Source organism: Coregonus clupeaformis, unplaced genomic scaffold (genome assembly GCF_020615455.1).
Source record: "Coregonus clupeaformis isolate EN_2021a unplaced genomic scaffold, ASM2061545v1 scaf1703, whole genome shotgun sequence".
Taxonomy (NCBI): Eukaryota; Metazoa; Chordata; class Actinopteri; order Salmoniformes; family Salmonidae; genus Coregonus; species Coregonus clupeaformis.
The window spans coordinates 1-70480 of record NW_025535157.1 but is presented as its reverse complement, the minus strand read 5'-3'; the positions used below and the strand labels follow the sequence as shown (position 1 = coordinate 70480).

Here is a 70480-nt window from a genome sequence, read left to right as displayed (position 1 = left end):
CACATCACCAACGAACTATCATGGTCCAAACACACCAAGACAGTCGTGAAGAGGGCACGACAAAGCCTATTCCCCCTCAGGAGATTGAAAAGATTTGGCATGGGTCCTCAGATCCTCAAAAAATTATACAGCTGCACCACCGAGAGCATCCTGACTGGTTGCATCACCGCCTGGTATGGCAACTGCTTGGCCTCCGACCGCAAGGCACTACAGAGGGTAGTGCGTACGGCCCAGTACATCACTGGGGCCAAGTTTCCTGCCATCCAGGACCTCTATACCAGGCGGTGTCAGAGGAAGGCCCTCAAAATTGTCAAAGACTCCAGCCACCCTAGTCATAGACTGTTCTCTCTGCTACCGCACGGCAAGCGGTACCGGAGTGCCAAGTCTAGGTCCAAAAGACTTCTCAACAGCTTCTACCCCCAAGCCTTAAGACTCCTGAACAGCTAATCATGGCTACCCGGACTATTTGCACTGCCCCCCCACCCCATCCTTTTACGCTGCTGCTACTCTGTTAATTATTCATGCATAGTCACTTTAACTCTACCCACATGTACATATTACTTCAACTACCTCAACTAGCCGGTGCCCCCGCACATTGACTCTGCACCGGTACCCCCCTGTATATATAGCCTCCCTACTGTTCTTTTATTTTACTTCTGCTCTTTTTTTCTCAACACTTTTTTTGTTGTTGTTTTAATTTTACTTTTTTGTTAAAAATAAATGCACTGTTGGTTAAGGGCTGTAAGTAAGCATTTCACTGTAATGTCTGCACCTGTTGTATTTCGGCGCATGTGGCCAATAAAATTTGATTTGATTTGATTTGAAATGTATTTTGACTGTTCGAATTACGTTGGTAACCAGTTTATAATAGCAATAAGGCACCTCTGGGGTTTGTGGTATATGGCCAATATACCACTGCTAAGGGCTGTATCGAGGCACTCCGCGTTACATCGTGCTTAAGAACAGCCCCTAGACGTGGTATATTGGCCATAAACCACACCCCCTCGGGCCCTATTGCTTAAATATAGATGTACTGTACAGAACTAAGACAGCCATGACATTATTTGGAGAGACCACAAAGACTTACAAATACTTATAGAGAAGCTATATAATTGATAGATTAAATCCAATAGACTGAGTCAAATACCTTTATACCTGGTTACAATGAACTGTAGTTCACTATGAAATGACCTGTGACTAGGGTTGCAAAATTACAGTTACTTTCCCAAAATTCCCAGAAATCCCTGTTGGAAGATTCCAGAAATCAGAACGGAATAAGCAGAAAATCTGGAATCCGAAAAAAAGAAGGGAAAAAAAGAAACCCTACTGGTGACCTTTGACCTAGCTGGATGACCTTTACTTGGGGGTCAAACCTGGGGGGAAGGCCAAAGTGCAGGATCCAGTTGAGTCTGGCACCAAGTAGGCACCACAACATCAGACTGGAGCAGAGCTCTGCAGTCCCCACCAAGACCATAGAACCAGGAGGATAGGAAGAGAGGAGGAGGAGGAGGAAGAGAGGAGGAGGAGGATAGGAAGAGAGGAGGAGGAGGATAGGAAGAGAGGAGGAGGAGGATAGGAAGAGAGGAGGAGGAGAGCAGGGACAAAAGAAAATGTAATGAAAAGAGGCTAGTTATAGGAGTAGTGTAGTTGTTTGATTGACACCAGTTTACATTGACATGACCTGGCCAGGAGAGACTAGTTACAGATAGGGATTTCAGGAGTTTCCTGGTCCGTTCAAATGGTCAGGGAAATTCTTGGTCCTACTAATACAGTCAATGGTCTGTACATGAATATGATGCCAGCTGAGAGAAGGAGAGGCTGACCTGGAGCGGGCAGCAGCAACACAGTTGGGGTGATTGTCAGGCAGCACCCCTTTACCCATGGGGGTGGGCAGGAAGGGCAGGTCACACCCCTCCACCAGCTCCCTCAGAGCACCCTCTGCTCTTCCATGGGCTGCACCTGCAGAGGGACACAGACAGAGGGCACTGCCACATGGATTTCAACAGACTGGCCTTCACAACTGGGATGCATTCAGCTGAGCAAAACGTTGTGCAACGTTCAGATAGAAATATAGCATGTAGAACGAACGTGCCTCTCGGACAGGTAGAATGAGAAATCATGTCAACAACATTTGTCGACTGAACGTGGCCCAGTTTTCAACTGAACCGTGGTACAGTGCTATATGTGTTACAGTGCGTCTCAGCTGGCTATTGATCTCTCCTGGACAGACGCACGTAACATAACTGGAAGTAGCGTCTGTCAACAGACTGGGATGTGACCATTTTGTTCCGGTACGCTGATTTTTCACCACTAATCATTTGGACAAATCCCGATTTCGCAGGTGCTCGCATCTTTTCAATTTCAGAACGGGAGGGGACATTTGGCCCATAAACTTGCCTGAAACTTGCAGAGAGTTTCCGTTTAGGGGGGTGGAGACTTCGCAAGTGGCGTTAGTATCTTTCTCTTAACATCTCCCCAGACCTTAACCAAGTATCTGACGCAATTATGCAAGATTTTAGTTCTGTTTCCCCCAGATTATCTGGCTATTAAAAAAGCAATGCCTACCTTTGCCAATGATGAGTAAAGGCCGTTTGGCTCCTTTCAGGACCGCCAGTGCTTCTGTGATCGCCATATGGTCAGCCATACTCACAGGAGGAGGTGGACTACAGGGCACCTCTCTGACAAAGGTAATAATAAATAATAGGTCAAACATTAAACATGTTACCTAGCAACTGTATTGCATATGTAAATAAATCATGAAGGTCTATCGAGGCTTATTGCTATTCTCTGATGAGAATATTTTGATATAGTGCTATATTTTCTAAGTAATTTAATTTCTGGTTCACTTCAGACGTTAAAAGGTATAACAAAATAAAATAAAAATGACTACGGTGATGTGAATTCAGAGGTATACATATTCAATATTCAGGTGATACCAAATGATATGAAGAGGACTACACAGAGGGAGTCAGAGTAGACTGTATACCTTCTCTACCACTGAGGAGATCATATCCAGACTGCTAGACCTAGCAGAGAACTTACTGTACAATCTGCATGCCTCCACCTGACAGAGAAAGAGGACCACAAATAACAAATTATTTCCTCTTTCAGCAATTAAACTGCTAGGGCCAGTTTCCCAGACAGAGATTCTCTATTGAGTTTGCTTTTTAGGCCATGACTAGGCTTAATCTGTGTCCCGGGATACCATCCCCTAATGTTCAATAGTCAGAAATGTCATGGTTGAATCGGTACCTGTGGAAACTCTTGAAACGCCCCAGTGGTCTCTTGGTTTTGATCAGAGGAGCCTCCAATAACAATCACAGGCCTACAGAGAGAGAGGTATCACACAATGACATCAACTGACAAGCTGAGATAGTTTGGAGTCCTCAGATCATTTTTTGCAGTGTGCGGATAGCATCCCTTCTTTTGAAAGGCCACTGAACATGAGTAGTAGGGTCTTCTGTTTGTGGAGTTCTAGCATACCAGCAGTTCATGTTAGCGTTGGCCATTCCACCAAGTGAATGGATGAGTCCCGGTCCAGACACAACCAGACATGCACCTGGACTGGAGAGGAACAGACAGACAGAGGGAAAGACAGGAAGACAGGCAGACAGACACACAAAGGGTCAGACAGACAGGCAGACATAATTAGCAATGCAAAAAAGCTATGAAACTGACCCTCACACACTACACGCTCCTGTAGTCTATGTAAGGGTAGTTAATATCACATGATTTGGGGAGAGCTGGTTTAGTAATAAAAAGGTGGCTTAGGGCTTGTTCATTGCGCATTCCCACATACTTGATTCCTGAGGCTTGAGCTGCCATAGCTACTTCAATGACTGGAACACCAACTATTCCAAACATATATTCTACATTCTGTAGAGAGATACATGTAGATACAGTATATTTACATTTTTTAAAACATTTTTAGTCATTTAGCAGACGCTCTTATCCAGAGCGACTTACAGTTAGTGAGTGCATACATTTTCATACTGAATTGTATATGAATTGTTACAATGTAGTTTAGATTTTCTTTGCATTGACACACACATTGGCATGCATCAACAAGGGTGTTAACACAGAGCTGCCAACTCTCACGCTTTCGCCGTGTGACACACGTTTTTGCCTGTTTTCACACACACTCACGCCACACATCCAATTTCTCACGCAAAAAAAATCGGCCGAGACTCGTTTGTTCCTTTTTTCAAACTCCCCGACGGTAGATGGCGCTGATGAGCGCCAATGAACCATATGTGCTGCACCCCGAAGTTAGCGACAGAAGAAGAGATACCATTGCCGCGAAAGTCAACAGGAGAAGAAACGGTCACTACCTCAAGAAGTCTGATAAGAAGCTGAGCTGAGACTAGGTATGTAACAATGAAATGTCGTCCAATTGAATACTCACTCTCTTAAACTTTAAATCTTGAAATAAATTATTTGTTTGTGCGTGTGAACATGATTTAGTGTGGTGAATGTAAACTCAGCTGATTTCGAACAGGTAAGATGTATTCCAAAGAATTTAACATAAATACAGGAGCATGGCATCCCTTGGGAGAACTGCATTGGTCTCTCAGTTTACAATGCAGCTGTGAACATTGGACCACGTAATTCCATTGCCTCTAGGGTGCTCCAGAAGCATCCCAACACCTATATTCATGGTTGTCCTTGTCATGTGGCACATAACACCGCCAAAGCTGCAGGAGTGGGATTTTTTAAAGATGTTTTAAAGTGAGTTAAGGCCTGATTTATCTTTACATGTAACTTTTTATTTGTATCCTAATTACGTGCATTGACTGAATGTGTTATGATTGATTTATGCATTGCAGGTGTCCGGTTTTGATTTGGAGGATATGGTAGTGGACATCGGTTACTGGTTCAAGGGTAGCACAAATCGGAAAGGATACCTGTCAGGTATGCATGTTTGATACTATTAAGTGTAATACTGAAATGCTGAGCTGTAGAAAATATATGATATGGATTTAATGTCTAAAACAGAGTTTTGTGAGCTCCATGAAGCGGAGTACATGGAGGTCCTCCTGCATATCTCGGTCCGTTGGCTAAGCCTTGAACGTTGTGTGACCAGGATCCTGAGGCTGTATGAACCTCTGGCCAGCTACTACAAATCTGCTAGTATGGTCATCAATTTTCAATTTCATTATGCAGCAACTACATGGATTGTTAGTCACATACTTGTATTAATGACAACCTCTTGTTTTGTGTTATTTATTGATTGATTCAAGATGAAAATCAGGCCAGGTTCAAGAGACTTGTGCAGACATTCACTGTCCCCATGACAGAAGTGTACCTGCTGTTCTTCCAAGCCACCGTACCAACTTTCACTTCTTTCAACTTGCTGCTTCAGAGAGAGCAGTCATCAATATTTTTGTTACATGATGAGGTGGGATTGGATTTTGCAGTTTTTTTCCATTCTGTGTTTCTTGCTGATATCTGCAGGGGTCCTCTAAAACAGGTTTCACCTACTATTTTTGTAAATGTCTGTTATAGATGGTGAAATTCGTACGCAAGCTATGTTCCAAGTTTATGGTTCCAGCAGCTCTGCAGTGCCATGAGGAGCCTTGTGAAATTGCCTTTGAAGAAAAGGCAAACCATTTACCAGGTTAGTATTTGACTATTATTATGATCAAACACTGTGATATGTGATATTTAGCCTTGTACATTATACCGATATGCTGTATTGGGTTCACAACCAGGGCTAAAATTAACAGATTACTCGACGAGGGTGACATCACACCACAGCAGGTGGATTCATTCCATGAAGCTGTGTTGTGTTTCCTAACAAGTGCTGTGGACTATGCACTTAAGAAGCTGCCACTGGAAGAGCCACTGATCAAGCACGCACAATTTGTAGATGTACGGCAGAGGGCTGAAAGTGACATCGAAGATGTCCTGTACTTTGTTGAAAGGTTCGTTTTTTTTCTCTAATTATTGTCTTTCATCTTAGCTAAAATACCCTGTGTTTTATGATGAGGTGTGTTCACTCCTAAACTGCACATGAGATATTCTTATGTGGCTTCTCCTCAAAGATGTGTATGAACTGCTGCTGGTTGATGACTATATACCTAAAACGTAACAACTTGTAACTCTACTTTCATAAATAGGTTTCCCCATCTCCTCCCATACCATTGGCCAGAGGAGCATGACCTTCTGGGTGAGGAGTTTCTAAATTATCAGACCATGCCAATGATATCCCTGCAGGACTAAACTGAAATGGAAAGCTTCTGGGCTGAAATGGCAACCCGGAAGCATAATGTAATTTTTTTTTCCTTTTTTGTCTTTTCTTTTGGCAGGTGTGGCTTGGCTACATCTGTTGCTTAAAATTGTTGCATGCATATATGTGTCATGCATGTTTCAAATTATGCATGTTTTTATCTGAACTTTGTTAATGGATCAACCTACAGTATACTCACAGTATTAATCAATCAAAAATCAAGGTATGTTTTTCCATTGTGTTTTGGTGCATTTTCCATAGGTGACAGGAGCCAAAGAATTCGAGAGGCTTGCTGCCGTCGCCAAGCTTGTCCTGGTGTTGCCCCATGCAAACGCAGATGCTGAGAGGGTGTTTTCAGTTGTGGGACTGAACAAAACCAAGAGAAGAAACAGCCTAGCATTGGATGGCACCCTGTCCTCAATAATGACCATAAAGATGGCCAATCTGGAGCCCTGCTTCAAATGGGAGCCCCCCTCCGATATCATCAAGGCCTCCAAGAAGGCCACAGGCCAGTATAACCATGCCGACAGATCATAGACAAGAGGCCCATTTGAGATGAGCCAGGTCTGCGCAGAATCGATCACCGGCGATCACCGCCCAATGCATGCTGGTTAGATTTGTGTCCGACTTGATCCCGACTTTCTCTGACGTCATGCACACGCGGGCAACGATAACCTCATGAGATCAAGGCAGCCGCAGTTCTGAGATGCAGGCAGTGCAATTGCTTTTCACCGACTGCAGGACCCAGGCGGACCCAGGACAAAAACTCACTATGTTAACATATGCTATTCCACATAAACATCTAAATGTTTTTCTACAACAATATTAATAGTTAGCTATACCAGTGCAATGACCTATGGCACACTTTCACAACTCGTAGTGCTACATTCTCACTGCCAAGGACATGATCAGCGACTAATATATTCTTAGCAACACGGTTACACAGTATAACACTGTTTTATATAAATTGCACACACTTCACCTGAGCTTTTAGTGCCTCTGCAATGAGCTGAGCCCCAGTCACATCTTCCATTATTATTGTCGAGAAATCTGTTCAAAGTGCAAACGCGGTTAGCAATGCTTTCTTGGACTTGTTGTTCAGTAGCTTATAAATCGTGTTTAGATCTCTTGCAAATCATTAGTTTTTGTCTGCTTTCCAGCATGCATTACATGAGTAGCTTTTTCTTCTTCAGTGGGGTTTATAGACAGTTGGCATCCAACGTTATGGTGCATTACTGCCCCCTATTGTACAGAAGTGTGGACATGAGCCGTGCAATAGCAGTCATGAATATTTAATAAACTAGTAGCATTTTTCTTTTTTATTGCAAGAAATACATAATAAGCCCTCATTATGTGTTTATAACTGCACTTAACTTAACACTTAACTCAATTAAGTCATTATGAGTGTATGACAGTATGAAAAAAATTACAAATTATGCACTCACTAACTGTAAGTCGCTCTGGATAAGAGCTTCTGCTAAATGACTAAAATGTAAAATGTAAATGACTTGAGTGTATGCATTATAGATATAGGCTTTTTTTTTTTTTTTTTTTTTTTTAGTCATTTAGCAGACGCTCTTATCCAGAGCGACTTACAGTTAGTGAATAAATATATATATGTATATATTTTTTTTTACTGGCCCCCCGTGGGAAACGAACCCACTCCCCTGGCGTTGCAAACGCCATGCTCTATCAACTGAGCTACATCCCTGCCGGCCATTCCCTCCCCTACCCTGGACGATGCTGGGCCAATTGTGCGCCGCCCATGAGTCTCCCGGTCGCGGCCGGCTGCGACAGAGCCTGGATTCATAGAAAGTGTTACAAATGTTCTCCTGTCATCTTATAGGAGATCCATTCATGGATTTAGTTATGGCTTGAGAATGTGACTGGTCTACGGAGTTCTCCTTTATGTCTGTCTTTGTATGTGACAACAACTTTTCTGTATTATGTGTATTTCCACAATCAATAATCATAAACGGTACTTCACTATGAATACTTTTGACTATGTGATTTGAAGTACTTTACCGTTATCTTGCACATACATGAAGACTACTATAGACAGAAATCAATGCAGTAATGTTTTATTAAATAAAGGCTCTGATTAAAATATAATATTAATAAAATCAGGCATTTGGCTAATTCTTCTTCCCAGAAGCTCCTCTGAATGGTTTGGAGATGGCTCTGGAGAGAGCGTGTAACACCCTGACTATGAGTGGGCGTTTACGGGACTGGGACTCCTGGGGAGCAGGGGCCGGTGTGGTTGTCAGGTCCTCCTTGGGAGGGGAAGTGGATGGAACCTCTGGAACCTCACACTCAGCATCTGTCATAAGAACATTTCATAATCAGAAAATGAATGTGTGTGTTTGTGTCTGTCCGTCTGCCTGCCTGTCCGTCTGCCTGCCTGTCCGTCTGCCTGCCTGCCTGTCTGTCTGTCTGCCTGCCCGTCCGTCTGCCTGTCCGTCTGTCTGCCTGCCTGTCTGTCTGGTCTGCCTGCCTGTCCGTCTGCCTGCCTGTCCGTCTGCCTGTCTGTCTGTCTGTCTGTCTGTCTGTCTGTCTGTCTGTCTGTCTGTCTGTCTGTCTGTCTGTCTGTCTGCCTGTCCGTCTGCCTGCCTGCCTGCCTGTCTGTCTGTCTGCCTGCCTGTCCGTCTGCCTGTCTGTCCGTCGGTCTGCCTGTATCTGTTGTCACTGTTTTAACAAGCTTGTCATAGGGTGATACATCAATATGACATTATCGATGCTTATCACTTACCCTGTGAAATATGAGTCTCTCTGAGACGTTTGGTAGGCAGTGCATCCTGTTTAGGGTGGCTCTTCGGTTCCCCTTTTGTCTTGAACAGCTGTTGACAAAACACATCAGGACAACTGAGCCTGTGTAAAATACAGAGTGTGCATCCCAAAATGCACCCTATTCGCTACGTAAGGCACTACTTTTGAAAAGGGCCCATAGAGCGCTGGTAAAAAGTAGTGCACTATATAGGGAATAGGGTGCCATTTGGGACATAGCCATTGACTCTCTCCCATGTGTATTAGGATTGCATTACAGCGTCCTCACTCAACCTCCTAAAGACAATGACAACAGTTTTGTTCTAATGCTGAGAGACAATAGGGGTGTAGTGAATCTGTAGGGTAAATTCAGCCCTGCCTTACAGATGTAATCTCAAAACACAGAGCACCCTACCTTAATCATGATCTTTGGAAACTTATGCATTTTCGGTAGGAAACGCCACTTCCTGTTCTTCTTAGTCTCTTCCCCTCTGGCAGAGGGAAGGCGGGCCATGCCGTCAGCCTTTACATCAGCCGGGCTAAGGCTCCTGGCAGGGAATTCCTCAGTAGCATTAAGGTCAGCTACAACACCATGAGTGATGTCACTTGTGGCATTGCTGGTGTCTGAGTGAGAAGAGCACGCTAGTGTGACCGACCTGTGTACAATAACTGGGAGAAGAGGACGCAGCCATTGAAGTCAGTCACTGCATCCCAAATGGCATTCTCTTCACTTTATAGTGCACTACTTTTGACCAGGACCCATAGGGTCTGGCCATTTTGGACACAACCAGTGAATTTTACATCATAAAACGCAATGTATTGAGCATCATGTTACAATTAAGTCCTATGCAGATGAAAAGAGGTACTTTCACTTACCATCCTCCATTGTAGACTTGGACACATAAGTCAGGCTGTCCATCACCACGTCTGTCATCAACTTGATGACCTGATCCAAAACCATTTCAGCTGATGGTGTCATAGGCCTTCCCATACACTGCCCCAGGAGTCTCCTAACAGAAGTCTGGGCAAAGTTGTAAATGAGCTCTGAGGCATCGTCCTTTGACAGCTTCCTCAGGGCTGGTTTAGGCAGCGCTGGTTGAGAGAGGCTTCTGTGGCCAACCATGGATTGAAGCTGACGGTTTATGGTTATCTCCTGAATGAGACCATGGACCTTTGCGATCAGGTTGCCAGATGCACCTTGAAGGGCTTCAACTGACAGGAGCCTATCCAGATGTTCTTCTGCTGAAGTCATCTCTGGGTCGTCCGTCTTCAATGTGTCCATTATAGTTTTAACTATGATATTGGTGTCAGATATGTTTATTTCTTGTTGGCTCACAAGCATTGACCGTGAACCTGTCTCGTCCATTGCGATAGAGGTATGGGATTCTGTCCTTGTGATCTCATCGGCAGCGCTCATGTCAGGCAACTGGTCAAGGCTCTCCAGTACAGAGTCTAACATGTTAGTGGCTATCAGACACTCCTCACTTGCAATCTGCCCAACAGATGAACTCTCAGAGTTGGCCACTCTACACTTGATCACATTTAGGATCAAGCTGAGCGTCTTCTTTGCAGTTTTGCTAAAGCCTTCTTGGCTGACTGCCACTGTTACGTCTTTTAGAGCCACAAGAGGTTTGCAACTTTCACTCAATCCACTGCCGTGGAGAGGAGAGGCTCTCTTCAAACTGTTGTTGCTCACAACTGACATACTCCTGGTGGGCAGAGTGACATCCTCACTGCATGTGTCAATTACATGGTGGTCTGTTGAAGAGCCACTCGAAGACAGAAGGGTTTTAGACCTTTTAGCCAAACAGACTTTTGACAAAGGCTTCTCACTTCTCACAGACGGAGGGCGGCTCCTGTCCTCAACAAGAGCAGTGTCAGCGGACTTAGAACGTCTGAGTGTCTCCACAGGGGTGGAGTCCAGCACATATTTGGCTGTGGTGACTGACACTGGTGGAAAAGAGAAAAAGATGTTCAGTCTATCCTTTACTCTGTGGTACATGGTTTGAGCAGCATCCAATAAGTTGTCAAAGACAACTCTGGGTTTGAGCTGGAACTCCAGCTTTTTCTCTCCTAGTGGGAAGGAGTCTGCGTCGTCCACAGTGTACTGGGATACACTTTCAAGGTCTTGCATGATAATATTTACTATATCTTCGGCTGTAGAAACCGCATGGTGTGAGAAGGTGGTGCTAGGCATGCTCTGTAGCAAAGAATGGCTGGCTTTGCTAGCAGCTCTGAGAATGGTCTCATTCACAATGTGTTTGGCCTTAGCTCGGAACTCAGCACTGTGAAAGCTCTGGATAGAAATGTTAGAGGTTCTGCTGGCTGCACTAAGAGATCGCGTGAGTGTGGCAATCTCGGCTGACGTCACATCACTCGAAATGGTGAGGTCCTCCAATTTCGAAATTATCGAGTCCAACTTCTGGTTGAAGTCGAAGGATGAATTTGACGTGCTCTCCCCAACGGAAGCGGAGCAGTTTTCCTTTGAAGTGTCCACCCTCAGCACCGAGATCACCTGTTTGATTACCCCTTTAGTGCAGGTGTCGAGGGTGAGCTGGTAGGCTGAGGCTGAGGACTTAGAAGGGGTCTTACTGTCTGTCTTCTGTACAGGAGACACTGCCAAAGTGGCCTCAGTTACAGGAGATTCCTGCACAGTGGCCTCAGTTACAAGTAGTCCAGTTGCAGAAAGCTCGATTTGCACAGGAGTATTTTTTTCCCTCAGTGAGATGGTGGGAGGTGAACAGCTTCCTTAGTTTGTCCAGGGTTTTGGTATAAATCTTCTGGGAACCTGAACTCACTTCCACCCAGAACATTTTGCGACCTGATTTCGTACGCTTGGAGGCCTTATTGACCTCATATACCTCAAGCAGGTCGGAAATAATTCCACCAAAGAGATCAGAGGATGCCTCCTCAATATTCTCTGAGGAAACATGGACAGATAGGATTTCCGACAGTTTCCCACAAGTGTCGGTTTTATCCAGCGCAGCAGTATATGTCACAGCTGCATCCTGAATGACCTGAGTGATGCATTGCTCAGCTTTGACAATATACTCCTCCACTGGTTGACCATGGAGGATGTCAACTTTATCAGCAGGGAGCTCCTTCTGAATACTCACATTCTCCTCTGATGGGCATGGGTTGTTGAAGATAATGCTCTCAGTGACCATCTTAGAGGAGGCGAGAGATGAGTCGAGAAGCAGAGATCTGTATATTGTCGAGGTGGACATCTCTGGGTGCTTTATCACAGCAGCCACCTCCAAAATGGCCGACGGGCCCCGGAGGATGTCAGAGATATCCATGTCCTCAATGGTCTCTACCAGAGACGATAGTAGGTCTCTGGCTGCCAGGTTGGTAGGTCTCTGGTTCTCGAGCTCTGTTTTGATTGCTTGACAGGCAGTTACCAGAGCAACAACAGAGCGAGAACACAACTGCTTCAAGGTGGAGTCAGAAAAAGATGATGACAGATCTGTCATGGACATGGTGGAGAGTTGACTCTCAGAGACAAACGGGCTGAGTTTGACAGACACCTGTCTGACCAAGTCCCCAGCAAGAGCTCTCATATCTATTGCTCCACTAGCTGAGTTGTGGGAGCAGGCACTCTGTGGCCTTGACGGGTTCCTGTTATCCAAAAATCCTGTTATCCAAAAAACCTCAAGTACAAGATCCACAACATCGGATGACACTTCTATCATTCTGTTGTCGGACAGAAATGTACTTGGATGAATGGTGCCTGCATTCACAGTCCAGTCGCAAATGGAGTTGTTGGACTGACTCTGGACTAGTGGAACTAGACAGGTTTCACTTGGACCTTGGCCAAAGAGCTCTGCCATTTTGAGCAGAACTGATCTTAAGACCTTCGACTTGGAAATGTTCAGCAGTGGGTCGTTGTTGGACAGTCTGGTGGATGGTCTGCTAGCCGATCTGTGAACCACTAGGCTTTGTATTTCTGCCGAAATGGCAGTTAGAAAATAGGTCAAGGGGCTGGTCGCTCTCCCCTCATTTCCTCCGTTGATTTTAGCCTTGATGATGCTATCTATGATGATGACTATGACCTGTCCAGCCAGAGGACCCAAGATGGCCTCAAGCTCCCTCTCTAACTCAAGGGGAGACTTGTGGCCGAGCGCAATATGCTCTATGGCATGGGAATACATCTTAGAAGTCGCCATGCTTAGCATCTCTTGGGCAAACTGTTGACTTGCTGAGATACTTCCAGTCAGCAGAACTAGAGTTCCCTGACTGACACTTCGCATTAGCTCAGCCCATCTGGAGTTGAGAAGGTTTATAACCAACTCGACAATACCCATCATAAACTTGCCGTCCGTTGACATTTTGCTAGGTCTGTATTTCTCCTGTCTACTCCGTTTGGGCGGCGGTACGATGTCACCCTGCGACTGGCCGCTCTGGACCATGTCGAAGACAGAGTCCTCAGAGATGCCAAACACAGATCTCAGTGGTGCTGAGTGTGGTCTGTGTCTCATCTCTCTATCGCCACCCTCAGGTGAGGAGACATATCGCTCATTGTCCTCACTCAGCAAAGAGGTCAAACACCTGCAGAATGCACAATAGAAATTAATAATACATGGTAACAAAATAAAAAAATATGATCCAAGAATTTGGGACACAAACTCAACCTTGTTATTGTTATTCAAAGGAAGCATTGTGAACCATCTCAAACCACACTCAGTCCAAACATTAACATTTAGAGTAAACTTTTTAGAGTGGTTGTGTAGTATCTAAGTAGTATTTCTCACTAAGTGGATCTGGAATGGATATTTGTACCTATAACAGGAAAGACCTGCAAAAAGAGGAGGGGATAGAGCTAGGTATCTGTGAGAGGAGGGGATAGGGCTAGGTACCTGTGAGAGGAGGGGATAGGGCTAGGTACCTGTGAGAGGAGAGGATAGGGCTAGGTACCTGTGAGAGGAGGGGATAGGGCTAGGTACCTGTGAGAGGCATGGATAGGGCTAGGTACCTGTGAGAGGAGGGGATAGGGGTAGGTACCTGTGAGAGGCATGGATAGGGCTAGGTACCTGTGAGAGGAGGGGATAGGGCTAGGTACCTGTGAGAGGAGGGGAAAGGCGTGGGAGTGCGTGTGCTGCAGGCGGTTCTGGCGCTGGTGCACCTGCTGGGTCCTCCACTACAGCTGAATCTGACGCTGCGGCCAAGAGAGGTCACCTCTCCTGCCTCATTACTTCCTGATCCAGAAGAGCTTGGCGAATCAGAGAGCTCTATCTGCATGGTGAGGTCAAGGGCGGGAACAACCACAGTGGATGTAGACTCCATCACCCATGCTACAATATCCATGCACTTGGCACTAAACTCATGTCTGCTCATCTGCAATGTTAAAAGACCATCCAGAGTTAGTTTGTTAAAGGGGCTGCACTGATATAAAACGTAGAACCATTTACTCAAGCTAGTCAATTAAAGCAGTGGTTCAGGATTAAAGGTCCTGCAGGATTTCCACAAATGAATGTTTGGTCCATTTTACCAACATTAACTACTTTAGAGGTGACTATAACTCACCCCGGCACGCATATTCTCACTCAGCAGATTCCAATGGCTGAAAAGTAAATAAATGCAAGTACACAATGAACTACATGACATTACCTCTATTATCTTAGACTACGTTATGGATGGACATGACCTCTATTATTTTAGATTACGTTATGGATGGACATTACCTCTATTATTTTAGATTACGTTATGGATGGACATTACCTCTATTATTTTAGATTACGTTATGGATGGACATTACCTCTATTATTTTAGATTACGTTATGGATGGACATTACCTCTATTATCTTAGATTACGTTATGGATGGACATTACCTCTATTATCTTAGACTACGTTAAGGATGGACCTCTATGGAACTAGGCCACACCCAGACATCCCTGATTGGTTATTTGGTCCGTTGAGTCCTTTGTATTGGCCCGAGACTATGGGAGACTCTCAATCTCCTCACCTCCTTCTCAAAACCCATTGGATGAGAAGGTCAGAAGGGCGGGACCTCTGGCTTTCTCATCCAATGGGTTTTGAGAAGAGAGGACACGAGGAGTATGCAATTGAGATAGGGAACATATCTAGGGGATGCATGGGGAAGCCAAAGAGCAACTTACTCGTCCTTCATGTCCTGCACAAAGGTGTGTAGGTCTGGGTAGCTTCTCTTTCCCCTGCTGAGGGTGAGGCTGGTCTGGGAAGTTTCATCCTTATGGGTCACGGTAGTGAAGGTCACCACTGCAGCCTGATGGCGACAACAGAAAGCAGAGTTAGGCTGGAATTCAATTTTGCGTCATTAAAACACAAAATATCTCAATGAAATGTCATCCATGTAATAGAAAAATACATCATACCTCCTGTGACTGAGATGGGATGGCAACAGCCTCGTCCAACTCACTCTCTCCTTCAACCTCCTGTGACTGAGATGGGATGGCAACAGCCTCGTCCAAATCACTCTCTCCTTCAACCTCCTGCGACTGAGATGGGATGGCAACAGCCTCGTCCAACTCACTCTCTCCTTCAACCTCCTGCGACTGAGATGGGATGGCAACAGCCTCGTCCAACTCACTCTCTCCTTCAACCTCCTGCGACTGAGATGGGATGGCAACAGCCTCGTCCAACTCACTCTCTCCTTCAACCTCCTGCGACTGAGATGGGATGGCAACAGCCTCGTCCAACTCACTCTCTCCTTCAACCTCCTGCGACTGAGATGGGATGGCAACAGCCTCGTCCCAACTCACTCTCTACTTCAACCTCCTGCGACCGAGATGGGATGGCAACAGCCTCGTCCCAACTCACTCTCTCCTTCAACCTCCTGCGACCGAGATGGGATGGCAACAGCCTCGTCCCAACTCACTCTCTCCTTCAACCTCCTGCGACTGAGATGGGATGGCAACAGCCTCGTCCCAACTCACTCTCTCCTTCAACCTCCTGCGACTGAGATGGGATGGCAACAGCCTCGTCCAACTCACTCTCTCCTTCAACCTCCTGCGACTGAGATGGGATGGCAACAGCCTCGTCCCAACTCACTCTCTCCTTCAACCTCCTGCGACTGAGATGGGATGGCAACAGCCTCGTCCAACTCACTATCTCCTTCATCCTCCTGCGACTCAGATGGGATGGCAACAGCCTCGTCCAACTCACTCTCTCCTTCAACCTCCTGCGACTGAGATGGGATGGCAACAGCCTCGTCCAACTCACTCTCTTCTTCAACCTCCTGTGACTGAGTTGGGGTATCTGTGTCTAGAACAGCCTCGTCCAACTTGGTCAGTCTCTCAGCCTCTCTGTGATCTTTATGGGATCTAGATAGAGAAAAGGAATCTCTCTTAGGTCACTGCTATAATGTGAGTGTGAGGATGTGTAATTATAGAATTAGAATCACAGAATTAGAATGAATCATTCTAGAATTAGAATAGAATCACTCAAATTCTATGGCTCCAATACTCTTGAGATGACTCGGCCTATCCAGAGCCAAATATTTAGAGAATTCTGCCAACTTTTAAAAGGACTCCATGTTAGCGCCTTGGAGCCTTTCATTTATCCTTTCATTATAAGTACATTCTAATTATAGATGTTCAGTTACATAGCATTGTTTAAAATGTCAACATTGCCCATGGGGAGCAAGCTGTCATATGGATATCTACTGTGTCATGTAATGTATACATAAACTCAGCAAAAAAAGAAAACGTCCCTTTTTCAGGATCTTTCAAAGATAATTCGTAAAAATCCAAATATCTTCACAGATCTTCATTGTAAAGGGTTTAAACACTGTTTCCCATGCTAGTCCCCTGTAGCTCAGTTGGTAGAGCATGGCGCTTGCAACGCCAGGGTTGTGGGTTTGTTTCCCACGGGGGGCCAGTATGAAAATGTATGCACTCACTAACTGTAAGTCGCTCTGGATAAGAGTGTCTGCTAAATGACTAAAATGTAAAATGTTGTTCAATGAACCATAAACAATTAATGAACATGCACCTGTGCAACGGTCATTAAGACACTAACAGCTTACAGACGGTAGTTATGAAAACGTAGGACCCTAAAGAGGCCTTTCTACTGACTCTGAAAAACACCAAAAGAAAAATGCCCAGGGTCCCTGCTCATCTGCGTGAACGTGCCTTAGGCATGCTGCAAGGAGGCATGAGGACTGCAGATGTGGCCAGGGCAATAAATTGCAATGTCCGTACTGTGAGACGCCTAAGACAGAGCTACAGGGAGACAGGACGGACAGCTGATCATCCTCGCAGTGGCAGACCACGTGTAACAACATCTGCACAGGATCGGAACATCCTGCGGGACAGGTACAGGATGGCAACAACAACTGCCCGAGTTACACCAGGAACGCACAATCCCTCCATCAGTGCTCAGACTGTCCGTAATAGGCTGAGAGAGGCTGGACTGAGGGCTTGTAGGCCTGTTGTAAGGCAAGTCCTCACCAGACATCACCGGCAACAACGTCGCCTATGGGCACAAACACACCGTCGCTGGACCAGACAGGACTGGCAAAAAAGTGCTCTTCACTGACGAAGTCGCGGTTTTGTCTCACCAGGGGTGATGGTCGGATTCGTGTTTATCGTCGAAGGAATGAGCGATACACCAAGGCCTGTACTCTGGAGCGGGATCGATTTGGAGGTGGATGGTCCGTCATGGTCTTGGGCGGTGTGTCACAGCATCATCGGACTACGCTTGTTGTCATTGCAGGAAATCTCAACGCTGTGCGTTACAGGGAAGACATCCTCCTCCCTCATGTGGTACCCTTCCTGCAGGCTCATCCTGACATGACCCTCCAGCATGACAATGCCACCAGCCATACTGCTCGTTCTGTGCGTGATTTCCTGCAAGACAGGAATGTCAGTGTTCTGCCACGAAGAGCCTGGATCTGTTGGATCGGAGGGTGAGGGCTAGGTTTAGCCATTCCCCCAGAAATGTCTGGGAACTTGCAGGTGCCTTGGTGGACGAGGGGGTAACATCTCACAGCAAGAACTGGCAAATCTGGTGCAGTCCATGAGGAGGAGATGCACTGCAGTACTTAATGCAGCTGGTGGCCACACCAGATACTGTTACTTTAGATTTTGACCCCCCCCTTTGTTCTGTTGGTCACACGTCTGTGGAACTTGTTCAGTTTATGTCTCAGTTGTTGAATCTTGTTATGTTCATACAAATATTTACATTACATTTTTACATTTTAGTCATTTAGCAGACGCTCTTATAATAATAATAATAATATAATATGCCATTTAGCAGACGCTTTTATCCAAAGCGACTTACAGTCATGCGTGCATACATTTTTGTGTATGGGTGGTCCCGGGGATCGAACCCACTACCTTGGCATTACAAAGCGCCGTGCTCTACCAGTTGAGCTACAGAGCGACTTACAGTTAGTGAGTGCATACATTCTTTCATTTGTTTATTTTATTTTTATTCTTTTTTTATATATATATATATTTTTTTTTCATACTGCCCCCCCGTGGGAATCGAACCCACAACCCTGGCGTTGCAAACGCCATGCTCTACCAACTGAGCTACATCCCTGCCGGCCATTCCCTCCCCTACCCTGGACGACGCTGTGCCAATTGTGCGCCGCCCCATGGGTCTCCCGGTCGGGGCCGGCTACGACAGAGCCTGGATTCGAACCAGGATCTCTAGTGGCACAGCTAGCACTGCGATGCAGTGCCTTAGAACACTGCGCCACTCGGGAGATGCGTTATTTACACGTTAAGTTTGCTGAAAATAAACGCAGTTGACAGTGAGAGGACGTTTCTTTTTTTGCTGAGTTTATATCTCAATGTCCCAACTCTCTAAATACATGGCTCTGGGCCTACCTCTCCATAGGCGGTGACCTTTGACCTACTACTGAATCTGTATCTGTAGGCCTATGTGATCCTGTAACCAGTCACAAATGTGTCATTAGTGTAAATCACTTACCTGACTTCCTTCATAACATCAGCTTCATTGATGGGGTCATCCAGGTCTATGAGGGTGAGGTCATTCCCATTGACCTCTGACCTCTGAAAGACAGCACAAAGTCATGTTTAGATGTCACCTACTGTGTCGCCTTTTGCCGTGTTCAAAACAACTGGGAAATCTCTGACTTCCGACTTCAGTGCGTTCAAGACAACTGGGAAATAGGAAAAAAAAACAAGCTCCGACTGGGAAAAATCGTTTTGAACAGTCATCCAACTCGGAATTCCAAGTCGGAAGCAGCGCGGCTTGGCGGGTCATGTTTTGGAGGACGCCTGACTCAACCTTCACCTCTCCCGAGCCCGCTGGGGAGTTGCAGCGATGAGACAAGATCGTAACAAGATCGTAACTACCAATTGGATATCACGAAAAATTGGGGAGAAAAAGGGGATAAAATTACCACCACAAAATGTAAAAAGGAATTCCAAGTCGGAAATTCTGGCATCTTTCTAGAGCTCCGACTTTCCGACCTGAAGATCACGGACGTCATGATTTGACCTAGTTATTTTTTTCGAGTTCCCAGTTGCCTTGAGAGCACCATTAACCCAACTCTCATTGTCACATCATAATGCATCATATTCAGAGAAATAGAATCACCAGAACATCATATCAGGTGTGCAGTTCAGTTTACCAGTCAAATTGCCAAGGTCAGAGGCTCTATCCTTTCTAGTGATTCTATTTCTATGGTCACATAATAATGCATCATATCTATGCTTGTGTCCGAAATAGCACCCTAGTTCCAATATAGTGCACTTCTTTTGGCTGGAGCCCTATAGAGTCCCACAGTATGAGTCATAATACCCATAAAACCTAGTGGTCTGGCAGCCTCTGGAACTGCCGTTCTGCAGCCAACAAGGCAGAGTTAATCTCAGCCTATGCTACCCTCCAGTCCCTCGACTTCTTGGCGCTGACGGAAACATGGATTACCACAGAAAACACTGCTACTCCTACTGCTCTTTCCTCGTCTAACCATGTGTTCTCGCATACCCCGAGAGCATCTGGTCGGCGCGGCGGTGGCACAGGAATCCTCATCTCTCCAAAGTGGACATTCTCTCTTTTTCCCCCTGACCCATCTGTCTATCTCCTCATTTGAATTCCATGCTGTCACATCACTAGCCCATTCAAGCTTAACATCCTTGTCATTTATCGCCCTCCAGGTTCCCTTGGAGAGTTCATCAATGAGCTTGACGCCTTGATAAGTTCCTTTCCTGAGGATGGCTCACCCCTCACAGTTCTGGGTGACTTTAACCTCCCTACGTCTCTGCCTTTGACTCATTTCTCTCTGCCTCCTTCTTTCCACTCCTTTCCTCTTTTGACCTCACCCTCTCACCGTCCCCCCCTACTCACAAGGCAGGCAATACGCTTGACCTCATCTTTACTAGATGCTGTTCTTCTACTAATCTCACTGCAACTCCCCTCCAAGTCTCCGACCACTACTTTGTATCCTTTTCTCTCTCGCTCTCCTCCAACACTACTCACTCTGCCCCTACTCAGATGGTAATGTGCCATCACAACCTTCGCTCTCTCTCTCCCGCTACTCTCTCCTCTTCCATCCTATCATCTCTTCCCTCTGCTAAATCCTTCTCCCTCCGATCTCCTGATTCTGCCTCCTCAACCCTCCTCTCCTCCCTTTCTGCATCTTTTGACTCTCTATGTCCCCTATCCTCCCGGCCGGCTCGGTCCTCCCCTCCTGCTCCGTGGCTTGACGACTCATTGCGAGCTCACAGAAGAGGGCTCCGGGCAGCCGAGCGGAAATGGAGGAAAACTAGACTCCCTGCGGACCTGTCATCTTTTCACTCCCTCCTCTCTACATTCTCTTCCTCTGTTTCCGCTGCTAAAGCCACTTTCTACCACTCTAAATTTCAAGCCTATGCCTCTAACCCTAGGAAGCTCTTTGCCACCTTCTCCTCCCTGCTGAATCCTCCTCCCCCCACCCTCCTCCCTCTCTGTGGATGACTTCGTCAACCATTTTGAAAAGAAGGTTGACGACATCCGATCCTCATTTATTAAGTGAAATGACACCGCTGGTCCTGCTCACACTGCCCTACCCTATGCTTTGACTTTTTCTCCCCTCTCTCTCCAGATGAAATCTTGCGACTTGTGACGGCCGGCCGCCCAACAACCTGCCCGCTTGACCCTATCCCCTCCTCTCTTCTCCAGACCATTTCCGGAGACCTTCTCCCTTACCTCACCTCACCTCACCTCGCTCATCAACTCATCCTTGACCGCTGGCCATGTCCCTTCCGTCTTCAAGAGAGCGAGAGTTGCACCCCTCCTCAAAAAACCTACACTCGATCCCTCCAATGTCAACAATTACAGACAAGTAAGTATCCCTTCTTTCTTTTCTCTCCAAATCTCTTGAGCGTGCCGTCTCTAGCCAACTCTCCTGCTATCACTCTCAGAATGACCTTCTTGATCCAAACCAGTCAGGTTTCAAGACGGGTCATTCAACTGAGACTGCTCTTCTCTGTGTCATGGAGGCTCTCCGCACTGCTAAAGCTAACTCTCTCTCCTCTGCTCTTATCCTTCTAGACCTATCCGCTGCCTTTGATACTGTAAACCATCAGATCCTCCTCTCCACCCTCTCCGAGTTGGGCATCTCCGGCGCTGCTCACTCTTGGATTGCGTCCTACCTGACAGGTCGCTCCTACCAGGTAGCGTGGCGAGAATCTGTCTCCGCACCATGTGCTCTCACCACTGGTGTCCCCCAGGGCTCAGTTCTAGGCCCTCTCCTATTCTCTCTATACACCAAGTTACTTGGCTCTGTCATATCCTCACATGGTCTCTCCTATCATTGCTACGCAGACGACACACAATTAATTTTCTCCTTTCCCCCTTCTGATAACCAGGTGGCGAATCGCATCTCTGCATGTCTGGCAGACATATCAGTGTGGATGTCGGATCACCACCTCAAGCTGAACCTCTGCAAGACGGAGCTGCTCTTCATCCCTGGGAAGGACTGCCCGTTCCATGATCTCGCCATCACGGTTGACAACTCCATTGTGTCCTCCTCCCAGAGTGCAAAGAGCCTTGGCGTGACCCTGGACAACACCCTGTCATTCTCTGCTAACATCAAAACGGTGACCCGATCCTGCAGGTTCATGCTCTACAACATTTGCAGAGTACGACCCTACCTTACACAGAAAGCGGCACAGTTCCTAATCCAGGCACATGTCATCTCCCGTCTTGATTACTGCAACTCGCTGTTGGCTGGGCTCCCTGCCTGTGCCATTAAACCCCTACAACTTATCCAGAACGCCGCAGCCCGTCTGGTGTTCGACCTTCCCAAGTTCTCTCATGTCACCCCGCTCAGTTGAGGCTCGCATCTACTACAAGACCATGGTGCTTGCCTACGGAGCTGTGAGGGGAACGGCACCTCCTTACCTTCAGGCTCTGGCACCCCAATGGTGGAACAAGCTCCCCCACGACGCCAGGACAGCGGAGTCACTGACCACCTTCCGGAGACACTTGAAACCCTACCTCTTTAAGGAATACCTGGAATAGTATAAAGTAATCCTTCTACCCCCCCCCCCCCCATAAAAAAAAAAAAAAAAAAAATAAGTGGTTGTCCCACTGGCTATCATAAGTTGAATGCACCAATTGTTGAATGCACCATTGTAAGTCGCTCTGGATAAGAGCGTCTGCTAAATGATATAAATGTAAAATGTAAATATACTGATAAAAGTCAACTTGTCCGAGAGAGATTTACATAGTTACAAAAATGTCACGCCAGGGTAAGCCTACACGAAATACAGCCCTTATTTTATGTGTTTCTAAAATCGCCTATGGGAAAAATAAATGGTGGAAAAACGATTGGAACCATGTCCCTGTTTGACCGCTAGGTTTTATGGGTATTATCACACCTCCACTGTGGGACTCTATAGAGGGGTTGGTTGTTAAGCAACAAAACTGGCATGCAACTATGGGGCAAAATAGACAGGGTTTGACTTAGACTGTTGACAACATGTAAACTATATTTAGTCTCTAAATGTTTAATGCAAACATAAATACATTTGAACAATGAACTCGTCTCAAATACATTGTTACAGTTGTTGTTGGTTAGCTAGGTAGCGAATTTGAGTCATTGCATAGACATGATATCAGTCAAAACACCTCAAAACAAGACATGGTATCAATAACACCATACAACAAGCTGAAACATGCCACAGAGCTACGATTCCCCACATGGCAGCTTGTTGTTAGCTGAGGTTCAGAATCATAACAAGATACACGACTTCCGGCCATCGATGCGCGAGCATCATTTTCGTGACGTCAGCCAACCCTTCTATGGCTCCTGGTCAAAAGTAGTACACTAGCCTACATAGGGAATAGGGTGCCATTTTGGACGAATTCATGAAGGTGCTGTCATAACCTTTGACCCCCATTTGACCCTACTGTACCTTTAGCCAACTCTCATGACTCCCCGGCCATAGACTTTCTAGTTTGATATTACAGCATGAATAGCACATTATTTCATTTGTTAAACAATATTTAATCCACAGTAATTAATATAATTGAAGATTTAAAAATAAATAACATGCCTACCTTGAACTCTTTATTCTCCATCTCCTTGCAAAATCAGCACATTTCCTTGCCAAAATGAACGCGCATCCAGAGCGAAAACAAACGCAATCCTCCAGCACTATCTGGGAGGATTAGACTGAACTGCTCCAGCGGTTTCTGATCACTTTCAACGTTTATCAGTGATGACGTAACAATGACCTGTACAGATTTGACGCACTTTCGATCTCGTGCTGATGCAACACTCTGTGTTGTTGAAAGCTCATGTATGGAAATCCTGCGAGTTGTAAACAAATGTAGGCTATTGTTGCCCTTAAAACTGTAATGTTGAGGACGCCATGAAAAATAAAATACATAACCCACACCGTTAGGCCAAGGTACATGCAATATTCATCACTTTGCCAATAGACTTCTTGTTCCTTGTTGTATGTAGCCTTTCTTTTGGGATTAGCACCACTGTCACCTAGAAATTGATACTGCGGTTGTCACATACAACAGATAACCCATATTCTTTTTACTAACTCATTTCTTTATTTTATTACTCATAAAATATACAGCAATCTTCAGATACTGAAAGAATTCATGGGAGTTTCGAATTCAGTCACTATTTCATATGTACATGCTAGTTTCATCCTTTTAAAGAAAAAAAAGGACACGAAAAAACCTGTGAACCTCCTGATCCTGATTTGACGAACATAGCATATGTATTGTACATATTTCCAGTTAAAATTATTTTAAAAAAGAGACAAAAACGGGGGTTTGAACAAGCAATCACATAAAAGGTTTGAGTGGTTTCATTTTTTTGAAGAAGTTAAGCAAGCAAAACCTGTCAAAATACATTGATTATAAGACCAAGACAAATAATATATATATTTTTTTTTCAACAGAAGAAAATCTAAATGCTGCTGTCCTACCATTGGTTTACAGTGTTTCTCCTCTCCAAGGGAGGCATGTTTTCCCCCTCGTATGCCTCGGAATAGTATCAGTGCTTTTCACAAACGTTGTAGTACTTAGTGTGCATCATTGTTTTCGCTCATACAGCTGCCCCTACTCTCCTAACCTCCCCTCAGTAACTAAAGAAGGCACAAAATGATGACATAAATATCACAAGAAAGAATACATAATTAATAATTTACTTTCTAAAATATTTTCTAGAGCGCAAAGGACAGGTAGGTTTAATAACACAAATGTAAATAGTCCTGTCGCATACAAATGCAAAATTTCTCTAAATGGCACCCTATTCTTTATAGAGTACACTACTTTTGACCAGAACCCTATGGGCCCTGGTCATAAGTAGTGTACTATAAAGGGAATAGGGTGCCATTGGGGATGGAAATTCTTTGAAATTACTCATGAGAGCAAATACTACGATTCTTTGGTTCCCACAGAGGGTCAGGAGCTTAAGACATGAATGATTTTATTAAAATGTTTGTTCATAAAAAATAAATGATTTCCCCTCCTCCCACATGGATTACAGACAAGAGGCTAGGTGCGTTCTGACTGTCTTAGTGTGCGGATAAACATGACCATCACTCTCATAAAACTTAAATGAAACATCACTCCTTATGTTTTTTCTCAGGCCAAAACGCTCAATCCCATTTCTACTGTCAAAACAGGTTTTGAAAAGGCTTCTTCCACATCTTTTGGTCCATGTCTGTTTTTCACTCAGTGAAGTGCTACTATCCCCTTGGACTACAGGTTATTGCCGTCATAAGGTGTCCGTCTGTCTGTTGGCTGGACAGTTTCTACCGTTTAGGACCTTTGTGGGTAAAGGTAAAGGTGGGGTATAGCAGCAGCAGTTCCTCTGAAGTCCAGTATCTGCTGGAAGGACACCTGGTGGTACGAGAGGATGAGTGTGGCCAGCCAGCCTGTTGTGCCTCCCCCTCTCCCTCCCTCCCTCCATTTCTCTCTCTCCATCTGCAGGACTCTTAAGGCTCCTGTGCGGACTGTCTCGGCTCGTGCCCTCCCAAAGCTGGCTGTGGTGATTTAAGACACGGTGTGTATGTGTGGATTTGTTTGTGGCCTCTGCCCCACTTCACTGTCCATCCGCCTGCCCTTGGCTCCCCTCCTGGGCAGCGACCACCACCCCCCTCAGTATGTCTCTGAGTCTGAGTCGTTGAGTTCCTCATCCTTGTAGAAGCCTCCATCGTGGTCGCGGTGGCCGATGTTGTTGAAGCTGCAGTAGGAGCTGTGCTCGCTGCGCAGCACGGGCAGGCTGTCGAAGGTCACACTCTTGGAGGGGCTGGTGGTGTAGTGGTTAATGGCACTGAAGGACAGGCTGGGCGCCGGGTTGCAGGGGGGACACGGGCATCATGGTGGCCAGGATCAGCGCCAGGCAGTCCGCCACGTCTTTGTTGGGGGCGCAGGCCAAGGCAGGCGTGTAACCTGAGGGGTTCAAACAGAACAGCAGAGGGTCACTTCAGGAGCATCACCGTTTACTATAACACTTTTGGTGAAAAACATGAAATAACAGCAGGCTAGGAGATACAAAGTTAAGACAATAACCAAGCAGTGGACTAGAGAGAAACATTTGTGGACACATTGAGAAGAGAAGTACAGAAGAAAACGGTGTTAGCGTTATGGATCTTACCATTCTCATCGACTGCTAGCACGCTAGCACCCTTCACTAGTAGCTCCTGAACCACCACCGTCAGACCATTTCTGGCTGCAACGTGTAACGGCCTGAGGAGAAAGTACCGTCAGATTAGCCAGCAGCAAATGAGGATACCTCCCAAATGCCAGACTATTCCCTATATAGTGCACTTCTTCTAATTCTTCTGGCCCAATTAATACAGCTGAACCATACGTACGTCTGTAAGGCTGCGTTAGTCGAGTTGATGAGGTTCCTGTCTGTAATCTTCTCCAATATCAACAAAGCACTGGTTTCATGCCCCTTTAAAAACCAGAGTCAAACATGTCAGACCAAAATTTCAACCAGAGAGAGCCAACTGTTCAGATGAACGTCATCTTCATGTGGGGATGCTCACCTTACTGCAGGCCAGATGAAGAGCAGTGTTCTTGACTGCATCCTGCAGGGTGAGCTCTGCTTTGGCACTGCTCACCAACAGCTCTGACACAGACAGAGAAACATAAAGAAACTCAATTAGGAAATTAAGCGACTTATTCAAATGTAAAACAGACATGTTGAACTTAAGCCGGCTGGGCGAGGCAAAGCGGAGGAGAGGGGGCTGCGTACCGACAGCGTTGGTTTGTCCGTTCTCAGCAGCCATCATGAGGGAGGTCTTCCCGGAGGCATCGGGGGAGTTGACCTGGGCGTTGTGGCCTAGCAGCAGCTGAAGACACTCCACGTGGTCCGTGAAAGCCGCCGCATGCAGGGGGGTCCTGGAGAGAGAGGAAACTTATTTCACCGATATCATGTAGGACTGTTATAAACAAGTTTGTTCAATTAACCCTGTTTATACCATAGAAATATAAAATCACTAATAGATGTATTAAAAGTAATCTACAATCCCTCATCCAACCCCAGAGGTCATTTTATTCCCAAGACAACATTATTCTCCAGAAGAAAAGGACTTTGTCATGTGCTGTAGTTACCGGTTCTTGGTGTCAGTGGCGTTGACAATGGCCGGCCCCAGAGTGTCAATCAGCATCTCTGCAGCCCCCTCGTTGTCATTGATCACAGCACAGTGGAGGGGGCTGAACGAGTTGCCCTCGGTGACATATGCTATGACAAAGTCCTGTTTCAGTGTAAGGTCCTCCACTGAGAGTCATAACCCCTAATTCTGTTGTAGTCTTGTTCATTCCCCCACATGGCTCCGTCCACACCAATCGAATGCTTTTCAAGCCACAAGAGGGAGTGAATGAGTGTACACTTCATGGAGGAGAGAACAGAGCTACAGTCCAGTTAGTCAGTACGTACCGTTGTATGTAGGGGTGTAACGATCCATCTACTACATCGATGTATCGATTTATATTCCTATGATCCAACTACATCGATCTGTGCTCGGTGAGTTGGCCTTTTGGACAACATATATCACTCTAACATCGTTTTAAAATGTAATAAATCGATTGTATCGATACTAGGAAATAACCCATTGGATTTAAGCACGTCAGACTTTATATGGATGTTTTTTCTTAGCACTTTTAATGATAAAGGCTTTAAACATTACTCGATTCAGTCTGCCTATCCGTGACGTCATCGCCCCACGCCAGCAGCAGCGCAAAGGCGCAAAGACAACAAAACATAGCATGGCGGACGACAGAGGAGAAGCCGACGAGCGAGAAATTATCAAGCCACCATTGCGGTCCTTACAAGAAACAGGAATCTAGGAAACTTCACCTGCACTGTCCAGTATCCAGGTATTTATTTCAGTCACACTGGTTGAATTTTTGGCTAAAAGGTTACTGAATCGATTTCAAGTCACTGAATCGTTTCGGATCGTATCGTTCTAAATGAACCAATATCGTCCTTGAATCGTATCGACAACCACGAATCGTGATACAAATCGAATAGTTACACCCCTAGTTGTATGGCCTGCCTAATTCAGGGACATGTTTACGGTGCTGAAGAGAGAAAATCAGAAAATATCTAGTGTTCCGTTAGTCCAGTACGTACCGTTGTAGCAGGCCCAGTGTAGTGGCGTGTAGCCCTGGTTGTCTGTGATGACGGGGAGGGTCTCCACTGACTGGGCGGCGTGTAGGAGTCCCCCCAGCACCCCGATGTGTCCGGATTCCGCCGCCAGGTGGACAGGGGTCCGCCCCTTACAGTCCCGAACCAGGAAGCTGGCGCTGTGCTGCAGCAGGGCCTCCACACACTCCTCATGACCCGTCAACGCCTGGGAGGAAGGGCAGGGAGACAAGAATGGATTTGAATAACTAATAATCAATGATATAATAATGAATCATCAATTATTACAAATGATGTCTGGAGGCAGGTCCCCCTACAGGGATGAATACACCACTACCCATGGACAACTACTTTTCTGAAGATAATATGTATATTTGAGCCTCCCCGTCTCTTTCTGTGTGTGAGCGTATACAGCCAGCTCTCCTCCTCACCCCTCTGTGTAGCGCTGTTCTGCCCCACTTGTCTTTGGCTTCTACGCTGGCTCCCTTGTTGAGTAGTGAGTACACACAGTCTGTGTGTCCGCTCAGCACTGACAGCATCAGAGGGGTTCTGATACACAAGACAACAAGGTCATATTACAAACTGGTAATAACCAGGCTGAGTCCCAAATGGCAACCTATTCCCTATATGGTACACTACTTTTGACCCGAGCCCATAGGGTTCTGGTTTAAAGTAGTGCACCAAGTAGGGCATAGGGTGCCATTTGGGACGTAGAACTAGTGTCAAAATCTCTTTATTTCAGGAATTGTATCCAAAACCCAATTGACTTACTGTCCATTCCCGTCTTGAACGTCCACTGCACTCTGGAGGTCAGCATTTCCAATCAGCAAACGCAAACACTCCGAATGACCGTTGGTAGCTAGAGGAGGATAAACAGAGAGGATATAAGAATGTGAGATGAATGACCGTTGGTAGCTAGAGGAGGATAAACAGAGAGGATATAAGAATGTGAGATGATTGACCGTTGGTAGCTAGAGGAGGATAAACAGAGAGGATATGAGCTGATTGCTGGACGACTATTACCTTCACATGAACAGACAGATTTCTAGAACAGTGGTATTGGTAGATGACATCCTCATGATGTTAACACAGCAGATAATAAAACATTTTGGGGCTGAGGCCCTCGAAGCCTGTCACCTGCTAGCTGTGTACCTGGCTCTGGATAGAAGTCCCCCTGTGCACTGATCTAGGATCAGCTTACCCTCCCCAGATCCTCAGCAATAATGACAAAAAATGACCTTAGATCAGTGTGTAGTGGGCATTTTCACACTATGCTATATAATATCCCTAGAGTGGACATTGGCGTCCTAGCAACATGACCAAACAAATGTCCATCTTGGTAAGGAAAACTTTTGAATTACAGAATCTCTAGGTCTTACGTGATATCCTATGCGTACCTGCAGCGTGGATGGGGGTCCTCTTCAGGGTGAAGTCTTTAACCAGGATGGAGGCTCCCTGGTTGATGAGGACGTCAACACACTCCACATGGCCTTTAAAGGCAGCCAGGTCCAGAGGGGTGCGCCCCTGGCTGTTCCTCACGTCTAGATCCAGCAGAGACTGAACCAGGACCTCCATAGCATGGTGGTGGCCGTGGTACGCCTGAATGGAAACAAACACACAGTCTGAAGCAAAGTCCAGTGGTATGCCTGAACAGATATACACTCCTAATATAATCAATGTCCTATAGTAGACCAGTGGTATGCCAGAACAGATATACACTCCTAATATAATCAATGTCCTATAGTAGACCAGTGGTGCGCCTGAACAGATATACACTCCTAATATAATCAAATCAAATCAAATCAAATTTTATTGGTCACATGCGCCGAATACAACAAGTGCAGACATTACAGTGAAATGCTTACTTACAGCCCTTAACCAACAGTGCGTTTATTTTAAACAAAAAAAGTAAGAATAAAACAACAACAAAAAAAAAAAGTGTTGAGAAAAACAAAGAGCAGAAGTAAAATAAAGTGACAGTAGGGAGGCTATATATACAGGGGGGTAACGGTGCAGAGTCAATGTGCGGGGGCACCGGCTAGTTGAGGTAGTTGAGGTAATATGTACATGTGGGTAGAGTTAAAGTGACTATGCATAAATACTTAACAGAGTAGCAGCAGCGTAAAAAGGATGGGGTGGGGGGCAGTGCAAATAGTCCGGGTAGCCATGATTAGCTGTTCAGGAGTCTTATGGCTTGTGGGTAGAAGCTGTTGAGAAGTCTTTTGGACCTAGACTTGGCACTCCGGTACCGCTTGCCGTGCGGTAGCAGAGAGAACAGTCTATGACTAGGGTGGCTGGAGTCTTTGACAATTTTGAGGGCCTTCCTCTGACACCGCCTGGTATAGAGGTCTTGGATGGCAGGGAGCTTTGCCCCAGTGATGTACTGGGCCGTACGCACTACCCTCTGTAGTGCCTTGCGGTCAGAGGCCAAGCAGTTGCCATACCAGGCGGTGATGCAACCAGTCAGGATGCTCTCGATGGTGCAGCTGTAGAATTTTTTGAGGATCTGAGGACCCATGCCAAATCTTTTTAGTCTCCTGAGGGGGAATAGGCTTTGTCGTGCCCTCTTCACGACTGTCTTGGTGTGCTTGGACCATGATAGTTCGTTGGTGATGTGGACACCAAGGAACTTGAAGCTCTCAACCTGTTCCACTACAGCCCCGTCGATGAGAATGGGGCGTGCTCAGTCCTCTTTTTTTTTCCTGTAGTCCACAATCATCTCCTTTGTCTTGGTCACGTTGAGGGAGAGGTTGTTGTCCTGGCACCACACGGCCAGATCTCTGACCTCCTCCCCTATAGGCTGTCTCATCGTTGTCGGTGATCAGGCCTACCACTGTTGTGTCGTCGGCAAACTTAATGATGGTGTTGGAGTCGTGCCTGGCCATGCAGTCATGGGTGAACAGAGAGTACAGGAGGGGACTGAGCACGCACCCCTGAGGGGCCCCCCGTGTTGAGGATCAGTGTGGCAGATGTGTTGTTACCTACCCTTACCACCTGGGGGGCGGCCCGTCAGGAAGTCCAGGATCCAGTTGCAGAGGGAGGTGTTTAGTCCCAGGATCCTTAGCTTAGTGATGAGCTTAGAGGGCACTATGGTGTTGAATGCTGAGCTGTAGTCAATGAATAGCATTCTCACGTAGGTGTTCCTCTTGTCCAGGTGGGAAAGGGCAGTGTGGAGTGCGATAGAGATTGCATCATCTGTGGATCTGTTGGGGCGGTATGCAAATTGGAGTGGGTCTAGGGTTTCTGGGATTATGCTGTTGATGTGAGCCATGACCAGTCTTTCAAAGCACTTCATGGCTACAGACGTCAGTGCCACGGGTCGGTAGTCATTTAGGCAGGTTATCTTAGAGTTCTTGGGCACGGGGACTATGGTGGTCTGCTTGAAACATGTTGGTATTACAGACTCGGTCAGGGACATGTTGAAAATGTCAGTGAAGACACTTGCCAGTTGGTCAGCACATGCTCGGAGTACACGCCCTGGTAATCCGTCTGGCCCAGCGGCCTTGTGAATGTTGACTTGCTTAAAAGTCTTACTCACATCGGCTACGGAGAGCGTGATCACATAGTCGTCCGGAACAGCTGGTGCTCTCATGCATGCTTCAGTGTTGCTTGCCTCGGGCGAGCATAGAAGTGGTTTAGCTCGTCTGGTAGGCTTGTGTCACTGGGCAGCTCGCGGCTGTGCTTCCCTTTGTAGTCTGTAATAGTTTTCAAGCCCTGCCACATCCGACGAGCGTCAGAGCCAGTGTAGTATGATTCAATCTTAGACCTGTATTGACTCTTTGCCTGTTTGATGGTTCGTCGGAGGTCATAGCGGGATTTCTTATAAGCTTCCGGGTTAGAGTCCCGTTCCTTGAAAGCGGCAGCTCTACCCTTTAGCTCAGTGCGGATGTTGCCTGTAATCCATGGCTTCTGGTTGGGGTATGTACGTACGGTCACTGTGGGGACGACATCATCGATGCACTTATTGATGAAGCCAGTGACTGATGTGGTGTACTCCTCAATGCTGTCTGAAGAATCCCGGAACATGTTCCAGTCTGTGCTAGCAAAACAGTCCTGTAGCTTGGCATCTGCGTCATCTGACCACTTTTTTATTAACCGAATCACTGGTGCTTCCTGCTTCAGTTTTTGCTTATAAGCAGGAATCAGGAGGATAGAGTTATGGTCAGATTTGCCAAATGGAGGGCGAGGGAGAGCTTTGTATGCGTCTCTGTGTGTGGAGTAAAGGTGGTCTAGAGTTTTTTTCCTCTGGTTGCACATTTGACATGCTGGTAGAAATTAGGTAGAACGGATTTAAGTTTCCCTGCATTAAAGTCCCCGGCCACTAGGAGCGCTGCATCTGGATGAGCGTTTTCCTGTTGATTAATGGCCTTGTACAACTCATTCAGTGCAATCTTAATGCCAGCATTGGTTTGTGGTGGTAAATAGACAGCTATGAAAAATATAGCTGAAAACTCTCTTGGTAAATAGTGTGGTCTACAGCTTATCATAAGATACTCTACCTCAGGCGAGCAAAACCTCGAGACTTCCTTAGTATTTGATTTTGTACACCAGCTGTTGTTTACAAATATACAGAGACCGCCACCCTTTGTCTTACCGGAGCCAGCCGTTCTGTCCTGCCGATGTAGCGTGTAGCCTGCTAGCTGAATGGTATCATTGTTGTCGTTCAGCCACGACTCCGTGAAACATAAGATATTACAGTTTTTAATGTCCCGTTGGTAGGATAACCGTAATCTTAAATCGTCAATTTTATTCTCAAAAGATTGAACGTTGGCTAATAGTATTGATGGGAGAGGCAGTTTACTCGCCGCCGTCGGATCTCACAAGGCACCCCGACCTACGCCCACGATATCTCCGTCTCTTCCTCAGGCGAATGACGGGGATCTGGGCCTTGCCGGGTGTCTGTAGAATATCCTTCGCGTCCGACTCGTTGAAGAAAAAGTCTTCGTCCAATGCGAGGTGAGTAATCGCTGTCCTGATATCCAGAAGCTCTTTTTGGTTATAAGAGACGATGGCATAAACATTATGTACAAAATAAATTACAAATAACGCGGAAAAACACACATAATAGTACAATTGGTTAGAGGGCTGTAAAACGGCAGCCATCTTCTCCGGCAATGTCCTATAGTAGACCAGTGGTATGCCAGAACAGATATACACTCTTAATATAATCAATGTCCAATAGTAGACCAGTGGTACGCCTGAACAGATATACACTCTTAATATAATCAATGTCCTATAGTAGACCAGTGGTATGCCTGAACAGAAACAGTCCTAGACCTCTAAAGTAGACCAGTGTCTCTCAAATCGGGTGCCCATTTTTTCTCCCGCCCAGCATCAACATCGAAGGTCCCTGCCAAGCGTGAGATTTAGAAACAAACACACTACTACTCCTCTGTTGGAGGTTGATTAACTCAAATGGCAAAATAAGGAAATCATCCTCATCATCACCGTGTCAAAATATGCATGTATTTTACACTAATCAGGAACAGATAGGAACATGGTGTGTGAGTGTCTGGACAATCAACTTTTGGTGGAAAAACAACACCATGCCTGCATCCCAGATAGCACCCTATTTCCCATGTAGTGCAGTACTTTTGATCTGGGCCCATAAGGTTCTGGTCAAAAGTAGTGCACTAAATATGGAATAGGGTGCCATTTGTCATGTGGCGAGACCCCTACAGGAGCAGGTAGGCTTTACTCACAGCTAAGTGTAGGGGGCTGATGGGAGCTCTGACATCAGAGTCGTTCAGGATGTCTGTCCCTGAGGTTTCCATTAGCTGGGGAAAGACAAGGACGGGCCAGTTTAGACTTGTAACATATTTACTTTGAAGGTTAGTCTAGTAGCATGTTTCATGTTGTAAATCTCAGTGACCAGCCCCTGCAGACATACTGGGGTGTTGCATTCGTATCTTAAACAAGCTAGTGTGAGGAAAAGTAACCAACTGGTACTTACCACATCTAAAGGTGTTTCACTTGCAATCTGGAAAAAGAACATCAAGAGTGACGATGCGGCCACGACAAACATGCAACCACACCTTAAAACCTACTGAATATCAACGTCTGTCCCAAATGGCACCCTATTCCCTATATAGTGCATTACTTTTGACCAGAGCCCTATGGGCCCTACATCCATTTGGGACGCAGACAAAATGGTCTGTGAATGCAGGGCGTCTAGTCCCCTGTGGTTCTGACTCACCAGCTCCAGACAGAGGCGGTGTCCGTACGCAGACGCGTAATGGACTGCGTTGTAGCCCTGATTGTCCCTGATCCCTGGGTTAGCGTCGTTTCGCAGCAAATATTCCAGACACCTAGAGGTCAGAGGTCAAGAGTTCAATAATCATTATACCAACATCAAGACAGACAGATAAGCAAGCAGAGACACTTTCCCAAAGGAGACGTGGCCAAGCTTTCACACTGCAGATTTAACTGTCACGGTTCAGACAGACGACAAGAGGACCACAATTGCGTCACACCAGAAAGTTTATTAAAACTTAAGGGAAAAGGGAAGTAGGGAGTGAGTGAAGGCTCCAGGGGTTATCCCGTCCAATGTGCTGGGTCTGTGCCCCTCCCCCAGTGGCAGCGATGCGTCCGATGACGCCGGTGGTTGGTGGTCCAGAAGTCCGGGGTCGAAGAGTAGTCAGGAGTCGTAATGGCAGAAAGCAGGTCTGGTTTTCCTGGGGCAGAAGAGTATCCAAGAATCAGGCAGGTCCGGGGTCACAAAACAAGGGTGAGCCAGAAGCGCGAGCACACAGGTTCCGGGTGTGAGCTTTGCAGACGATCTGACAAAGGAGAGCTGAAAGACGGGACTTAAAATACTGGGAGAGGTTAGTGGGTAATGCAGCGCAGCTGGCAGAGTAATTAGAGCCGAGCAGAGCAGGGACAGGTGGAGCTCGTTAGGCTGAGTAGAGAGAGAGAGATGAGCAGAGTGGAAGATAGTGGAAACACATTAAGGTGGTAACCCGGTGGAGTGAGAGGGCTCATGACATTAACACTAGTATGTATTCAAACACGGCCAACAACATACTCTAGACTACAGTGAAATGTGAAAGGTCATGGCACCACAACATACTCTCCAGACTACAGTGAAATGTGAAAGGTCATGGCACCACAACATACTCTCCAGACTACAGTGAAATGTGAAAGGTCATGGTACCACAACATACTCTCCAGACTACAGTGAAATGTGAAAGGTCATGGCACCACAACATACTCTCCAGACTACAGTGAAATGTGAAAGGTCATGGCACCACAACACACACAACAGTAAGAGAGGTGTGAGACGTACTTTCCGTCTGTGTCGGAGGCAGCAGCGTAGTGGAGCGGGGTGCAACCCCTTTTATCCAGATCGTTCACACTGGCCCCAGACCCCACCAAGGCAAACAGACACTGGTAGTTACAATTGGCTGCCGCATAATGCAGAGGACTCCTAGAAGAACGCACAGAAACCATTCAACATCAACAACAGAAACAGCTTATTGGAGCTGTAAAACATTTACATTTTACATTTACGTCATTTGGCAGACACTCTTATCCAGTGCGACTTACAGGAGCAATTAGGGTTAAGTGCCTTGCTGCAGTGCACATAGACACATTTTTCACCTAGTCAGCTAGGGGATTTGAACCAGCAACCTTTCGGTTACTGACCCAACGCTCTTAACCGCTAGGCTACCTGCCGCCCAATATTTCCCATAATAATTCCTATATGCCCCTATACTATATTCCCCATTATCATAAAGATCACATATGAAAGTTATTTGATGCCACAGACAGACCTTCCGAAGCTGTCCTTTCTGTTGAAGTCTGCCCCTGTGTTGAGCAGCAGATTCAGACAGTCCAGGTTCCTGGTAACAAGATATCAAGTTCAGAAAGGCCCTCGTACATCTGAGCTATCAGGTGAATGGTAACAAGATATCAAGTTCAGAAAGGCTCTCGTACATCTGAGCTATCAGGTGGATGGTAACAAGATATCAAGTTCAGAAAGGCTCTCGTACATCTGAGCTATCAGGTGGATGGTAACAAGATATCAAGTTCAGAAAGGCTCTCGTTCATCTGAGCTATCAGGTGGATGGTAACAAGATATCAAGTTCAGAAAGGCTCTCGTACATCTGAGCTATCAGGTGGATGGTAACAATGAGAACCTTAAAGAAAAGAGAAACCCGTACACTGCTCTTGCTAGTATCACTGTTTTTATAATGCTAATAAAAGCAATAATAAAAAGTGATACTAGCAAGAGCAGTTTGCAGGTTTCTCTTCTCTTTCAAGAAGATATAAAGACAATTTAGACCAGAGCGCAAGTCAATACCACCATGGCATGGAACCACAATATACAGAAATGATACCGCACTAATGATCTATACGATTTTTTTATACTGCTAAACAATGTGAAATGTAAGAGTGTGAATATGTGTTTGTTCTTTCTGGTGGCTTTCCAGTTCATGAACTAAATATTCCTTGGTGTAAAGCCTGGACCAGTCCACTCACCCAACAGCTGCTGCAGCATGTAAACAGGTCCTTCCAAAGTCGTCAGGGGTGTCTATATCAAAGCCTGATGAGAGGAGCTTCCGACAGCAGTCAGAGAACCCACTGAGAGCAGCCAGGTGGAGGGGGAACATCCCATGGACGCCTCGCCTGCAACACATTTTTACATTTTAGACTTTAAGCAGACACTCTTATCCAGAGCGACTTACAGTTGATTCAGCTAAGATTGGAAACAGCACCACATCACAGTCCTCATTAAACCCCACAGCAGATCAACACATCAGCATGCTGCAATGCCCTGTCTATCAACCCCCCACACACCACAATGTGTTGAGCATAGTCTCCAAGCGGGAATTCGGTCAATGACAGAATTGCAGATGCATGTTGCATTATTGCTGGAAACTGTGTGTGTGTGTGTTCTCACTTGGCTGTGTCAGCTCCGTTCGTGATGAGTGTATTGATGAGTAACTCGTGGCCGTAGCGAGCAGAGATGTGCAGGGGTGTGTTTCCATTCTTATCTTCACAGTCGATCTCAGCACCTACAGAACACACACACACACACACACACACAGACACACACAGACACACACAGACACACACACACACATACACACACACAGACACACACACACGTCAACCACTTGACCCTAGAGGCCTCATGAAGCTTCATGTTCAACCACATTGCAAGTAACATTGCTCTGTGCCAGTGAATCATGGTTTGAAGACTAAAGACAATGCTGAAGAGCCTACTGGTTCATATATATTCAGTTGAGAGCATTCACAGCGACTCACCATTCTGGATGATGGCTTGAGATCTGGAGAAGCGTCCGTGGATGGCCGTCATGTGGAGGGGGGTCTTTCCATCTTTACTCTGCAGATAGAAAGACAAAGATGGTTCACACGGCAGTCTGTGCTGCTGACCACAGGCAAAATCAAACACGTATTGGAGGAGCGCTTGATTGCATTTAGTTTGCATTGTTAGGCCTATTCCATTGGTATTTGAATGTAGACCAGGGCCAAATACTAAGCCATGTGCTGCGTCAGTGTGTGCGTCCCAAATGGCACCCTATTCCCTTCATAGTGAACTACTTTTTGAACCAAAGTAGTGTACTTATAAAGGGAACAGGGTGCCATTTGGGACACAGGCAGTGTCACCACGGCTCCTTGCTCTATGGGCCCCTGGTCAAAAGTAGTGCACTACATAGGGAATAGGGTGTTATTTAGTTCAGACACAGTGTTGGTCATCCGGTCTCCTCACCTTGATGTTGACGAGGGCCCCGTTGCCCACCAGCAGCTCCAAGCAGAGCGCCCCATGGCGCGAGGCGGCCGTGAAGTGGAGTGGGGCGAAACCCTTCTCGTACACCTGGTTCACGTTGGCGCCACACTCGATCAGCTCATTCACCACCACATCCTGCCCGTTGTAGCATGCCACGTGGAGGGGGGTGTTACCGTACCCATTGGGCTAATTTATCTGGAGGGAGCAAGGGAGGGAAAAGAGTGGAGAGAGAGAGAGGGGGGGGGTAGAACAAAACAATACATTCCTGATCAGGTCACTTGGTTCTGAAAAACCCCTGGTCCAACCTCTCTCTCTTCATTACTTGGTTCTGAAAACCCCCTGGTCCAACCTCTCTCTCTTCATTACTTGGTTATGAAAACCCCCTGGTCCAACCTCTCTCTCTTCATTACTTGGTTATGAAAACCCCTGGTCCAACCTCTCTCTCTTCATTACTTGGTTATGAAAACCCCCTGGTCCAACCTCTCTCTCTTCATTACTTGGTTATGAAAACCCCCTGGTCCAAATCACTGGCTCTAACCTCTCTCTCTTCATTACTATTATGAAAACCCCCTACACATTTGAATGCGTGTTGACTCACATCCACACCAAGGTCCAGGAGGTACTTGACCACACTGATCATTCCACTGGAGGCTGCAGAGTGGAGAGGGGTGTAGGCCTTCTTGTCTTTACAGGACACCTCTGATCCATGAGAGGCCAGCAGTTTCACCACCTCAATGTGCCCTATGGTAGAGAGAGAGGGGGAGGGATAAATAGAGAGAGAGAGAGAGAGAGAGAGAGAGAGAGAGAGAGAGAGAGAGAGAGAGAGAGAGAGAGAGAGAGAGAGAGAGAGAGAGAGAAGGGGAGGGAGATAGTAAGGGGGTTAAGAGAGAAACAGAGATACAAACACAGAGAGATAGGCAGAGAGAGGGAGAGATAGATTAGTTTACAGTGGTACACAGCACCATAAGCAACACCTACATCATGTTAGTACAACTGAAAACATCTAATCAACCTACTTAGTACATGATTCTGACATAATAACACACTAGACGTGGCTCATACAGCTGAGCTGTGAGACTAACACACAGTCCATTCATTCATTCATTCATTGGTATAAAAAACATTAGTCAGAATGTAAATGATGTGGTAAACTCATCACCCATGTAAGCAGCCCAGTGGATTGCTCGGCGATCCTTCTTGTCAAAGGCATTAATGTTGGCTCCTCTGGAGAGAAGCAGCCTCACCATCTAACAGGGAGAGGAGAGAGAAACAAAACACAGGTTGAGGAAAACTAAACAGCAAAATCCGCTAATTCTGGCTTCAAAGCCTTCCCTTTAAAATTATATATTTTGTATTCACAATGAATGAAAGATAACATGTAAAGACATGGTACATTTCTCCCCTTTTAGTCCCCCTTTGACCTCCCCTCCCCCCAGAATGCCTCCAAACACATTTAAAAAGAAAGGGAAAGTAATTGAGTTACATGTCAGAAAACAAAACAAAAGTATACAACAACGTTACTTCAAGCAAAAATGTAATAGCCTAACAATTTCAGGTGATTAAGTGATTTTATAGGCCTATATAGCAGTAATCTCAAGGTGGGGCCAAGAGTACTAATCTGGAGGAAGTGTTTGGAGCTGTTCAATATAGGATATCATCGGGTCCCAGGAGGAATAAAATGAGTTGGTTGACCCTCGAATGGTAACTTCATTTTTTTCTCATTTTAGGAACAGCTTCAGATCTTTGAGCCAAAGAGAGGCTAAGGGAGGATTGATAGATTTCCAATCCAATAAAATCCTTCTGCGGGCTAACATGGAGGCAAAGGCAATGGCATCTAGCTGTCTATTGGTCAGAGAAGGATTGTTGTTTGGTACTCCAAAAATAGCAATTTCTGCACTAGGCTGCAACTTTATATCAAATGCTTCAGAAAGGGTTTTAAATAGTGGACAAATAATCTGCCAGACGGGGACAGGACCAGAACATGTGGGTCAAGTCCACCAAGGAGCTTTTACACCTGTCACATGTACCATCAATATTTGGGTAGAATTTGGACAATCTGGCCTTACTGAAATGGATACGGTAAAGTACCTTAAACTGTATAAGGCTGAGCCGGGCACAAGAGGAGCTTCCATTTACCCTCAGTAAGGCATTTCACACTCAGATCGGATTTTATTCAAAGCCTCCTCTGAACAAACTCAAGCATACAACTAGGGCTGTGATGGTCATGGAACTTCAGGTGTCGGTGATTGGCGTGTCTTATGTACGTGGTCATCGACAAAACTGACAGCTGACAGGGGGGCGGGACGGACATTAGCAAAGGAAAACATTAGCGCATTTAGGCCAGTCTTGCTCTCAAGTTTGGGGAAGCTAATTTTCTCCATGAAAAATATCAAGCATTCCATGCATCATCACATTTGCAAACTTATTTAAAAAAAAATGTTTCACCTTATTTAACCAGGTAAGCCAGTTGAGAACAAGTTCTCATTTACAACTGCGACCTGGCCAAGATAAAGCAAAGCAGTGCGATAAAAACAACACAGAGTTACATTTGGGGTAAAAAAACATAAAGTCAAAAATACAACAGAAAATATATATACAGTGTGTGCAAATGTAGCAAGTTATGGAGGTAAGGCAATAAATAGGCTATAGTGCAAAATAATTACAATAGTATTAACACTGGAATGCTAGATGTGCAAGAGATTATGTGCAAATAGAGATACCGGGGTGCAAAAGAGCAAAATAAATAACAATATAGGGATGAGGTAGTTGGGTGGCCTAATTTCAGATGGGCTGTGTACAGGTGCAGTGATCGGTAAGGTGCTCTGACAACTGATGCTTAAAGTTAGTGAGGGAGATAAGAGTCTCCAGCTTCAGAGATTTTTGCAATTCGTTCCAGTCATTGGCAGCAGAGAACTGGAAGGAATGGCGGCCAAAGGAGGTGTTGGCTTTGGGAATGACCAGTGAGATATACCTGCTGGAGCGCAGACTACGGGTGGGTGCTGCTATGGTGACCAATGAGCTAAGATAAGGCGGGGATTTGCCTAGCAGTGATTTATAGATGGCCTGGAGCCAGTGGGTTTGACGACGAACATGTAGTGAGGACCAGCCAACAAGAGCGTACAGGTCACAGTGGTGGGTAGTGTATGGGGCTTTGGAGACAAAACGGATGGCACTGTGATAGACTACATCCAGTTTGCTGAGTAGAGTGTTGGAGGCTATTTTGTAAATGACATCGCCGAAGTCAAGGATCGGTAGGATAGTCAGTTTTACGAGGGCATGTTTGGCAGCATGAGTGAAGGAGGCTTTGTTTGCGAAATAGGAAGCCGATTCTAGATTTAACTTTGGATTGGAGATTCTTTATGTGAGTCTGGAAGGAGAGTTTACAGTCTAACCAGACACCTAGGTATTTGTAGTTGTCCACATACTCTAGGTCAGACCCGTCGAGAGTGGTGATTCTAGTCGGGTGGGCGGGTGCCAGCAGCGTTCGATTGAAAAGCATACATTTAGTTTTACTAGTGTTTAAGAGCAGTTGGAGGCTACTGAAGGAGTGTTGTATGGCATTGAAGCTCGTTTGGAGGTTTGTTAACACAGTGTCCAATGAAGGGCCAGATGTATACAAAATGGTGTCGTCTGCGTAGAGGTGGATCTGAGAGTCACCAGCAGCAAGAGCGACATCATTGATATACACGGAGAAAAGTGTCGGCCCAAGAATTGAACCCTGTGGCACCCCCATAGAGACTGCCATAGGTCCAGACAACAGGCCCTCCGATTTGACACACTGAACTCTATCTGAGAAGTAGTTGGTGAACCAGGCGAGGCAGTCATTTGAGAAACCAAGGCTATTTAGTCTGCCAATAAGAATGCGGTGGTTGACAGAGTCGAAAGCCTTGGCCAGGTCGATGAAGACGGCTGCACAGTACTGTCTATTATCAATTGCGGTTATAATATCGTTTAGGACCTTGAGCGTGGCTGAAGTGCACCCATGACCAGCTCGGAACTTATGTAAAATAGCTGACTATTCCTAATGTGATTAGTAAATTGGATAGTCATAATTTAGGCTAATAATATAACTCAATCACAGGCTGTTCAATGCAGCGCGTGGTGGAGTAGGTTTCTTTTCACTGGAAAAATTTGGCCTTTTATTATTTTAAAATCACGCAATTCTACTACACTTTATATGACTAGAGAGATTAGCAGAATCTTTTTCAACACGACTTTCAAGTGGCACTGACCCAGTGATAAAGACAGTGAATATGCACACTCACCGGGGATATAGCCGATGCCAATAATACTGTTCCCTCAATTAAGTTGAGGATTTTGATCATTAAAAAGACATTAGTATTTTCATCTTCTTCTCTTTGAAGCAATAAGCCAATTGCTTTCCAAACTGTTTTCCCTCCATTGTATTTTGAAAAATTGCGATATGCCTGGTTGAGCCTCTCTTTCACTGACATTCACAACTCAACAGTCATCTATTTGGAAGCCTATTCGCCGCACCCGCTGCCTTCCGACAGGCTACGCGATTTAAAACAATCCAGAAGAAGCTAATGATCATGCTTTCTGGTATAGTATACACACGTAACATGTAGGATTCCCAGAATATGTTCTATATTCTCATTATTAACTCATTATAATCAGTGGTTTAATTAGAGTATGATTGGCTAAATAAAACAATGGGCCTATGGTAATGCAACATTAAGTGATTCAAGGAAACTAGCCTATTTTGTTTGTTTATTTGCTCGGGCATCTGAATTACAATTATTCATGAACAATAATTTTGCATAGCTTATTCTTTTAACATTGAATAGCCTATAAATGGTTATTACAGCTTAGTTATTAAAACTTAATTTCTCACAAGAATGAGGTTGTGAATTGGGAGGTTCAGCTCGGTCTGGGCCTTACTAGGTCCCTCTTTTAAATCGCCAGCTCTGCTAAAAAGTGCCCACCAGAGTTCTACATAGGCCTAGAACACGGCCTGTGCTCTGGCTTCACATTGATGGTGACAGCGAGATGGAGATTGTGGCCAAAGCAATTTAGCCAAGGCCAGTTCAGTTGCCTCACTTCAGCCACAATGTTGGCCCTGTTGTCTGTGGCGATACAGGACATTAGATTTTCGTCAAGGGCCCAGTCAAGGAATTCCGGAATGTAGGTTGTTTCCAAACAGTTGGATTTCAGTGTCCAGTCTTTCGTCAGATAGTGCACTGTTAGGTTCATGTAAGGAGTCATATTTACACTTGACCACATGTCCGTATTCAGTGCAAAAATAAACAAATCTACGTCCTTTAGCTCTGCCTGAACCTCCCCCTTCACCTTGTTGAACAAGGTAGGGACCGCTGTTTGAGACAAATACTTTCTCCCCGGTAACTCGTATAGTCTGTCAAATTTCCAGAGCATTTATTTGAAGGCGGGTTTCTCCACCGTTCGTAAAGGCACCATTCCTATGACTAAATAACGAGTTCCAGTGTCTGGCAGTGCTCGCCACTTATCGGTGTCCCGTTTGTGGTGCTGGCCAAGTCATCTGGTTCTCCATCGTCGTTAGGTGTGAAACTGAAATGTGCCCAAACAGGTTGTTATGGGTTTTTTTTTGCTATGAGAGCCATCTTTTTCACCTCACTCCTCTGATCTACTGTAACAATGAAAAAGGTCAGAGGTGAAGGTCAGAGGTCAGAGGCTACCCACCCACCCCCAGCCTGTAGGCTATAGATCTAGAGGTACTATAGTTACCCCCGGTCCCCACTTTTCACCTCACCCCCCCCTCTTCAATTAACCTGAATTGACCTTCAAAGATTCTCTCCTATTCGCGCATAGAGCAGATTTGGTGATTGCGGTGCATCAAAAGATAGTCCATCTATTAAACTGTCTATATCTCCTCCAACTAAGTCAGCAAAACAATACCATATAATCAATAGTTAACACTCCCGCTATGGATAAAGTATATCTACATTAAAATAAAGGTGATAAAACATTTTATGGAGAGAAAATCATACTTCTTTTTGGTTTTGACGGTAATTTTATTTTCATGGCGTTCTTCATCCAAAACCGTCAATGTCACGGTTATCCAATTACCGTCACAGCCCTACATACAACCATTGTAAGTAATCGGATGCACAGTAAGCTCAACGTGGGGATAGGACAGGTATAAAGTGTAGACTACAGTGTGTAATCATGTCCATGCTAATTGCTAACCTCCTGGTGTCCACTGAAGGCTGCATGGTGCAGCGCCGTGCGCCCGGCCCGGTCTGACACATTCACGTTGCTGAGGAGAGGGACCAGGGCCTCGGCACAGCGGACTGCCTTATTGGCCGCAGCGATGTGGAGCGGCGTTTGCCAGTTCTTGTCCCTGGCGTTCACGTCAGCAGAGTGTTTCAATAACACCTGGACAGCCTCCTACAGGAACACAGTTCAAATCATGTTCAACTTTGTTTAAAGTGCATTTAAAAATCACAACACACTTAACAGTCAAACACATATGCACAGGAGTGTGTGTGAGGGCTGACAGTATCAGTACACGTACCTCACTGCAGGAAGCCAAGGCCCGGTGTAGAGGAGTGAGCCACTTGTTGTCTTTGGCATTTACTCTGGCTCCTGGGACACAGACAGAAAAACAGGTGACAGACCGACAGGGGGACCCGGAACAGACCGACAGGGGACAGACCGACAGGGGACAGACTGACAGGGGACAGACCAACAGGGGACAGAGACTATAGGGTTAGTTAGGCCACTGGGGTTGATGAGGCAACATCCTTTAAATTGCTGGAGCACAGAAAGGATGTGTCCAAAACAACACCCTATTCCCTTTATATCTCACTACTTCTGACCAGGGCCCAGGTCAAAAGTAGTGCACTATATAGGGAATAGGGTGCCATTTGGAACGCGCAGAAAGCCTCTTGTAGAGCGCTATTCCGGGACGGGGACTTTCATTACACAGCATCACTCTAAAGAAAATGTCACTGAGTGGAGAGGAGTAGGAGGAGCCCAGCCAACGTGAGACGAGGTGCAACACAAAATCATGAGGGCATTCGGAAGGAAAAGGTTTGACTGTCGCTCACAGTTAAAATCTGGATGCTTCACTTATCAAGTTAAAATAGGGACGTTTCAGCTGTCAACGGCCTTCATTAAAATGACCTCTTAAACACATCAGCTGCACATAAGATCTGAATGGGGCTAAGTACGAGGGAAACATTCACATTCAAACACAACCAGCATCAAAACAGAAGTCAAAGCCCGACGGACATGAGTCGTAGCGTAATCCATCTCATCAATGATAACCTTACCTGATAGTATGAGAAGCTCTAGAATTTCTGCATCTCCTAGATAGGCAGCTGCATGCAACAGTGTCCGCTTCTCATTGTCCTGTAGGGAAGAGCAAAGAAGTGTTATAGCCATTTCATATTCAGCTAGTATGGATACAGGAATACATTTGATTTTAAATCGTACTAGTTTAGCAATACATTCTTATGGCTTGGATAATTCAGCTGGCAGCTGGATATTTATGGCTCTAACTAGCCTATACTGCAACTAGGCTACATACTGCAACTAGGCTACATACTGCAACTAGGCTACATACTGCAACTAGGCTACATACTGCAACTAGGCTACATACTGCAACTAGGCTACATCCTGCAACTAGGCTACATACTGCAACTAGGCTACATACTGCAACTAGGCTACATACTGCAACTAGGCTACATACTGCAACTAGGCTACATACTGCAACTAGGCTACATACAGCAACTAGGCTACATACTGCAACTAGGCTACATACTGCAACTAGGCTACATACTGCAACTAGGCTACATACTGTAACTAGGCTACATACTGCAACTAGGCTACATACTGCAACTAGGCTACATACTGCAACTAGGCTACATACTGCAACTAGGCTACATACTGCAACTAGGCTACATACTGCAACTAGGCTACATACTGCAACTAGGCTACATACTGCAACTAGGCTACATACTGCAACTAGGCTACATCCTGCAACTAGGCTACATCCTGCAACTAGGCTACGTACTGCAACTAGGCTACATACTGCAACTAGGCTACATACAGCAACTAGGCTACATACTGCAACTAGGCTACATACTGCAACTAGGCTACATCCTGCAACTAGGCTACATCCTGCAACTAGGCTACGTACTGCAACTAGGCTACATACTGCAACTAGGCTACATACAGCAACTAGGCTACATACTGCAACTAGGCTACATACTGCAACTAGGCTACATACTGCAACTAGGCTACATCCTGCAACTAGGCTACATCCTGCAACTAGGCTACGTACTGCAACTAGGCTACATACTGCAACTAGGCTACATACTGCAACTAGGCTACATACTGCAACTAGGCTACATACTGCAACTAGGCTACATACTGCAACTAGGCTACATACTGCAACTAGGCTACATCCTGCAACTAGGCTACGTACAGCAACTAGGCTACGTACTGCAACTAGGCTACATACTGCAACTAGGCTACATACTGCAACTAGGCTACATCCTGCAACTAGGCTACATCCTGCAACTAGGCTACGTACTGCAACTAGGCTACGTACTGCAACTAGGCTACGTACTGCAACTAGGCTACGTACAGCAACTAGGCTACGTACTGCAACTAGGCTACGTACTGCAACTAGGCTACGTACTGCAACTAGGCTACGTACTGCAACTAGGCTACATCCTGCAACTAGGCTACATCCTGCAACTAGGCTACATCCTGCAACTAGGCTACATCCTGCAACTAGGCTACATCCAGCAACTAGGCTACATCCTGCAACTAGGCTACATCCAGCAACTAGGCTACATACTGCAACTAGGCTAAATACTGCAACTAGGCTACGTACTGCAACTAGGCTACGTACAGCAACTAGGCTACGTACTGCAACTAGACTACGTACTGCAACTAGACTACATCCTGCAACTAGGCTACATCCTGCAACTAGGCTACATCCTGCAACTAGGCTACATCCTGCAACTAGCCTATACTGCAACTAGGCTACATACTGCAACTAGGCTACATACTGCAACTAGGCTACATACTGCAACTAGCCTATACTGCAACTAGGCTACATACAGCAACTAGGCTACATACTGCAACTAGGCTACGTACTGCAACTAGGCTACGTACTGCAACTAGGCTACGTACTGCAACTAGGCTACGTACTGCAACTAGGCTACGTACTGCAACTAGGCTACATCCTGCAACTAGGCTACATCCTGCAACTAGGCTACATCCAGCAACTAGGCTACATCCAGCAACTAGGCTACATCCTGCAACTAGGCTACATACTGCAACTAGGCTACATACTGCAACTAGGCTACGTACTGCAACTAGGTTACGTACTGCAACTAGGCTACGTACTGCAACTAGGCTACGTACAGCAACTAGGCTACGTACTGCAACTAGGCTACGTACTGCAACTAGACTACGTACTGCAACTAGACTACATCCTGCAACTAGGCTACATCCTGCAACTAGGCTACATCCTGCAACTAGGCTACATCCTGCAACTAGCCTATACTGCAACTAGGCTACATACTGCAACTAGGCTACATACTGCAACTAGGCTACATACTGCAACTAGCCTATACTGCAACTAGGCTACATACAGCAACTAGGCTACATCCTGCAACTAGGCTACATCCTGCAACTAGGCTACATCCTGCAACTAGGCTACGTCCTGCAACTAGGCTACATCCTGCAACTAGGCTACATACTGCAACTAGGCTACGTCCAGCAACTAGGCTACGTACTGCAACTAGGCTACGTACTGCAACTAGGCTACGTACTGCAACTAGGCTACATCCTGCAACTAGGCTACATCCTGCAACTAGGCTACATCCTGCAACTAGGCTACATCCTGCAACTAGGCTACATCCTGCAACTAGGCCATACTGCAACTAGGCTACATCCTGCAACTAGGCTACATCCTGCAACTAGGCTACATCCTGCAACTAGGCTACATCCTGCAACTATGCTACATACTGCAACTAGGCTACATACTGCAACTAGGCTACGTACAGCAACTAGGCTACGTACAGCAACTAGGCTACGTACTGTAACTAGGCTACATACAGCAACTAGGCTACATACTGCAACTAGGCTACATACTGCAACTAGGCTACATACAGCAACTAGGCTACATACTGCAACTAGGCTACATCCTGCAACAAGGCTACGTACTGCAACTAGGCTACGTACTGCAACTAGGCTACGTACTGCAACTAGGCTACATCCTGCAACTAGGCTACATCCTGCAACTAGGCTACATCCTGCAACTAGGCTACATCCTGCAACTAGGCTACATCCTGCAACTAGGCTACGTACTGCAACTAGGCTACGTTCTGCAACTAGGCTACGTACTGCAACTAGGCTACGTACTGCAACTAGGCTACGTACTGCAACTAGGCTACATCCTGCAACTAGGCTACATCCTGCAACTAGGCTACATCCTGCAACTAGGCTACATCCTGCAACTAGGCTACATCCTGCAACTAGGCTACGTACTGCAACTAGGCTACGTACTGCAACTAGGCTACGTACTGCAACTAGGCTACGTACAGCAACTAGGCTACGTACAGCAACTAGGCTACGTACAGCAACTAGGCTACGTACAGCAACTAGGCTACGTCCTGCAACTAGGCTACATCCTGCAACTAGGCTACATCCTGCAACTAGGCTACGTCCTGCAACTAGGCTACGTACTGCAACTAGGCTACGTACAGCAACTAGGCTACGTACAGCAACTAGGCTACGTACAGCAACTAGGCTACATCCTGCAACTAGGCTACATCCTGCAACTAGGCTACATCCTGCAACTAGGCTACATCCTGCAACTAGGCTACATACTGCAACTAGGCTACATCCTGCAACTAGGCTACATCCTGCAACTAGGCTACATCCTGCAACTAGGCTACATCCTGCAACTAGGCTACATCCTGCAACTAGGCTACATACTGCAACTAGGCTACATACTGCAACTAGGCTACATACTGCAACTAGGCTACATCCTGCAACTAGGCTACATACAGCAACTAGGCTACATACTGCAACTAGGCTACATACTGCAACTAGGCTACATACAGCAACTAGGCTACATACTGCAACTAGGCTACATACTGCAACTAGGCTACATACTGCAACTAGGCTACATACTGCAACTAGGCTACATCCTGCAACTAGGCTACATACTGCAACTAGGCTACATACTGCAACTAGGCTACATACTGCAACTAGGCTACATACTGTAACTAGGCCATCTAGTCAGCCTGTCAGGCAGCACTACATTGAAAAGTTATTTAGTCAGCCTGTCAGGCAGCACTACATTGAGAAGTAATTTAGTCAGCCTGTCAGGCAGCACTACATTGAGAAGTTGTCCAGTCAGCCTGTCAGGCAGCACTACATTGAGAAGTAATTTAGTCAGCCTGTCAGGCAGCACTACATTGAGAAGTAATTTAGTCAGCCTCTCAGGCAGCACTAAATTGAGAAGTCATCCAGTCAGCCTGTCAGGCAGCACTACATTGAGAAGTCATCCAGTCAGCCTGTCAGGCAGCACTCCATTGAGAAGTCTTCTCAGGCAGAACTATCAACAGATCCCAACTCATTCCTACTTGTCTTCAGGGCAAAGGCACAGGATACTTGGCGGATTTGACCTTTGATCTCTGTGTGAGGCGGCATGCCTTGCCTGTGTCGAGGAAGGTAGTTGTTCAACATGGTGCGCCCGATGTCCATGGTGTTGGCCCCCTCACTCACGATGACACAGTCGTGGGGCAGCAGCTGGGAGATGTGGTGGAACACTTGGTAGTAGTTCATGGGTGTTGTCGACTGTAGAGCTAACGCCTGGAGAGAGAAACACAATCAAATCAGGGGTGGTAGGTACCCAAACAGCAAAGTTGTTGGACCTGACCGGACGGGATCATACATGCCTATGACAAGACTCAGAATACATCTGTACCATAATGTCTTCTACCTGTTGGATTTAAGAGCAATACTACATCTGTACCATAATGTATTCTACCTGTTGGATTTAAGTGCAATACTACATCTGTACCATAATGTATTCTACCTGTTGGATTTAAGTGCAATACTACATCTGTACCATAATGTATTCTACCTGTTGGATTTAAGTGCAATACTACATCTGTACCATAATGTATTCTACCTGTTGGATTTAAGTGCAATACTACATCTGTACCATAATGTATTCTACCTGTTGGATTTAAGTCAAGTTATTTCACAGATAACAAAGAGTCAGTAATACAGACACAAAGGCAGAATCTAACTTGCTTAGGTCACAGGTCACAGACGGACACACCAACACACCTTTGTCACCTTTGTCATAGCAACCATCTTCTCTTTCAACGTGGTCCACAATTCTGTATCAGCTGGATACCTCCAGCCATCTTTGTGAACGTACTCCAGGAGCTGAACGTAAAGATGAGGAGTAGAAACTAAACAAACTGAATCAAGTACAGATGTAGGATCTTAATTTGATCACCTTGTTGCAGGAGAACTTTCCTGCAATGCAGGACATTTAAAACGTGTAGTGTATTTGAGGTTTAAAAAGGCTTCTGAAGTTTGTACTCTTAGAAATGTCAGACATCATTTTCCCTATCAACCCTTACATAAATGTCCATTAATTATAATCCATATAATAACTCACATTGCTGTGCTGCAGGACAATCAATGCTTGTTTCTTAAAAAAAGAATATGCAGATATAGGGCAGATATTAGATGCCTGTGTTGTGTTATCTGCTTGACAATAGCACTGATTTCCCCCAGGACTGAGTTGTGTTACCTGCTTGACAATAGTATTGATGTCCCCCAGGACTGAGTTGTGTTACCTGCTTGACAATAGCATTGATGTCCCCCAGGACTGAGTTGTGTTACAGGCTTGACAATAGTATTGATGTCCCCAGGACTGTGTTGTGTTACCTGCTTGACAATAGCACTGATTTCCCCCAGGACTGAGTTTTGTTACCTGCTTGACAATAGTATTGATGTCCCCCAGGACTGAGTTGTGTTACCTGCTTGACAATAGCATTGATGTCCCCCAGGACTGAGTTGTGTTACCTGCTTGACAATAGTATTGATGTCCCCAGGACTGAGTTGTGTTACCTGCTTGACAATAGTATTGATGTCCCCCAGGACTGAGTTGTGTTACCTGCTTGACAATAGTATTGATGTCCCCCAAGACTGAGTTGTGTTACTTGCTTGACAATAGTATTGATGTCCCCCAGGACTGAGTTGTGTTACCTGCTTGACAATAGTATTGATGTCCCCCAGGACTGTGTTGTGTTACCTGCTTGACAATAGTATTGATGTCCCCCAGGACTGAGTTGTGTTACCTGCTTGACAATAGTATTGATGTCCCCCAGGACTGTGTTGTGTTACCTGCTTGACAATAGTATTGATGTCCCCCAGGACTGAGTTGTGTTACCTGCTTGACAATAGTATTGATGTCCCCCAGGACTGTGTTGTGTTACCTGCTTGACAATAGTATTGATGTCCCCCAGGAGAGCAGCAGCAGGTTGCACGTTGTTCCCCATCTCCTCAGCACACAGATCAACCTTGACATTGACCTTGACATAAATAACGTATGTGGAACGTTACTACAACATACTAGCAACGACACGACAGGAAGAGCGCCGTGCGTGACACATGTAACAGCAGCTGGAGGAGTGGCCAAACCTCAAGCTAAACACAACAGAAATAACCAGGCACCCCCACATAATGCTAAGGCTGACACACACACGTTCCCTTTTATAAACCGGGTGACTCGAGCCCTGAATGCTGATTGGCTGAAAGCTGTGGTATATCTGACCGCATAACATGGGTCACGTTGAGGGAGGAGGTCAGAGACCTGGCCGTGTGGTGCCAGGATAACAACCTCTCCCTCAACGTGACCAAGACAAAGGAGATGATTGTGGACTACAGGAAAAAAAAAAGAGGACTGAGCACGCCCCCATTCTCATCGACGGGGCTGTAGTGGAACAGGTTGAGAGCTTCAAGTTCCTTGGGGTCCACATCACCAACGAACTATCATGGTCCAAACACACCAAGACAGTCGTGAAGAGGGCACGACAAAGCCTATTCCCCCTCAGGAGATTGAAAAGATTTGGCATGGGTCCTCAGATCCTCAAAAAATTATACAGCTGCACCACCGAGAGCATCCTGACTGGTTGCATCACCGCCTGGTATGGCAACTGCTTGGCCTCCGACCGCAAGGCACTACAGAGGGTAGTGCGTACGGCCCAGTACATCACTGGGGCCAAGTTTCCTGCCATCCAGGACCTCTATACCAGGCGGTGTCAGAGGAAGGCCCTCAGAATTGTCAAAGACTCCAGCCACCCTAGTCATAGACTGTTCTCTCTGCTACCGCACGGCAAGCGGTACCGGAGTGCCAAGTCTAGGTCCAAAAGACTTCTCAACAGCTTCTACCCCCAAGCCTTAAGACTCCTGAACAGCTAATCATGGCTACCCGGACTATTTGCACTGCCCCCCCACCCCATCCTTTTACGCTGCTGCTACTCTGTTAATTATTTATGCATAGTCACTTTAACTCTACCCACATGTACATATTACTTCAACTACCTCAACTAGCCGGTGCCCCCGCACATTGACTCTGCACCGGTACCCCCCTGTATATATAGCCTCCCTACTGTTCTTTTATTTTACTTCTGCTCTTTTTTTCTCAACACTTTTTTTGTTGTTGTTTTATTTTTACTTTTTTGTTAAAAATACATGCACTGTTGGTTAAGGGCTGTAAGTAAGCATTTCACTGTAATGTCTGCACCTGTTGTATTTCGGCGCATGTGGCCAATAAAATTTGATTTGATTTGATTTGAAATGTATTTTGACTGTTCGAATTACGTTGGTAACCAGTTTATAATAGCAATAAGGCACCTCTGGGGTTTGTGGTATATGGCCAATATACCACTGCTAAGGGCTGTATCGAGGCACTCCGCGTTACATCGTGCTTAAGAACAGCCCCTAGACGTGGTATATTGGCCATATACCACACCCCCTCGGGCCTTATTGCTTAAATATAGATGTACTGTACAGAACTAAGACAGCCATGACATTATTTGGAGAGACCACAAAGACTTACAAATACTTATAGAGAAGCTATCTAATTGATAGACTAAATCCAATAGACTGAGTCAAATACCTTTATACCTGGTTACAATGAACTGTAGTTCACTATGAAATGACCTGTGACTAGGGTTGCAAAATTACAGTTACTTTCCCAAAATTCCCAGAAATCCCTGTTGGAAGATTCCAGAAATCAGAACGGAATAAGCAGAAAATCTGGAATCCGAAAAAAAGAAGGAAAAAAAAGAAACCCTACTGGTGACCTTTGACCTAGCTGGATGACCTTTACTTGGGGGTCAAACCTGGGGGGAAGGCCAAAGTGCAGGATCCAGTTGAGTCTGGCACCAAGTAGGCACCACAACATCAGACTGGAGCAGAGCTCTGCAGTCCCCACCAAGACCATAGAACCAGGAGGATAGGAAGAGAGGAGGAGGAGGAGGAAGAGAGGAGGAGGAGGATAGGAAGAGAGGAGGAGGAGGAAGAGAGGAGGAGGAGGATAGGAAGAGAGGAGGAGGAGAGCAGGGACAAAACAAAATGTAATGAAAAGAGGCTAGTTATAGGAGTAGTGTAGTTGTTTGATTGACACCAGTTTACATTGACATGACCTGGCCAGGAGAGACTAGTTATAGATAGGGATTTCAGGAGTTTCCTGGTCCGTTCAAATGGTCAGGGAAATTCTTGGTCCTACTAATACAGTCAATGGTCTGTACATGAATATGATGCCAGCTGAGAGAAGGAGAGGCTGACCTGGAGCGGGCAGCAGCAACACAGTTGGGGTGATTGTCAGGCAGCACCCCTTTACCCATGGGGGTGGGCAGGAAGGGCAGGTCACACCCCTCCACCAGCTCCCTCAGAGCACCCTCTGCTCTTCCATGGGCTGCACCTGCAGAGGGACACAGACAGAGGGCACTGCCACATGGATTTCAACAGACTGGCCTTCACAACTGGGATGCATTCAGCTGAGCAAAACGTTGTGCAACGTTCAGATAGAAATATAGCATGTAGAACGAACGTGCCTCTCGGACAGGTAGAATGAGAAATCATGTCAACAACATTTGTCGACTGAACGTGGCCCAGTTTTCAACTGAACCGTGGTACAGTGCTATATGTGTTACAGTGCGTCTCAGCTGGCTGTTGATCTCTCCTGGACAGACGCACGTAACATAACTGGAAGTAGCGTCTGTCAACAGACTGGGATGTGACAACTTTGTTCCGGTACGCTGATTTTTCACCACTAATCATTTGGACAAATCCCGATTTCGCAGGTGCTCGCATCTTTTCAATTTCAGAACGGGAGGGGACATTTGGCCCATAAACTTGCCTGAAACTTGCAGAGAGTTTCCGTTTAGGGGGGTGGAGACTTCGCAAGTGGCGTTAGTATCTTTCTCTTAACATCTCCCCAGACCTTAACCAAGTATCTGACGCAATTATGCAAGATTTTAGTTCTGTTTCCCCCAGATTATCTGGCTATTAAAAAAGCAATGCCTACCTTTGCCAATGATGAGTAAAGGCCGTTTGGCTCCTTTCAGGACCGCCAGTGCTTCTGTGATCGCCATATGGTCAGCCATACTCACAGGAGGAGGTGGACTACAGGGCACCTCTCTGACAAAGGTAATAATAAATAATAGGTCAAACATTAAACATGTTACCTAGCAACTTTATTGCATATGTAAATAAATCATGAAGGTCTATCGAGGTATATTGCTATTCTCTGATGAGAATATTTTGATATAGTGCTATATTTTCTAAGTAATTTAATTTCTGGTTCACTTCAGACGTTAAAAGGTATAACAAAATAAAATAAAAATGACTACGGTGATGTGAATTCAGAGGTATACATATTCAATATTCAGGTGATACCAAATGATATGAAGAGGACTACACAGAGGGAGTCAGAGTAGACTGTATACCTTCTCTACCACTGAGGAGATCATATCCAGACTGCTAGACCTAGCAGAGAACTTACTGTACAATCTGCATGCCTCCACCTGACAGAGAAAGAGGACCACAAATAACAAATGATTTCCTCTTTCAGCAATTAAACTGCTAGGGCCAGTTACCCAGACAGAGATTCTCTATTGAGTTTGCTTTTTAGGCCATGACTAGGCTTAATCTGTGTCCCGGGATACCATCCCCTAATGTTCAATAGTCAGAAATGTCATGGTTGAATCGGTACCTGTGGAAACTCTTGAAACGCCCCAGTGGTCTCTTGGTTTTGATCAGAGGAGCCTCCAATAACAATCACAGGCCTACAGAGAGAGAGGTATCACACAATGACATCAACTGACAAGCTGAGATAGTTTGGAGTCCTCAGATCATTTTTTTGCAGTGTGCGGATAGCATCCCTTCTTTTGAAAGGCCACTGAACATGAGTAGTAGGGTCTTCTGTTTGTGGAGTTCTAGCATACCAGCAGTTCATGTTAGCATTGGCCATTCCACCAAGTGAATGGATGAGTCCCGGTCCAGACACAACCAGACATGCACCTGGACTGGAGAGGAACAGACATACAGAGGGAAAGACAGGAAGACAGGCAGACAGACACACAAAGGGTCAGACAGACAGGCAGACATAATTAGCAATGCAAAAAATCTATAAAAACTGACCCTCACACACTACACGCTCCTGTAGTCTATGTAAGGGTAGTTAATATCACATGATTTGGGGAGAGCTGGTTTAGTAATAAAAAGGTGGCTTAGGGCTTGTTCATTGCGCATTCCCACATACTTGATTCCTGAGGCTTGAGCTGCCATAGCTACTTCAATGACTGGAACACCAACTATTCCAAACATATATTCTACATTCTGTAGAGAGATACATGTAGATACAGTATATTTACATTTTTTTAAACATTTTTAGTCATTTAGCAGACGCTCTTATCCAGAGCGACTTACAGTTAGTGAGTGCATACATTTTCATACTGAATTGTATATGAATTGTTACAATGTAGTTTAGATTTTCTTTGCATTGACACACACATTGGCATGCATCAACAAGGGTGTTAACACAGAGCTGCCAACTCTCACGCTTTCGCCGTGTGACACACGTTTTTGCCTGTTTTCACACGCACTCACGCCACACATCCAATTTCTCACGCAAAAAAAATCGGCCGAGACTCGTTCGTTCCTTTTTTCAAACTCCCCGACGGTAGATGGCGCTGATGAGCGCCAATGAACCATATGTGCTGCACCCCGAAGTTAGCGACAGAAGAAGAGATACCATTGCCGCGAAAGTCAACAGGAGAAGAAACGGTCACTACCTCAAGAAGTCTGATAAGAAGCTGAGCTGAGACTAGGTATGTAACAATGAAATGTCGTCCAATTGAATACTCACTCTCTTAAACTTTAAATCTTGAAATAAATTATTTGTTTGTGCGTGTGAACATGATTTAGTGTGGTGAATGTAAACTCAGCTGATTTCGAACAGGTAAGATGTATTCCAAATAATTTAACATAAATACAGGAAATGTGTGCAATAGAAGTAGGTATGTTTTTGTAACTGAGACTAGAGTTATTAAACCAACATGACCATTTTAATTGTTTAAGGTTTCAAAGATGTCCCGTAAGAGACCTTTGCCAGGACAAAAGCGAAACCTTTTATTTTATTTAAAGAACCAGCCAAGTGAGAAAAGACAGACAAACACACTGACAGAACAGCCAGAACGATTGATAGAAACGACAGGACAACAGACAGAGGAGCAACACAAAGGACAGAGAGAGCAGGAGACAGGACAGACTGACAAACAAGCAGAGGAGCAACAGACAGGACAGATTGACGCACATGCAGAGGAGCAACAGACAGGACAAATAGAACAACCAACAGGGCAGATGGAAGAAGACACAGAGGGACAGACAGAAGAGACCCCCCCAATCCAACAGCAGGGCCAGAAGATCTATTTTCTTATAACTGGATGGGATGACTAACTTACAAAGAATGCATGAATGATTAAAGCATAAAAGGTTTGTACTGTACTGATATGAATTGTTTCACATAACAAGCTGTGATTCATGTGAGGAACGTTAGGGGCTAGGATGAGATAAAACTTGTATTTCTTACAGATAAGACTTGTATTTCTTACAGATACGAACACTGCCTCTTTGTTGTCTGTGAACCGTTGTCTGTGAACCGTCCTTGAACGTAGGTACTTACAGTACAGTGGAACGGTGTCTATGGGCGCTGACTCTACAGGTTGTTATAACAACTTATGCCTGGCAACAGTGTGCAACAGTGGAGCGCCAAGGGGCTGGGACCAGCCGGTGTGCCAACGGATTGGCTGAGTAAGTCTAAACCACGCTCAGTCTCTACTCTGATTGGCCAGCAGGGAGCGGGAACTATCTCTGTCAGAGTATTTTAAGAAGAACTCATAACAATGGATCAGTTCTCTGTCTGCCCTGCGTGGTATTTCAGTGAGCCCGTATACGAACCTTCATACTTATCATACATACATTTTGCATATAATAAATTTAGCTTGGATTGAATATCTCTTGATTATGTTTTCTCTTATTCCAATACCAGATTTGAATTACGCTATGCAATCCGGTTTCCGAGCTGGTCATGGGTGCACTTCAGCCACGCTCAAGGTCCTAAACGATATTATAACCGCGATCGATAATAGACAGTACTGTGCAGCCGTTTTCATTGACCTGGCCAAGGCTTTCGACTCTGTCAACCACCGCATTCTTATTGGCGGACTAAATAGCCTTGGTTTCTCAAACGACTGCCTCGCCTGGTTCACCAACTACTTCTCTGATAGAGTTCAATGTGTCAAATCGGAGGGCATGTTGTCTGGACCTATGGCAGTCTCTATGGGGGTGCCACAGGGTTCAATTCTTGGGCCGACTCTTTTCTCTGTGTATATCAATGACGTCGCTCTTGCTGCTGGTGACTCTCAGATCCACCTCTACGCAGGCGACACCATTTTGTATACATCTGGCCCTTCATTGGACACTGTGTTAACAAACCTCCAAACGAGCTTCAATGCCATACAACACTCCTTCAGTAGCCTCCAACTGCTCTTAAACACTAGTAAAACTAAATGCATGCTCTTCAACCGAACGCTGCTTGCACCCGCCCACCCGACTAGAATCACTACTCTCGACGGGTCTGACCTAGAGTATGTGGACAACTACAAATATCTAGGTGTCTGGTTAGACTATAAACTCTCCTTCCAGACTCACATTAAGAATCTCCAATCCAAAGTTAAATCTAGAATCGGTTTCCTATTTCGCAACAAAGCCTCCTTCACTCATGCTGCCAAACATGCCCTCGTAAAACTGACTATCCTACCGATCCTTGACTTCGGCGATGTCATTTACAAAATAGCCTCCAACACTCTACTCAGCAAATTGGATGTAGTCTATCACAGTGCCATCCGTTTTGTCTCCAAAGCCCCATATACTACCCACCACTGTGACCTGTACGCTCTTGTTGGCTGGTCCTCACTACATATTCGTCGCCAAACCCACTGGCTCCAGGCCTTATCTCCCCGCCTTATCTTAGCTCATTGGTCACCATAGCAACACCCACCCGTAGTATGCGCTCCAGCAGGTATATCTCACTGGTCATCCCCAAAGCCAACACCTCCTTTGGCCGCCATTCCTTCCAGTTCTCTGCTGCCAATGACTGGAACAAATTGCAAAAATCTCTGAAGCTGGAGACACTTATCTCCCTCACTAACTTTAAGCATCCGTTGTCAGAGCGCCTTACCGATCACTGCACCTGTGCACAGCCCATCTGAAATTAGCCCGCCCAACTACCTCATCCCTATATTGTTATTTATTTTGCTAATTTGTACCCCAGTATCTCTATTTGCACATCATCTCTTGCACATCTATCATTCCAGTGTTAATACTAATTGTAATTATTTTGCACTATAGCCTATTTATTGCCTTACCTCCATAACTTGCTACATTTGCACACACTGTATATATATTTATTTCTGTTGTATTTTTGACTTTGTTTTGTTTTACCCCATATGTAACTCTGTGTTGTTGTTTTTACCGCACTGATTGGCTTTATCTTGGCCAGGTCGCAGTTGTAAATGAGAACTTGTTCTCAACTGGCTTACCTGGTTAAATAAAGGTGAAATAAAAATAAAAAATAAAAATAAATACGCAATTTCTAACAAATACAGGAAATGTGTGCAATAGAAGTAGGTATGTTTTTGTAACTGAGAGTAGAGTTATTAAACCAACATGACCATTTTAATTGTTTAAGGTTTCAAAGATGTCCCGTAAGAGACCTTTGCCAGGACAAAAGCGAAACCTTTTATTTTATTTAAAGAACCAGCCAAGTGAGAAAAGACAGACAAACACACTGACAGAACAGCCAGAACGATTGATAGAAACGACAGGACAACAGACAGAGGAGCAACAGACAGGACAGATTGACGCACATGCAGAGGAGCAACAGACAGGACAAATAGAACAACCAACAGGGCAGATGGAAGAAGACACAGAGGGACAGAAAGAAGAGACCCCCCCAATCCAACAGCATGGCCAGAAGAGTCGTGCTCTGGCTGGAGCAGCAACATATAGATCCATTTTCAAAAATGAGTGGACCTCTTCATGGCCATTTATTACCAGAGGGAGCCTCAACACGCACTACTGGTGTGCAGTCTGCCGTATTGAAAACTCATGTTGCCACCAGGGTGTGACAGATGTAGTGCGCCATATAAAAAGCAAAAGGCCACCAAGATAAGCAACGAGCTCTCCTGTCCACAGCCACAATATCCCAATATGCAATGGCCGTTCCATCTGTTGGGGGTATGTCTGCACAAGAGGTTAAGGTATGATATGTGTAATGATTCTGTCAAGGTTCAGTCAAGAGTTTTGTGTTCTAGTTGATCACGGTAAAGTCATGGTTGATAGTTTTGACTAATTTGTGGTTTGTATTTCAGTGTAGTACAGTCCAGTTTTCTTAATTTGAGATCTTAGTTGCTGAATGTGTTTTTTACCTGTGCCCTATTATCGCAGGCGTCTATTTTAAATAAACTATGGTCTTTTGGGAGGATTAATCATTTTTAATTTCTTACAGACAAGAAGGGCTGAGGTCAAAATGACAGCTGGGTTGGTACTTCACAACGTCCCCCTAGCCTTTGCGGACCACCTGGGGCCTCTCCTAAAATAATGTTTCGGAGATTCGAAGACAGCGCAGGAGTACAGGTGTGCCAGGACTAAGTCATCCTGCATTACCAATGAAGCACTCGCACCATATTTCACACAGGAGCTTGTGAAGGAGATGAAAAAAGCCCCGTATACCCTTGTTACGGATGGGTCGAATGACACTGGTATTTCACAAACTATTTGAGATTTTTCTCATCTGCAAAACATGTGCTTTGTGTATTTTTAAACATCTAATAACATGAACATCTGTATGATTCTAACTTGTCATTATAGGAGTGGAAAAGATGAACCCGCTTACTGTCCGGGTCTTCATGGGCAGCAAAGTTGTCCACCAGTTCTTAAATATGTGCACAACAAGTGGGAGGAGATGTGGGCCAGCAAGTGAGATCTTCACCAAAATGAACTCCACCATAGAGGAGCATGGCATCCCTTGGGAGAACTGCATTGGTCTCTCAGTTTACAATGCAGCTGTGAACATTGGACCACGTAATCCCATTGCCTCTAGGGTGCTCCAGAAGCATCCCAACACCTATATTCATGGTTGTCCTTGTCATGTGGCACATAACACCGCCAAAGCTGCAGGAGTGGGATTTTTTAAAGATTTTTTAAAGTGAGTTAAGGCCTGATTTATCTTTACATGTAACTTTTTATTTGTATCCTAATTACGTGCATTGACTGAATGCGTTACGATTGATTTATGCATTGCAGGTGTCCGGTTTTGATTTGGAGGATATGGTAGTGGACATCGGTTACTGGTTCAAGGGTAGCACAAATCGGAAAGGATACCTGTCAGGTATGCATGTTTGATACTATTAAGTGTAATACTGAAATGCTGAGCTGTAGAAAATATATGATATGGATTTAATGTCTAAAACAGAGTTTTGTGAGCTCCATGAAGCGGAGTACATGGAGGTCCTCCTGCATATCTCGGTCCGTTGGCTAAGCCTTGAACGTTGTGTGACCAGGATCCTGAGGCTGTATGAACCTCTGGCCAGCTACTACAAATCTGCTAGTATGGTCATCAATTTTCAATTTCATTATGCAGCAACTACATGGATTGTTAGTCACATACTTGTATTAATGACAACCTCTTGTTTTGTGTTATTTATTGATTGATTCAAGATGAAAATCAGGCCAGGTTCAAGAGACTTGTGCAGACATTCACTGTCCCCATGACAGAAGTGTACCTGCTGTTCTTCCAAGCCACCGTACCAACTTTCACTTCTTTCAACTTGCTGCTTCAGAGAGAGCAGTCATCAATATTTTTGTTACATGATGAGGTGGGATTGGATTTTGCAGTTTTTTTCCATTCTGTGTTTCTTGCTGATATCTGCAGGGGTCCTCTAAAACAGGTTTCACCTACTATTTTTGTAAATGTCTGTTATAGATGGTGAAATTCGTACGCAAGCTATGTTCCAAGTTTATGGTTCCAGCAGCTCTGCAGTGCCATGAGGAGCCTTGTGAAATTGCCTTTGAAGAAAAGGCAAACCATTTACCAGGTTAGTATTTGACTATTATTATGATCAAACACTGTGATATGTGATATTTAGCCTTGTACATTATACCGATATGCTGTATTGGGTTCACAACCAGGGCTAAAATTAACAGATTACTCGACGAGGGTGACATCACACCACAGCAGGTGGATTCATTCCATGAAGCTGTGTTGTGTTTCCTGACAAGTGCTGTGGACTATGCACTTAAGAAGCTGCCACTGGAAGAGCCACTGATCAAGCACGCACAATTTGTAGATGTACGGCAGAGGGCTGAAAGTGACATCGAAGATGTCCTGTACTTTGTTGAAAGGTTCGTTTTTTTTCTCTAATTATTGTCTTTCATCTTAGCTAAAATACCCTGTGTTTTATGATGAGGTGTGTTCACTCCTAAACTGCACATGAGATATTCTTATGTGGCTTCTCCTCAAAGATGTGTATGAACTGCTGCTGGTTGATGACTATATACCTAAAACGTAACAACTTGTAACTCTACTTTCATAAATAGGTTTCCCCATCTCCTCCCATACCATTGGCCAGAGGAGCATGACCTTCTGGGTGAGGAGTTTCTAAATTATCAGACCATGCCAATGATATCCCTGCAGGACTAAACTGAAATGGAAAGCTTCTGGGCTGAAATGGCAACCCGGAAGCATAATGTAATTTTTTTTCCTTTTTTGTCTTTTCTTTTGGCAGGTGTGGCTTGGCTACATCTGTTGCTTAAAATTGTTGCATGCATATATGTGTCATGCATGTTTCAAATTATGCATGTTTTTATCTGAACTTTGTTAATGGATCAACCTACAGTATATTCACAGTATTAATCAATAAAAAATCAAGGTATGTTTTTCCATTGTGTTTTGGTGCATTTTCCATAGGTGACAGGAGCCAAAGAATTCGAGAGGCTTGCTGCCGTCGCCAAGCTTGTCCTGGTGTTGCCCCATGCAAACGCAGATGCTGAGAGGGTGTTTTCAGTTGTGGGACTGAACAAAACCAAGAGAAGAAACAGCCTAGCATTGGATGGCACCCTGTCCTCAATAATGACCATAAAGATGGCCAATCTGGAGCCCTGCTTCAAATGGGAGCCCCCCTCCGATATCATCAAGGCCTCCAAGAAGGCCACAGGCCAGTATAACCATGCCGACAGATCATAGACAAGAGGCCCATTTGAGATGAGCCAGGTCTGCGCAGAATCGATTACCAGCGATCACCGCCCAATGCATGCTGGTTAGATTTGTGTCCGACTTGATCCCGACTTTCTCTGACGTCATGCACACGCGGGCAACGATAACCTCATGAGATCAAGGCAGCCGCAGTTCTGAGATGCAGGCAGTGCAATTGCTTTTCACCGACTGCAGGACCCAGGCGGACCCAGGACAAAAACTCACTATGTTAACATATGCTATTCCACATAAACATCTAAATGTTTTTCTACAACAATATTAATAGTTAGCTATACCAGTGCAATGACCTATGGCACACTTTCACAACTCGTAGTGCTACATTCTCACTGCCAAGGACATGATCAGCGACTAATATATTCTTAGCAACACGGTTACACAGTATAACACTGTTTTATATAAATTGCACACACTTCACCTGAGCTTTTAGTGCCTCTGCAATGAGCTGAGCCCCAGTCACATCTTCCATTATTATTGTCGAGAAATCTGTTCAAAGTGCAAACGCGGTTAGCAATGCTTTCTTGGACTTGTTGTTCAGTAGCTTATAAATCGTGTTTAGATCTCTTGCAAATCATTAGTTTTTGTCTGCTTTCCAGCATGCATTACATGAGTAGCTTTTTCTTCTTCAGTGGGGTTTATAGACAGTTGGCATCCAACGTTATGGTGCATTACTGCCCCCTACTGTACAGAAGTGTGGACATGAGCCGTGCAATAGCAGTCATGAATATTTAATAAACTAGTAGCATTTTTCTTTTTTTATTGCAAGAAATACATAATAAGCCCCTCATTATGTGTTTATAACTGCACTTAACTTAACACTTAACTCAATTAAGTCATTATGAGTGTATGACAGTATGAAAAAAATTAAAAATTATGCACTCACTAACTGTAAGTCGCTCTGGATAAGAGCTTCTGCTAAATGACTAAAATGTAAAATGTAAATGACTTGAGTGTATGCATTATAGATATAGGCTTTTTTTTATTTTTGTCATTTAGCAGACGCTCTTATCCAGAGCGACTTACAGTTAGTGAATAAATATATATATGTATATTTTTTTTTTACTGGCCCCCCGTGGGAAACGAACCCACTCCCCTGGCGTTGCAAACGCCATGCTCTATCAACTGAGCTACATCCCTGCCGGCCATTCCCTCCCCTACCCTGGACGATGCTGGGCCAATTGTGCGCCGCCCATGAGTCTCCCGGTCGCGCCGGCTGCGACAGAGCCTGGATTCATAGAAAGTGTTACAAATGTTCTCCTGTCATCTTATAGGAGATCCATTCATGGATTTAGTTATGGCTTGAGAATGTGACTGGTCTACGGAGTTCTCCTTTATGTCTGTCTTTGTATGTGACAACAACTTTTCTGTATTATGTGTATTTCCACAATCAATAATCATAAACGGTACTTCACTATGAATACTTTTGACTATGTGATTTGAAGTACTTTACCGTTATCTTGCACATACATGAAGACTACTATAGACAGAAATCAATGCAGTAATGTTTTATTAAATAAAGGCTCTGATTAAAATATAATATTAATAAAATCAGGCATTTGGCTAATTCTTCTTCCCAGAAGCTCCTCTGAATGGTTTGGAGATGGCTCTGGAGAGAGCGTGTAACACCCTGACTATGAGTGGGCGTTTACGGGACTGGGACTCCTGGGGAGCAGGGGCCGGTGTGGTTGTCAGGTCCTCCTTGGGAGGGGAAGTGGATGGAACCTCTGGAACCTCACACTCAGCATCTGTCATAAGAACATTTCATAATCAGAAAATGAATGTGTGTGTTTGTGTCTGTCCGTCTGCCTGCCTGTCCGTCTGCCTGCCTGTCCGTCTGCCTGCCTGCCTGTCTGTCTGTCTGCCTGCCCGTCCGTCTGCCTGTCCGTCTGTCTGCCTGCCTGTCTGCCTGCCTGCCTGTCCGTCTGCCTGCCTGTCCGTCTGCCTGCCTGTCTGTCTGTCTGTCTGTCTGTCTGTCTGTCTGTCTGTCTGTCTGTCTGTCTGTCTGCCTGTCCGTCTGCCTGCCTGCCTGCCTGTCTGTCTGTCTGCCTGCCTGTCCGTCTGCCTGTCTGTCCGTCGGTCTGCCTGTATCTGTTGTCACTGTTTTAACAAGCTTGTCATAGGGTGATACATCAATATGACATTATCGATGCTTATCACTTACCCTGTGAAATATGAGTCTCTCTGAGACGTTTGGTAGGCAGTGCATCCTGTTTAGGGTGGCTCTTCGGTTCCCCTTTTGTCTTGAACAGCTGTTGACAAAACACATCAGGACAACTGAGCCTGTGTAAAATACAGAGTGTGCATCCCAAAATGCACCCTATTCGCTACGTAAGGCACTACTTTTGAAAAGGGCCCATAGAGCGCTGGTAAAAAGTAGTGCACTATATAGGGAATAGGGTGCCATTTGGGACATAGCCATTGACTCTCTCCCATGTGTATTAGGATTGCATTACAGCGTCCTCACTCAACCTCCTAAAGACAATGACAACAGTTTTGTTCTAATGCTGAGAGACAATAGGGGTGTAGTGAATCTGTAGGGTAAATTTCAGCCCTGCCTTACAGATGTAATCTCAAAACACAGAGCACCCTACCTTAATCATGATCTTTGGAAACTTATGCATTTTCGGTAGGAAACGCCACTTCCTGTTCTTCTTAGTCTCTTCCCCTCTGGCAGAGGGAAGGCGGGCCATGCCGTCAGCCTTTACATCAGCCGGGCTAAGGCTCCTGGCAGGGAATTCCTCAGTAGCATTAAGGTCAGCTACAACACCATGAGTGATGTCACTTGTGGCATTGCTGGTGTCTGAGTGAGAAGAGCACGCTAGTGTGACCGACCTGTGTACAATAACTGGGAGAAGAGGACGCAGCCATTGAAGTCAGTCACTGCATCCCAAATGGCATTCTCTTCACTTTATAGTGCACTACTTTTGACCAGGACCCATAGGGTCTGGCCATTTTGGACACAACCAGTGAATTTTACACCATAAAACGCAATGTATTGAGCATCATGTTACAATTAAGTCCTATGCAGATGAAAAGAGGTACTTTCACTTACCATCCTCCATTGTAGACTTGGACACATAAGTCAGGCTGTCCATCACCACGTCTGTCATCAACTTGATGACCTGATCCAAAACCATTTCAGCTGATGGTGGCAAAGGCCTTCCCATACACTGCCCCAGGAGTCTCCTAACAGAAGTCTGGGCAAAGTTGTAAATGAGCTCTGAGGCATCGTCCTTTGACAGCTTCCTCAGGGCTGGTTTAGGCAGCGCTGGTTGAGAGAGGCTTCTGTGGCCAACCATGGATTGAAGCTGACGGTTTATGGTTATCTCCTGAATGAGACCATGGACCTTTGCGATCAGGTTGCCAGATGCACCTTGAAGGGCTTCAACTGACAGGAGCCTATCCAGATGTTCTTCTGCTGAAGTCATCTCTGGGTCGTCCGTCTTCAATGTGTCCATTATAGTTTTCACTATGATATTGGTGTCAGATATGTTTATTTCTTGTTGGCTCACAAGCATTGACCGTGAACCTGTCTCGTCCATTGCGATAGAGGTATGGGATTCTGTCCTTGTGATCTCATCGGCAGCGCTCATGTCAGGCAACTGGTCAAGGCTCTCCAGTACAGAGTCTAACATGTTAGTGGCTATCAGACACTCCTCACTTGCAATCTGCCCAACAGATGAACTCTCAGAGTTGGCCACTCTACACTTGATCACATTTAGGATCAAGCTGAGCGTCTTCTTTGCAGTTTTGCTAAAGCCTTCTTGGCTGACTGCCACTGTTACGTCTTTTAGAGCCACAAGAGGTTTGCAACTTTCACTCAATCCACTGCCGTGGAGAGGAGAGGCTCTCTTCAAACTGTTGTTGCTCACAACTGACATACTCCTGGTGGGCAGAGTGACATCCTCACTGCATGTGTCAATTACATGGTGGTCTGTTGAAGAGCCACTCGAAGACAGAAGGGTTTTAGACCTTTTAGCCAAACAGACTTTTGACAAAGGCTTCTCACTTCTCACAGACGGAGGGCGGCTCCTGTCCTCAACAAGAGCAGTGTCAGCGGACTTAGAACGTCTGAGTGTCTCCACAGGGGTGGAGTCCAGCACATATTTGGCTGTGGTGACTGACACTGGTGGAAAAGAGAAAAAGATGTTCAGTCTATCCTTTACTCTGTGGTACATGGTTTGAGCAGCATCCAATAAGTTGTCAAAGACAACTCTGGGTTTGAGCTGGGACCCCAGCTTTTTCTCTTCTAGTGGGAAGGAGTCTGCGTCATCCACAGTGTACTGGGATACACTTTCAAGGTCTTGCATGATAATATTTACTATATCTTCGGCTGTAGAAACCGCATGGTGTGAGAAGGTGGTGCTAGGCATGCTCTGTAGCAAAGAATGGCTGGCTTTGCTAGCAGCTCTGAGAATGGTCTCATTCACAATGTGTTTGGCCTTAGCTCGGAACTCAGCACTGTGAAAGCTCTGGATAGAAATGTTAGAGGTTCTGCTGGCTGCACTAAGAGATCGCGTGAGTGTGGCAATCTCGGCTGACGTCACATCACTCGAAATGGTGAGGTCCTCCAATTTCGAAATTATCGAGTCCAACTTCTGGTTGAAGTCGAAGGATGAATTTGACGTGCTCTCCCCAACGGAAGCGGAGCAGTTTTCCTTTGAAGTGTCCACCCTCAGCACCGAGATCACCTGTTTGATTACCCCTTTAGTGCAGGTGTCGAGGGTGAGCTGGTAGGCTGAGGCTGAGGACTTAGAAGGGGTCTTACTGTCTGTCTTCTGTACAGGAGACACTGCCAAAGTGGCCTCAGTTACAGGAGATTCCTGCACAGTGGCCTCAGTTACAAGTAGTCCAGTTGCAGAAAGCTCGATTTGCACAGGAGTATTTTTTTCCCTCAGTGAGATGGTGGGAGGTGAACAGCTTCCTTAGTTTGTCCAGGGTTTTGGTATAAATCTTCTGGGAACCTGAACTCACTTCCACCCAGAACATTTTGCGACCTGATTTCGTACGCTTGGAGGCCTTATTGACCTCATATACCTCAAGCAGGTCGGAAATAATTCCACCAAAGAGATCAGAGGATGCCTCCTCAATATTCTCTGAGGAAACATGGACAGATAGGATTTCCGACAGTTTCCCACAAGTGTCGGTTTTATCCAGCGCAGCAGTATATGTCACAGCTGCATCCTGAATGACCTGAGTGATGCATTGCTCAGCTTTGACAATATACTCCTCCACTGGTTGACCATGGAGGATGTCAACTTTATCAGCAGGGAGCTCCTTCTGAATACTCACATTCTCCTCTGATGGGCATGGGTTGTTGAAGATAATGCTCTCAGTGACCATCTTAGAGGAGGCGAGAGATGAGTCGAGAAGCAGAGATCTGTATATTGTCGAGGTGGACATCTCTGGGTGCTTTATCACAGCAGCCACCTCCAAAATGGCCGACGGGCCCCGGAGGATGTCAGAGATATCCATGTCCTCAATGGTCTCTACCAGAGACGATAGTAGGTCTCTGGCTGCCAGGTTGGTAGGTCTCTGGTTCTCGAGCTCTGTTTTGATTGCTTGACAGGCAGTTACCAGAGCAACAACAGAGCGAGAACACAACTGCTTCAAGGTGGAGTCAGAAAAAGATGATGACAGATCTGTCATGGACATGGTGGAGAGTTGACTCTCAGAGACAAACGGGCTGAGTTTGACAGACACCTGTCTGACCAAGTCCCCAGCAAGAGCTCTCATATCTATTGCTCCACTAGCTGAGTTGTGGGAGCAGGCACTCTGTGGCCTTGACGGGTTCCTGTTATCCAAAAATCCTGTTATCCAAAAACCTCAAGTACAAGATCCACAACATCGGATGACACTTCTATCATTCTGTTGTCGGACAGAAATGTACTTGGATGAATGGTGCCTGCATTCACAGTCCAGTCGCAAATGGAGTTGTTGGACTGACTCTGGACTAGTGGAACTAGACAGGTTTCACTTGGACCTTGGCCAAAGAGCTCTGCCATTTTGAGCAGAACTGATCTTAAGACCTTCGACTTGGAAATGTTCAGCAGTGGGTCGTTGTTGGACAGTCTGGTGGATGGTCTGCTAGCCGATCTGTGAACCACTAGGCTTTGTATTTCTGCCGAAATGGCAGTTAGAAAATAGGTCAAGGGGCTGGTCGCTCTCCCCTCATTTCCTCCGTTGGTTTTAGCCTTGATGATGCTATCTATGATGATGACTATGACCTGTCCAGCCAGAGGACCCAAGATGGCCTCAAGCTCCCTCTCTAACTCAAGGGGAGACTTGTGGCCGAGCGCAATATGCTCTATGGCATGGGAATACATCTTAGAAGTCGCCATGCTTAGCATCTCTTGGGCAAACTGTTGACTTGCTGAGATACTTCCAGTCAGCAGAACTAGAGTTCCCTGACTGACACTTCGCATTAGCTCAGCCCATCTGGAGTTGAGAAGGTTTATAACCAACTCGACAATACCCATCATAAACTTGCCGTCCGTTGACATTTTGCTAGGTCTGTATTTCTCCTGTCTACTCCGTTTGGGCGGCGGTACGATGTCACCCTGCGACTGGCCGCTCTGGACCATGTCGAAGACAGAGTCCTCAGAGATGCCAAATACAGATCTCAGTGGTGCTGAGTGTGGTCTGTGTCTCATCTCTCTATCGCCACCCTCAGGTGAGGAGACATATCGCTCATTGTCCTCACTCAGCAAAGAGGTCAAACACCTGCAGAATGCACAATAGAAATTAATAATACATGGTAACAAAATAAAAAAATATGATCCAAGAATTTGGGACACAAACTCAACCTTGTTATTGTTATTCAAAGGAAGCATTGTGAACCATCTCAAACCACACTCAGTCCAAACATTAACATTTAGAGTAAACTTTTAGAGTGGTTGTGTAGTATCTAAGTAGTATTTCTCACTAAGTGGATCTGGAATGGATATTTGTACCTATAACAGGAAAGACCTGCAAAAAGAGGAGGGGATAGAGCTAGGTATCTGTGAGAGGAGGGGATAGGGCTAGGTACCTGTGAGAGGAGGGGATAGGGCTAGGTACCTGTGAGAGGAGAGGATAGGGCTAGGTACCTGTGAGAGGAGGGGATAGGGCTAGGTACCTGTGAGAGGCATGGATAGGGCTAGGTACCTGTGAGAGGAGGGGATAGGGGTAGGTACCTGTGAGAGGCATGGATAGGGCTAGGTACCTGTGAGAGGAGGGGATAGGGCTAGGTACCTGTGAGAGGAGGGGAAAGGCGTGGGAGTGCGTGTGCTGCAGGCGGTTCTGGCGCTGGTGCACCTGCTGGGTCCTCCACTACAGCTGAATCTGACGCTGCGGCCAAGAGAGGTCACCTCTCCTGCCTCATTACTTCCTGATCCAGAAGAGCTTGGCGAATCAGAGAGCTCTATCTGCATGGTGAGGTCAAGGGCGGGAACAACCACAGTGGATGTAGACTCCATCACCCATGCTACAATATCCATGCACTTGGCACTAAACTCATGTCTGCTCATCTGCAATGTTAAAAGACCATCCAGAGTTAGTTTGTTAAAGGGGCTGCACTGATATAAAACGTAGAACCATTTACTCAAGCTAGTCAATTAAAGCAGTGGTTCAGGATTAAAGGTCCTGCAGGATTTCCACAAATGAATGTTTGGTCCATTTTACCAACATTAACTACTTTAGAGGTGACTATAACTCACCCCGCACGCATATTCTCACTCAGCAGATTCCAATGGCTGAAAAGTAAATAAATGCAAGTACACAATGAACTACATGACATTACC

The 70480-nt window shown here is 45.6% G+C and overlaps 5 protein-coding genes and 1 pseudogene across 10 annotated transcripts; 1 reads left to right on the top strand and 5 right to left on the bottom strand.

Annotated features, from left to right (window-relative positions):
• Positions 1-8294: 8294 nt before the first annotated feature.
• Positions 8295-11655, bottom strand: LOC123487406. Its single transcript, XM_045218646.1, has 4 exons — positions 9869-11655; positions 9408-9616; positions 8979-9066; positions 8295-8549 (listed from the first exon to the last, which is right to left on the bottom strand). The coding sequence occupies exons 1-4, from the start codon at positions 11187-11189 to the stop codon at positions 8365-8367; spliced, it is 1803 nt and encodes a 600-aa protein (XP_045074581.1). The 5' UTR covers positions 11190-11655; the 3' UTR covers positions 8295-8364.
• On the bottom strand, positions 11653-23583 carry LOC121565774. 3 transcript variants are annotated; one of them, XM_045218643.1, is made up of 5 exons: positions 23490-23583; positions 15110-15234; positions 14516-14552; positions 14052-14326; positions 11653-13540 (listed from the first exon to the last, which is right to left on the bottom strand). In XM_045218643.1, the coding sequence occupies exons 1-5, from the start codon at positions 23508-23510 to the stop codon at positions 11653-11655; spliced, it is 2346 nt and encodes a 781-aa protein (XP_045074578.1). In that variant the 5' UTR covers positions 23511-23583. The 3 variants fall into 3 exon arrangements, with proteins under 3 accessions (XP_045074578.1, XP_045074579.1, XP_045074580.1); XM_045218644.1 differs by having other exon boundaries at positions 14052-14224; XM_045218645.1 differs by lacking the exons at positions 14516-14552; positions 23490-23583 and adding an exon at positions 15401-15439.
• Positions 23584-24865: 1282 nt separating this feature from the next.
• Positions 24866-44166, bottom strand: LOC121560582 (annotated as a pseudogene).
• Positions 44167-49289: 5123 nt separating this feature from the next.
• On the bottom strand, positions 49290-63354 carry LOC121564123 (2-hydroxyacyl-CoA lyase 1-like). 3 transcript variants are annotated; one of them, XM_045218650.1, is made up of 10 exons: positions 63118-63354; positions 55312-55392; positions 55080-55152; positions 54870-54891; positions 54393-54505; positions 53651-53786; positions 53206-53284; positions 51295-51390; positions 50132-50233; positions 49290-49648 (listed from the first exon to the last, which is right to left on the bottom strand). In XM_045218650.1, the coding sequence occupies exons 4-10, from the start codon at positions 54881-54883 to the stop codon at positions 49382-49384; spliced, it is 807 nt and encodes a 268-aa protein (XP_045074585.1). In that variant the 5' UTR covers positions 54884-54891; positions 55080-55152; positions 55312-55392; positions 63118-63354; the 3' UTR covers positions 49290-49381. The 3 variants fall into 3 exon arrangements, with proteins under 3 accessions (XP_045074585.1, XP_045074586.1, XP_045074587.1); XM_045218651.1 differs by having other exon boundaries at positions 54814-54891; positions 63118-63353; XM_045218652.1 differs by lacking the exon at positions 54870-54891 and having other exon boundaries at positions 63118-63353.
• Positions 59987-64010, top strand: LOC121564124. Its single transcript, XM_045218647.1, has 8 exons — positions 59987-60189; positions 60299-60624; positions 60734-60818; positions 60903-61037; positions 61148-61305; positions 61413-61524; positions 61634-61667; positions 63971-64010. Exons 1-8 carry the CDS (start codon positions 60141-60143, stop codon positions 64008-64010), a joined length of 939 nt encoding a protein of 312 aa, XP_045074582.1. The 5' UTR covers positions 59987-60140.
• A 179-nt stretch (positions 64011-64189) lies between these two features.
• On the bottom strand, positions 64190-68482 carry LOC123487407. Of its 2 annotated transcripts, none has more exons than XM_045218648.1 (4): positions 65752-68482; positions 65291-65544; positions 64861-64948; positions 64190-64444 (listed from the first exon to the last, which is right to left on the bottom strand). In XM_045218648.1, exons 1-4 carry the CDS (start codon positions 67070-67072, stop codon positions 64260-64262), a joined length of 1848 nt encoding a protein of 615 aa, XP_045074583.1. In that variant the 5' UTR covers positions 67073-68482; the 3' UTR covers positions 64190-64259. The 2 variants fall into 2 exon arrangements, with proteins under 2 accessions (XP_045074583.1, XP_045074584.1); XM_045218649.1 differs by having other exon boundaries at positions 65291-65499; positions 65752-67072.
• Between the last annotated feature and the right edge of the window lie 1998 nt (positions 68483-70480).

Coding starts and splice junctions, on each gene's coding strand:
- LOC121564124 (XM_045218647.1), top strand. CDS start 60,141: ATGAAAAAAGCCCCGTATACCCTTGTTACGGATGGGTCGAATGACACT. Junction 60,625..60,733: donor CAGGAGTGGGATTTTTTAAA/GATTTTTTAAAG, acceptor TATGCATTGCAG/GTGTCCGGTTTTGATTTGGA. Junction 60,819..60,902: donor TCGGAAAGGATACCTGTCAG/GTATGCATGTTT, acceptor TGTCTAAAACAG/AGTTTTGTGAGCTCCATGAA.
- LOC123487407 (XM_045218648.1), bottom strand. CDS start 67,072: ATGCCTAGCACCACCTTCTCACACCATGCGGTTTCTACAGCCGAAGAT. Junction 65,545..65,751: donor CAAGTCTACAATGGAGGATG/GTAAGTGAAAGT, acceptor CTCTTCTCCCAG/TTATTGTACACAGGTCGGTC. Junction 64,949..65,290: donor TTCCAAAGATCATGATTAAG/GTAGGGTGCTCT, acceptor TTTTGTCAACAG/CTGTTCAAGACAAAAGGGGA.
- LOC121565774 (XM_045218643.1), bottom strand. CDS start 23,510: ATGGAGAATAAAGAGTTCAAG. Junction 15,235..23,489: donor TGGAGAATAAAGAGTTCAAG/GTAGGCATGTTA, acceptor TGTCGCCATCAG/GCTGCAGTGGTGACCTTCAC. Junction 14,327..14,515: donor GTGAGAATATGCGTGCCGGG/GTGAGTTATAGT, acceptor TTAACATTGCAG/ATGAGCAGACATGAGTTTAG.
- LOC123487406 (XM_045218646.1), bottom strand. CDS start 11,189: ATGCCTAGCACCACCTTCTCACACCATGCGGTTTCTACAGCCGAAGAT. Junction 9,067..9,407: donor TTCCAAAGATCATGATTAAG/GTAGGGTGCTCT, acceptor TTTTGTCAACAG/CTGTTCAAGACAAAAGGGGA. Junction 8,550..8,978: donor AGAGACTCATATTTCACAGG/GTAAGTGATAAG, acceptor TTCTTATGACAG/ATGCTGAGTGTGAGGTTCCA.
- LOC121564123 (XM_045218650.1), bottom strand. Junction 53,787..54,392: donor TTTACTCATCATTGGCAAAG/GTAGGCATTGCT, acceptor GTCCCTCTGCAG/GTGCAGCCCATGGAAGAGCA. Junction 49,649..50,131: donor CTATGACAAAGGTGACAAAG/GTGTGTTGGTGT, acceptor TTCTCTCTCCAG/GCGTTAGCTCTACAGTCGAC.